Raw genomic sequence first — 69,665 nt, 5'->3', positions numbered from 1 at the left:
GGAGTTCCAGTCAGGAAGCGAGATGGACGAGGATAGCGAAGCAGAGTACATGGAGGAGGATGACGATGAAGATTATGGCTTTGCTGGTGCTGAGGAGGTTGCATCTGTGCCCAAGGTAAAGCATAAGAACGTTAGCGTTTGGGTCGTGGTAAGGATCTAGGTGTTCACTTTGACACCAATGCCCTGACATCTCGCATGCGTTTTATCATTTTACAAAGCACTTGTGCATGGCAGGTGCCTTACAAAGTTCTGCCGAAAGAGGAGCTTCAAAAGCAGCGAAAGAGGGCCCTGCACGAAGTGATGAGCGTGCTGGAAGTTCCCGAAGATGTAGCTATGCGTGTTTTACGAAAATATAAGTGGTGAGATTGGTTTGCTTCGTGTCTGTGTGCAGCATGGCGAAACCCTCTTACCTTCTTCCGCGCTGGTACGCGAACAGGGACGTCAGCCGCGTACAGGAAGAATGGTTTTCAAAGTATGAGCAGGTTCGGCAATCGCTGGGGCTGGTCGATGAGGAGCCGACGCCGTCGGGGCGCGAAGAGGTGCGGTCGCGTCTGTACGTAATCACCCCAGACTTGACTTTAAGGACGTGCGGAAGCTCCGGATTGGGGAAGACGCGTCGGGGAGCCCCGGGAATGCAGTATTGCAGCATGGCAGCTTGAGTTTGGTGCCTTCGTGGTCCTTGGTGTTGGTGCCTGGGGTAGATGTACCAGGAGAACTTCACCTGGAGCTTACGATTATCATTACAAGTCGAGAAAAGCATCAATGTGTATGAGCCATGGCGGATTTTCGCAGACGAACACAAACGTGATGACATACACCAATGGTATGCATCGTCCGTCAGGCACGGGCATGCGCGCGTGTTCTTGGTGTTTCTGGGCCACATGCACTGGCGTGAGCCACGAGGCGAGCAACGCCCACAGTTTGGTACCGTCGGCAATGCATACGGAGGACATCAGTACCCACTGATTTCTCTTGCATATCTTCATGGCACTCCACTGATTTCTCTTGCATATCTTCATGGCACGGTGTAACCCTCGCAGGAGCGTTGCCTAATTTGCTTTGATAGCTATCCCTTGCATGAAATGCGGTCAGCTGCATGCAAGCACTATTTTTGCAAGGAGTGCTGGCGGGGCTACATTTCGAACGCGCTTTCCTCGGGACCGGCCTGCCTGGACCTACGCTGCCCGTCCACGGAGTGCAAGGGGAAAGCTTGCGTAAGTAGGCGGGGCGGGGCTGAGAGATGGACCTGAATCTTCCGTTAAGAGGCAGTTGCTGCAGGGCTGCTTCACCACTGGTGTTACAAGTCATGTTTAGGTGGAGGAAGTACATGTTCCCTACTTGCATATGGCTGTGAAGAGCCTCCCATGCAAGGGCAGCTTGCACTGGTCTGGTCCGATTTTTGGCGCTTCCGTGGCTACCTGCTGTCTGCTACCTGCGCCGTATGCATCACTCAGGCGCGCGGCACCGCGTGTACCATGTGTATGCCGGTTGGGTCTCCAATGTGGAGTCCCTTGGTAGATCCGGGGCTGATACTGGTCTTGCAGATAACGTACCCACAGCCTTACGGTTCCATGGTTCACTGGCTTAGCGTGGCGTGTGGACGACATCTATCACTCACGCAATAACGCCACATCATATCCTTACACGTATACGCCGAAACGCGGTCTGTCAGGTGCCTTCATGCCTGATAATGGAGCTGGCGAGCCCGGACGATAAAGCCAAATACGCCTCTTACATGATCAGGTCGTATGTGGAGGATAACAACGCGATGTCTTGGTGCACAGGCAAGGTAGGATAGGCCACAGGGCGCTGCTACTGCAGTTGGGTGCCAATACTGTGCCCTTCGCGCTACGCGCACGTCATATTTACTGTATGGCTCCTTATCCTGGAACTGGAGGTCGTGTTTATTCGGAGCAAAAGAGGCTTTTGCTCCCTTGATTTATTGAACTGCCTTGTATGCGTTTGCCGTGCACATGTGTGTGTTGTCGATCAGAGGTTGCCTGTTGGCGTTGCCTGTAGAACTGCGAGAACGCTATCGAGTGCCTTGTCGACCGAGCTCCCGGCGAGCCACTGGATGTCCTGTGTACCTGCTCAGCAACCTTTTGCTTTAACTGCAAGGAGGAAGCGCACCGGCCGGTGAGTGTATTACCTGCGCAGGGCAGCTGGGTTGTGCCTTAGCTGCTTTCTTAGGATCCCTTCTTATAACCCTAGCATTACCAAATTTTTGTAAATGTCCTGGTCTAGTGTGATGGTAGACCCCATGATAGGTGTTGTCCATACCCATGCCCTAAACCGTTGCTCCCTGGTCTTAACCAATCCAAGGTGTCATGCGAGACCGTGACCAAGTGGCTGACCAAGAACAGTGCAGAAAGCGAAAACATGAATTGGATCCTCGCAAACACCAAGCCGTGCCCCAAATGCAGCCGGCCCATAGAAAAGAACCAGGTATGAGGATACAGGGTGCGTCGGGGGGGGGGGAAGGGAACGCATTAGATAACAGGGCTTTCTGTGACATATTCACGTGGAGCATGAATCGTGGCTTGTGCAGATCACTTTTCTCGTTATGTGCGTGTGGAATGCCGTGTATTTTCCCCGCATCATACAGCTCTCGCATTGTGCCTTGGATGACGCTACTGTTGCCCCTCCTCGCGTGCCCTCATTGGTCTCTCACCTTGTTCATTGGAATGCTGTTGCCTGATAGGGCTGCATGCATATGACGTGCAGCCAGTGCCGGTTCGAGTTCTGCTGGCTGTGCCAAGGCGACTGGAAGGAGCACGGCGAGCGGACGGGAGGCTTCTACGCGTGCAACCGGTAAGTCCAGCTAGCAAGGAGGGGCCTGCGTAGCTCCACAAACACAACAAACAAGCCGTATTGTCCGAGAACCCTTAGTATGCTGTCGCGGTGCCAGGAGGCCGCTTCAGGAGGCGCTTGCACAGTTTTTTGCTGAGTAGCCATCCTTCATGGAAATGCAGTGCGGAAAAGCTGGTTGCCTAGGCCCAAATACGTGTGCACAAGTACCTCTTTTCCTGAGCGCCGTGCAAAGCAGCGTGGCAATGTCTTACATCGCTTTATGACACTTATGTTCATAGTGTCCTATGCAAGCAGCCGGAAACAAGGTAGACTTGGGATATGAATAGCTCGAGCAGGAATCGTGGATTTGCAAATCCATGTAGCTTTAGGGCCGCGCACAAAGCTGTGGGGGTCCTCTTGGATCTAGGAAAACAAACAGTATCAAACGCTGTCAGATGCCAGGATTGCGGCTCTGTCCGTGGCATTATAGGACTGGATAAATAGGCTATGGTGTGGCTGCTCGATCCCGGTTTTCTGCTTCTTCCCTCGTACCAGGTTCGAGACTGCCAAGAAACGAGGCGACTATGACGATGAATCTAGACGCCGTGAGAACGCGAAGGCGTCCCTTGAGCGGTACATGCACTACTTTGAGCGGTTTGACGCGCACTCCAAAGCGCGGGAGAAGGTGCGAAATGACTTACCATGGCGAAAGGCTGCATGGTTTCAGGCAGCCAAATACCAGCTGTGTGGCTAAGAGCCTAGGCACAGAGCAAGTACAGTGTGACGGCTGGGAACTGCCTCTAAATGGCATGTGGGCTCCTGGGGGTTAGCTGATGCCTGACTTGGCTGAAAATCTTCACCTTGATTCCAGGCGCGCACCGACGCCAGCAAGGTCTCGAAGGAGTGGCTTGATCATTTGGCGGATATCACCAAGACGCCTACCTCGCAGCTGAAGTTCATCAACGAGGCCTGGAACCAGGTGAAACGGCGAATACTTATGGGTACCGTACCTTGGGCACCCTGCCTAGCCTGCATCCTGTGAATAATCATGAGGCCGTGGTGCGTCCTGTTCTTGTGAAGCCTCGCTTGCAGCGGTTTTAGCCTGTACTCCTTCCTTTTGACCGCAGATTGTGGAGTGCCGCCGGCAATTGAAGTGGACGTATGCCTACGGGTACTATGCATTTGAAAACGCGGACAAGGACGCCGAGAACGCGCGCCATAAAACGTTCTTCGAATTCCTGCAGGTGTGGGGTAATGAGGGAATGAACATTTCACGGGATGTGCTACTACAAACCAAGATGCCATACGGCGTGTATATGGGAAGATGTATGGCTGAGATCCGAGCAGCTCCTCAGCCCTGTATGTCAACTTGGGCTTTGAAAGCGGCTGTCGGAGCTCCGACAGTAGGCACCTTTTACCCTCAGTACACTCGCGCTCACGCCACTCAGTAACAGAGTGGTCGGGTTAGGTGTTATAACGTATCAGCCCGGTGAGGTCCCATCATGGGTAAGGATTGTGACTTACTGTCCGCGTTGTGCAGGGTGACGCCGAGCGCTCGCTGGAGCGGCTGCACGAGGCGGCGGAAAAGGACCTGGGCACGCATGTGCAGAAGGCACGCAACCAGCTGGACGGTGGCTTCGACGTCGAGTTGTTCCAGAATTTTCGCAAAAACCTAATCGGTGAGTCTTGAGGTTAGGCATACAACATGGCTACGTGTACGGCGCCATTGGGGAAACCTGTTGGTATTCTAGGTGTTTCAAAGCCACGTTTGAAAAACTTGACATTTGGGGTGCTTCGACGCCCTGTGGCTTGTGGGCGCCCAGTGGCCGTGCATGGTGATGGCTTTGCGCGTTGCGGATTACGGATGAACAAATTGCGTCGACGCCCGGTGGCTTCTGGATGATTACTGCGCACCATGCATCGCGCTGCCGTCGTTACTCTCTTTAACTGCAGATGTTTACGCGTGACCTAAGCTACCACCACACGGTGTGCAATTTGCGGCATGTGTTGCAGGGCTTACGGATGTAACCGCGGGCTTCTTCGATAAGCTAGTGAAACAGCTCGAGAAAGGCTTTGGCAGCATGGAAGCCGACTATGCGGGGCAGGTGGGACTGGGGATGTTATTTTGTTGATGCGGCATGTAGCTGACAATGCTTAAGGATCGGTCTATGTTCGAACGCGCATGGACGTTCGCAAAACCGCCTGTACCGTGCTATGCCAATTTTAGATGTTGCGTTCTTCAGAAGAATGAATGGCGATGGTACTGCTTTGTGCCCATTTCATACTTCCTTTCGTCATCATATCTTTGTCCAGATGGACGATTACGGGGGTCCAAGCACATCGGGCGACCTGGGCGACAACGGGAAAGCGGGGACATCGTCGGCCGCGGGCAAGGGTCGCCGCGCGAAGAAGGCACGCGCGGAGGACGAATGGGAGGCGGTAAGTCCGGCGACGCCTCCGCTGGGGCTGAATCGATGGTGTTTTATGACAAGCCGATTGGGTTAATGCTGCACCGTATTCGCTAATAATTCCGCTTCTCGGTAACTGTAACACCCCTTCCCAAGCAGTGAGACTTCTGAATTGCAGGTATGTGATCCCGAGTATTGGATCGTGAGCCCGCTTCGCCTGAACGCACGTTTTCAGCTGCAACTGAGAATGCAACCCCTCCCTGTTCATTGCCTTTGCTGCAGTTGCTTCAGGAGCAGGGCTTCTGGACGTGCACCAAGTGCACTGTGAACAACGACGACGTGACTGCCAAGATTTGCGCTACGTGCGGGGCGCCGCGGCCTGGGCCAGGCGGATTGCTGGCAGGGAACTCCCGTCGCTAGCCCTGCTTGGTTGGCTCGCCACATGCGTCCTCCATTGTGCTGCATCGAGGACAGCTCGCCTAGGACGGTCTCTGGCCATCTGTGCGCTGTGACTACGCGCGGATGAGTGCCTCATTCCGTGCTTGGCTGACACCGGACGGAACAGAGCACGTGCTATTCCCTGACATCGGACGGAACCGGGCATGCGCTGGTCCGATAGAGTGGAACGGAAACTGGGTGCATTCTGCAGGTTGCGTATTAACATAGCTAAGCGCACACGGATAACGATTCTTAGTTCTGCCTTACAAATACTGTATCATTTTCCGTTTCCTGCACATTCGCAGTTGCTGTTGTGTGAGAAACATGTCACGTTCCGTTGGGCGCTGTGCTCCGTTCACAGACCTTGGATTGCGGTGGTGCGCATGCGGGTATGCAATGGTGGAGACCTGTGTGGATTGTATTTTGGATGGCCGTGCAAACAGGTCATCACGTGGGGATGGTCTGGCCCCGAAAGTGTTCGTTCAATTCATGATGAAACTTCCAGGTTCAGGAGGTAGAATGTTTGCATTCATTGCATTTAAGTTCAGTCAAGACGGAGATCCCCGATCGAACGTGTGCTCAGTGAGCACAAACAGCAGGGAACAGGGAGGAAGATCATGTCGTGTGTTTAGAAAACGAAGCCCTTAGTGTTCTCGGGGATTATTGTGCACTGAGGGGGAGAAATAGGGGCCTGAAAATCAGGCTTAGGACGACAAACGAGTGAGCAGGGTTTGCTACTATCCAGCCCGTATCTGTCCGCCAGGGGTGGTTCTCGGCGCCCGGCGGTCATGGAAAGCCGTTTCATTGTTGGTGGGCCTTATACCGGCGACATGTGAACTACCATGTGCACCGCTCTTCGCACCCACCGGGGATTTCATAGGCATCAAACCCAACGCAGGCCGGGTCGTCTACACTCTTAACATGCGTGTTGAGCAACTGAACAGTCGGACAATGAGTAGACCGCATACAATCTTAATCTCACCTTTATCTGCATCCCAACACTTCAGGAGTCGAAAAGTACAAGGCTGGGGTCGTGGGATGTTACAGCTGCCTTTTGGAAAGGCAGATACTTTTACACGCATCTCCTGGCCGGTTTGTCATTCCATGGCTGAGTTTAAAACAACGGTAAGGTTGAAGCCTGCGTTATTTTCCTTGCATTATGTGCAGTGCGATATCACGGTCAAACGAAACTCATTAGGGCTGCTTCAGCGCTAACAGGACGGGATCTGGAGCAATGCACAGCCAAGTTTTAGCGTTCCACATCTTGAGAGGGAAAAATGAGTTGCAGGCAAACTCCGGTATTGGCTCGCACACAGAACGGTGAGATTTCAAACATAGGCTAAAGATTGTTACCTGGAACAATTATACAAATATAACTGTGTCTACAAGCACAAACGAAACGTGCTTTTTATAGGGCGGTGAGTGGGTGACCGGTGAGTTCATGACTGCCGTAGAATTACATTTTGAATGTCCGATGCAGCCGTTTCCCCATCTTGACCAGTTGGAAAGATAACTCTCATTGTAGCTAATGTTTTGCCTCTATGAGCATGCAAAGACGTGGAGCGTGCGAAATAGAGTATAGTCTGGGTCACAAAATCAATTCCTACTTGTCACATCAGGCTAAAGGGCCGAATGGTTCATAGATATAGCGATGAACATATTTAAGGAGCTTGAAAAAGGGAGTTTACCTAGCCTAAAGCGTGCCATTTCGCTGTATCCAAACTCAGTGAACGCCAAGAACCCGGTACGTAGCTGGAGGTGTACCATACGGACTTCGTTTACGCAAAAGCTTATTCCGTATCGACATGGACGCCGTCATTTCGCGGCGGACGCTTTCGGACTGTCCTGTTGACCAAGGCCTGCAAGCCTGCGGCAGCCCTATGCCGTATGCTGAGCGCACGTGCCTAACATATGTCACACTATTTCACGGTGTTCTAGGCGGGTGCTACACCATTGCACATTGCTGCTGGGCACGGACAAGTAGCATTCGTGAAGGAGCTCTTAGTGCACGGCGCACAGTATGACACCGCCGACAACCAGGGGAATATCCCCCTCCACGTGGCTGCCGAACAGGTCGGTTGTGAGGGTTCCCAATGACCGGCCATGCTCCTAAACAGGTGGGGTAGGCGGGCCACCGCATTAAACTGCCAGCCCTCCCTTGTCCGGGCTACTTGTAGGGCTACGAGGAAACTGTTGGCGAGTTGCTAGCAGGTCGAAAGACGACAGCAAAAGCAAAGAATAAGGTGCGCTGTCAAGGGTTTCTGTGGGCACACCGCATGGAAGATACATGTGGAAATCTCACTCCACGTTTCCTTCATTCATTCAGGAAGGGCAAACCCCCCTGCATTTGGCGGTGGCTGGAGGCCACAAGGCAGTTGTGCTGAGACTGCTCGAGGCAAACAATCGAACGGACGTTAAGGACAAGGTATGTGTGCGCTTGGGGGTAAACTAGGCCCTATTTACAATATTGGACAATACAGTATTGTTAATAGGGTCTAGTTTACCCTCGGAACCCCAACGTTTTGCAGGTCACGTGCTTGCACTACCTCGCCATGCACGATTGGCAACCAGAGCCCTTGGCGCGGTCCAAATCCCGCCAGTGTATCAGCTTTTATGGTAGTGTACATTATGGGCTCGTGCACTGGCGCAGGGATTTTACTTGCCAACCGACATATCGTTGCGCAGGCGGGCAACACGCCGCTGTCATTGGCTGAAGGCGAGGAGATGAGGCAAATTCTAACTGGTGGCAGGGCAAGTGGCACTGAAGCTAGCATAAGCCAGCGAGGCGGATTCACCGCTCGAGGAACTGACGGAGCGGCAGGTCAACCACGTGGAACGTCAGCTGGTGGGGCGGCCGCTCCACTTGCGCCTAATAGCAGCCGGATTTCGATTGCTTCGGCATCGTCGGTAGCTGGCAGCGATGGTGGTGCAGCGACTGGCACACCATCCACGCCGCGCTTAGGAGGCACTGCGCCGCAAACCGTCGCGCGCGCACCGCAAACCGTGGTCGCCGGGACATCAGGGCTGTCCGCAGGGGGCCGCACACCACCTCCAGCTAGCAACCCGTCCGGTAGCCTTACAAGCCGCTTGCCACGCAATGTCCCGAGCCCAGCCGTCAGCGGGGGGGGCGTTAGTACCGCCGCGGCCAATGTTTCAGCTACTGTTATCCAGCTGCAGCAGCAAAAATACGACACGGCTATTCAGTCCCTGAAGGATGGTCTACGAGCCGCGACGGTAAGATTCCGGGTCTGTGACGTGCTAACCTCGGCCTTTTTAGCAATTCTGTCCAATCCAACCGATACATAAGGAGACTGAAAGGCTGGTTTGAAGGACGTGCAAACTCCAACGGCCAGTGCAACATGTCTCGGGCTGTCGGTGCGCCCTCCTGGTGCCGAAGATTCTCTGTTTCTACGGAGGAGACGCCCGCCATAAGCATTTCCGCCATCTGCTCTCTGCACACAGGAGCGTTTGGGCGCACTGGACACTTGCACAGCAGCGCAGCTAGAATGCGCGGGCCAGGTCGAGAGGGTTCTTGAGACATGCGGGAATCATGGACGAGCAATCTCAGACTTGGAGACGCGCATAGCCTTCCAGGAGGAGCGAGGACGCGATGCGCGGGTCCGGCTTGAGCGGCTTGAGGAGGGCGAACGGGACCGGCAGGTCAGTGGCAGGATATGAGGTAGAGCCGCAGAGCCGTTCCGAAGTCAATAGGTTTGGATAACATGCCGCAGTGGTGCTTTCACTGGACAGGACGGCCATGCTTAAGTTTTAACGATTTATGAACGCCCGCCTTTCACTGTCTTCTCATATGAGGGATTGCAGGAATCCGTCAAGCGCCTGACGGACGACCACCGCAGCTTGAGCGGGCAAGTCCAAAGGCTTGCGGACAAGGTCGCTGCCAACAGCAGCGCTCAGGCGCAACGATTAGCGTCGTCGGGAGAACTTGGCAGGTACGGCTCAGGATTGGACCTAGACATGCACTTAGGACGGCTTTACAAAGGCCATCTGGTCTGGCCGCATGATCACGATGATGACCTATACCCACCTCACCTTTTAAACATAATGAGAGGACGGAGGAGGCAAACATTGTGGCATGAGGGTGGCGGCCAATGAAATTTGAGGGGGCTTGCCGCCATTTGCAACAGCCTACCCGAGTGGGGCCCTGTAGCATTAGCTGGGGAACGGGTCTGTCCTACACTGACCCACGATCCTTTGGCGCGCCCTGATATGTAGTGGCACCCTGCGTCTGTTGTGCCTTTGCAGTTCCCTTTCTGTGCAACCTCAAGTACAGGCGGAATTGGCCGTCCTGCGGGCTCAACTTGATCAGTTGTCGCCGGCGTTAGCTTTGGCCACGGCCGCAAGTGCGGAGGCCAGGACACTCGGGGCGCGCGTCGATATGATGCAGCAGCAGCTGCTACAGCAGCAACAGCAACAGCCGGTGCCGCAGCAACACCCCAGCGCCAATCCAGCTATGGAACCGCAGGTCTTGCAATTGCAAGCGCAGGTGAGCACTGCGGGCAGGTCAGGTGGCGAAATCGTTGTTGTTGAAGCATTAAGTGTCATCGACAAGCCGACTACAGGAACCCGTCGCATCTTGTCACCGGCTTGTCGGTGTAGACAGCTCCCGTGGCCTGGAGAGGTCGACAGTCAGTGTCTGCCACATTACACAACTTCACAACTTACATGTTATGACAAGTCCGCGTTAAAAAACTCTTGCGCTGCTCTGAGTACACTTGGTGTGGGAACGGGGCTTTAAGCTGTGTCCTAATGCACTTCCCTCTACAGGTCCAACTCTTGCAGCTGCCAGTAGCGTCATTAACGCAGCAATGTGCGGAACTCTCCAGTCGGATGGCTGGCCTGGCAGAGTGGCAGCAGCAGGCGCGTGCAGAGCTGACCAGGTTGGCAGAGGCTGCGGAACAGTCCGCCGGCGACAGGCTAACCGGTGCGTACATGCGCGTGCCATGATTTTCGGTTTGTTTTCTGAGCTTGCAACCCGTTGCCTTATATGCACGTCCTTTTCCTCCCGCTGCCTGGTCGTCCTTGACAGATGCCGTCATGGGTGTGCTGGATACAACGGCGCGTTCGTTGAACGAGTTGCGGCAGCAACAAGATGAGACAGCAAAGCAGGTCGCGTTGCTCCTCCAGCAACAACAACAACAACAACAGCAGCAGCAGCAGAATGCGTTACCTGCGTCACCTTCGCCATCAGCCGGGCCTCCTGCGGTACCAGCAACTCCGCAGAGTGCGTGAACTGGAACGAGGGGTGGCATGGGGAGACTTTTGGACGGCACTATGAATTGGGCACGGGCTTTTCGTCGCCTTGCGGTTCGCGAAGGGGGGTCCTGAAGTACTGTCCTTTTTTACGTCTTCTTAAGCGCACCTATTCCTTCCCCGTTATTTCTCCATTTGCCATCATTCGACTCACAGCCAGCGGCTCCATGCTCCCTGTCCATGTGATACCGTACATGAATTCATGCGTCGTTCCGTGCTTCCCATGGTCACCAACGTGTGCAGGCGGCAGCCAGCGTGCCAGCGGGTCCATGGATCCTGGGATGGGTCCCTTCGGCATGCAGCAGTCGCGCATGTTGAATGGCCATATATCGCTTGGCAGCTTGGGTCGTGACTCCGTCGCGCAGGCGGAAGTGCGCACCGAGCTGGAATCCCTGAAGGTGCGCTTAGAATTTTTGAAGTTCGGGGGACAGAAGCCAAGCTGTCGCTTTGTTTTCTCTGTGTGTGTTATCGCAACGCATGACGTTATGGTGTCAGGTAAATTGCTTTCGCCATAGTTTTCTGTTGCCTCAAGCTGCCAAGGCCAGAAGCACGCGTTTTGAAGTCAGTTTTGTGTTTGGAACGCTCCCGTAGTCGCTCGTGGCGGACATTCGCAAGGAGGTGGCGACGGAGGGCGGCAGCCTTCGCCGCGAGTGGCAACGGGCCTTCAGTGACATGCAATCGCGCTATGGCGAGCAGACGAACGAGCTGCGGGCCCGCGAGGCGAATATTGCCAAGCTGAGGTGTGTCTGCTTTTGCCATGTGTGTGGATCATAGGACATGAAGGTCGGGCTTTCGTGGTGAACCCCAGCGGTTGTGGCTGCACGTAACCATGTATACAGGGGCTTGTGTTTATGCGATGTAGGCAACGAATGAGTGACACGACCAGTTCCTTGTGCCTGATTAATATATATCCTGCTCGATAGTGTCAAGGTTGCCAGGGGCCATGCCACACTGCTTGCAAGGGTAGCGCGCTGTGGTGCTCCTCTTGGCTCACCCGCACGCCCGCAAGGAGCCCGCTACGTTGTCGGGCTGAGCAAGTCACTGAGCGCGTCACTGCGCTCCGCTGTTCCGGATGCCCGCAGGGAGGCCGCGTTAGTGGAGGAGGCGGAGCGGCGCGCAGCCAGCGGCTTTGAGGAGAAGTTCTCAGCGCGACTGGGTAAATTGGAGACCAATGTTGACTACCTGACGGTGAGGAGAATCACATCCTTGGGCGGTTTTGGGCTATAAAAAGAGTAATCCTAAGTAACCCTAAGACCCCTTTGCCTGGATAGGAGATTGGCTGTTAAAGAAGTTACAGATTGAGCTGAAAGGATTGGGTTAACAGGCAGCAACAGCTCTTGTCCAGGAACGTGCCGACGAATCAGCTAAAATGGCTGAAATATTAGCCCATGCAAAAACTTTTAGGGAAAAAAGGAGTCTTGTCGTTATTACTGCAATTACTCTTGCTGTTGCTAATACTGTTGTCGTAACTATGACAACCTACGCCTGATAACCTAAACCTGAACCTACCTCACACCTCAGCATCGACTAGAGGTTCTGGAGGAGCAGCTGTCCGGTGTGGTGTCCTCCCTGGCCGGAGCCACGAGCCCCATGGCGCCACTCTCGCCATCGCGCATGGCAACTGCGATGGCGGCCGTGCGCAGCCAGCCAACCACGTCGCGCAGCGGTCCTGGTCCTGTCACTGAGAACCACAGCGGCGTCCGCGCTGCACAGCAGTCCAAGGCGGGCTTGACACCCACTGTGGCCATGGTGACTTCGGCGATAAGCCCTTCGTCGCCACCAAAACATGCAAGGTTCCGGTCAACCGCCGGACCTACGCCAACGGCGCCGAGTGGGATTACCGCCGCCAAGTCAGAGGGCGGATGCCTGCGGCGCGGAGGGGTTTCACTTTTCAGCGCCACAGGGCCTAAGGACCCGGGTGCTTCCAGTGGCGGCGCCGGTGAAAGCGCCACCGACAGCGGGACCGCGAGCGCCCGCGAGGCAGGCGCTTGCTCTGCGCGGAGCACAGGCGGGCGTGAAGCTCAGTCCGAGCAGTGGTGGCGGGCAGTGAACGCGGCAACGCCTGAGAAGCCGGAACCGGCAGACGCAGAAGCTGAACAACCGCAGACTGTACGGGATGCCGACGGCATCTCCCCTCGCCCTGTGCAGCCATCCATCGATGTGACCAGCGCAGATGCTGTAACTACAGCGCCCATGGGACCGAGACAGGGTAGCGCTGCAGGTCCCCGGTCCGCCGCATGCAGTGCGCCTGGGGGAGCAGCTTCAGGCCAGCTCTCGGCACGTGGGGATCTAATGACCACCCTTACTGTCGGAGGCGCTGGAACTGCAGCGATGGGTCGTAGTCCTGGAAAGAGCCCCCAGCAGCAGCAGCATGTGTGCGGCCACATCCACTCCGGCCGCACGGCGTTGGACAAGGAAACGATGCCTGAACCCAAGCTTGCATCGGCCACGGCGGCAGCAGCCCTGTCCCAGCGTGACACCGCATCTACGCTGGGACCTTCACCGGCACAGGGAGGAGTCACGCCGCGTTCGCAACCTGCCCACCCGGGACCCGGTGGAGGGGCTCTGGATCCAGCAAATGTGGCGCTGGGGCCGCAGCTGCTGACGCCAGCGGCGCATGCCCTGCTGGCACCGTCCGTCGACATACAGCGCTTGGCAGCTGTGGCTACCGCGCAGCAGCTGACTCAGCAGCTGGCCCAGCACTGGCAACAGCAGGCCGTCCTGGTTCAGCAGCAGCCGGCGCTGGCGATGGCTCCACCCTGGGGCGGCGGCCAACAGCAGCCTCAGCAGGCGGGGCCCCATGCCGTAGGGCCCGGGGGCTGGGGTGGGGATGGCGCCGGCGGAACGACGGGGCCAGACCGCTCTAGCATGACATCGCCGAACAGGCAGCAATCAAGCTCGGACGCGCGCTCGAGGAAGGAGCCGCCCATGTGTTTGTTTTGCCCCATGCAGTGATCTGTCTTGTCCTAGCAGCCGCAGCCAGCCAGTGAGACATCACCGGGACCTCCATGTGCGTGCACGCATCCGGGCATACTGTACCTCTTGCATGCATTCGTTGCCCATTCTCACTGATACCTTGTAGCAACGACCCCTACCGTGTCGGCTCACACTCGCACCCATACCCAAACTTGTACCCCTTTTATTATTAGCTGACGGCGACCATAGGATGGATCCGGACGGACATCAGAATTATCACACCCTTCCGTGGAACCCGGAGTCCAGTATAGGCTACATAGTTTTGCGTTTTTTGAGGCTCTGCTCCTTAGCCATGCCTGGTACGTGTGCAGTTGATGACGACGACGTCATGGGGGGTCTAGCCTCCAGGCAAATAGGGTTGGTTACAGGAACTGCTCATTTATTGAGCCCGTAGTTGGCTCAAGCTCGCAGCTTGGAGAAAGCTGAGGCTTAGTTGGTCCTCGGGCAGGAGATTAACCATATTGAGATGTGCCTCTCCTCGTGCGACCTATGAGACATGGACGGTTGTCCCGTGCGAGTGATTCGGCACTGTGAACCAGCGGTGTGACAGCATTGCATGTCCACAACCTAGACGATGTATGACTAACGATTCACAATAGCGTCTTACGGCGGTTGCGCTGTTTGTAATGATCATTGCGTTCGGCCCCTCGGCCGCAGGGCTGCGGTTCGCGTGCATGTCGGGGACTTTAAGGAAGCGGCGTTAATGAGCTACACCCGCCAATCCTATTCGAGCACAGTCCTCCGCCTGTGCTCTCTAAAGCAAATATATGCACCTCCACCTTCGCCCTCTAGGTGTTGTATACTAAAGAGTGCCGTATTGCAAAACCGGAACCTGCCGAATGTCGCTGGATAAACAACTGAGGGGGATAGTAAGACACTACCGATTTTACGGGCCTCTTTATCATGACAAAGTGTCAAGCCAGGCCCACGTAAATTGCGACATGCCAAACCCACTGACGTAAGATATGGAAGCGCATTGACCCAGAGTTTATGAACATATGATAACTGCACAACGTGTATAGCACTTTTATCCGTCATCTCCTTGTTTGTAACGTTCGTGGAAAAACCTAGTGTTCGTTGTAAATACAGGTAGGCACAGGCAATATACCATCTACTAAAGACTACAGAGAAACCAAGGGTGCTTTTAACAGCTTTGACTGGAGCTGGACAGTTTTAGCGATATGGATGTTGTTGGGTGTGTCGCTGCACCCGAGGTGACGCTCCCAACGTTGCCCAAGGAGCTTCTGGTGACTATATTTGGCCTCCTAAGTTCACACGAAAGGTCAGTTCGGCCAGGCACCTTGCCATGTAGCGACTACTCCTCGCACATTGCCGTTAAGCGTTTCATCCTGCTCCTAACTGAGTAAGTTTCCTATCCCGCAGGCGTGTGACTGTGTCACTGGTATGCAAAGTATGGCGCGAAGCCGCGAGGCCGAGCGAAGCTACTGCGCACCTTTGGGAAAACGTTGAAATTCGCGACCTTCAGGGTCACGTTTCTGTCCCACAAGGAAGTCATGCGGTCTGCGGGCAGACATTTGAGTCGCGTAGGCTTACATTGCAGGCGGAAGTCATCAGCCGCTGGCTCTTGCAACGTCGCGATTTCCTCAGGACGATGACGTTGTTCCTTTATTCGCGCCCAGAATACCGCGCGCCGGCGATGCTAATGGCTCCTTGGAGCTATCCGCTCGGTCAATCTCTGCCCATCCTGGCCGCATCCACCAAGCTCAGGCAGCTCACCATCCATGGCCCTGGCGTCCACGCGGCTGCCAGCTCCGGAACCGGCACCGTCACCCAGTCCGCATCCACCACCTCCTCCTCCTCCTCCCTCTCTGCCAAGGCAGCCGGCTGCGTCCTCCGTGGTGCGTTCTCGCTTTCATCCCTCCAGAAGCTGCACGTGCACGACATCCCCCACACCGCATCGCTCCACTTCGCCACAGCGTGCATTCGTCCAGCACCAGCTCCGGTCCATCAACAGCTCCCGAGCCACCTGAACCTTCTCAATCTACGCGAGCTGGTCATCAACAGGTGCTTCTACCAGGGCAGTGACGACTCGCACGATATTCTGGTGCTGGATGGCGGCGCTGTGGAGGCCTGGGCTGCACTGGGGGCGGCCCTGCAGGCGCTGCCCCTTCTGGAGCGCCTCGACCTGGCGCACACGCACGCCATCACCTACTGTGACCCAGCTCGCGGCGTCGCAGCTGCACCGTGGCCGCCGCTGAGCAAGCTTCGGGAGCTGTCGCTTGCACACGACCTGTCAGTGCAGCCGCCGCCACCGCCGCCAATGATGGGCGGCAGCGGTGTCGGTGAAGCTGGTGGTGTGCGGGGCAGCGGCGCCGCGGCAGATGCTGATGTTCCAGCGGTGGTGGTGGCGCCCACCGGCGGCTTCACTGCAACCGTTTCTCAGGCCGGGTTTCCTACAGCTACGGCCGCAATCGGCTACAATAACTACGCCGATGACCTTGATGCTTCGGGTACCCATGTAGACGACTTTAGAAACGGGTTGGCGGCAGCTGCGGGGGTAAGAGGAGGAAGCTTGGAAGCGGCAGCCGATGACGAGGTGGAGGCAGCGGCTGAAGAGATGGAAGCGGCGGCTGTCGGCGCGCTGTACGGCCCCCCCATACTCACCGTCGACGCGACTCACGCGCTTGTGGAGCTACTTACCTGGCTGCCCAGCTGCAACTCGCTGTCATCCCTGGATCTACGGTTCTGCGGCTTGGAGGCGGTGCCACTGGTTGTGGCGCACCTCCCGTCGCTGGCGCGGCTGGATTTGTACGGCAACCCACTGGTGACGATGCAGCTGCCGGGCCCGCTGCGTATTTTGGCGTGGTTGCGGTTCAGCTTGGACCCTTGCTACGATTTACTGGCCGACATGATGGCGGCGGAGGTGGGCGAGGAGGCGGCAGCGGCGGAGATGTGGACGGTGGAGCTGCAGGCGCCGCAGCTGGAGGAGCTCGAGGTGAGGATGGCTGTTGATCTTTCAACAAGTGAATTGTGTTGTCTGAAATTTGACCACACCCGCACTGCTTTTGTAAAGTTTTGAGAGGTTTCCCAATGACGTCATTGGGTGACGTCACTGGCAGGATACGGCATCAGGCATATGCACCTCCGCTGTGCATAATCCTCACTGATGCTCTGACTGACAGACGGACAGACAGACAGGCAGACAGGCGGCCATACGATTTTCATATGTTTGCTGTTGCATGCTGTTACCCCTCTCGACCGCGCAGGTGGAGAGCACCAGTGCGCGCGCTCTGGGGCTTCTGTGGGCGGCCGCAGCTGGCCTCCCGTGCATGCGGCGGTTGGTGCTGACAGATAAGAGCGCAGAGGCTCTCAGGAGCTGAAGGGCAGCGGCTGCAGCTGCAGAACCTGATGCGGCCGTAGAGACGTGGCAGTTTTGCACATTGTCCTCCTAAGCGCCCTCCGCAGCGCTGCCCTCGTTCTTAGCACACCCTCAGCTCCGACCCCGCCCAGGCCAGCTGAGTGGCGCTGGTGAAGCGCCTTGAAGGGCATTAGCTGGGAGGAAGGGCTTTTGCAACTATCGGGAGGGGGAGAGGGCAAAATAGTGAGCAAAGAAGACTGGGGGGAAAGGGTGGTGGAGGGAAAGGATGGGCTCGTTTTCCACGTTAAGGGCGTGCGTGTTTGAGGGCGAGACCACACCGCATGATGCCTGGGGTTCGTCCTCAAACATGCCGATGGAAGCCGAGGAATGTTACTTTCATCCGGCAGCAGCCCCCGGAGGAAGAGGAGGAGCTCGGGGGCCGTTTACTCCTGGACGAATGCAACACACCCGACTTCCGTCCTTTCCAACATATTCCAATTTTTTTAACCCAAGGATTTGCGTAGCTCAGATTTTGGACGTCTCTTAGAAGGTGCGTCGGGTTTCGTTGCTGTTTTGGGGGGCCCCCACAGGGCCTAGTGGGCGCCCTAGGGCGGCTGGCTTGTGCTGGTTCGGCCGCCACACCCGCACTTTACGTTGTACTTTGCTCTTTGGTCTTGTGCGCATGCTAAGATACGCTGCTTCGCTGAACTAGTGCGGAGTTACTGCAGTGTGGTTTTATTCAGCTTAGAGAGGAGAGTTCTTGTCGCTGGTGATGTGTACATTTCAAGCGCCTTTCAAATCCTGTACAATACACGAATCCATGTTGTATACTTCTTTTATGTACCATAGTCCAGCATTTTTTTTTGCCTGGAATTTCTTTGCCTCGGAGGTCTCTGTTGCTGCCCCTGCCCAATCCACAAGGGAGGCAGAGGTCATTATCACGGCCGGGGTAAAGCTTTGTATCATAGAGGATGGGCGGCTTACCCTGCCTGTGCGGGTATGAATGTGCGGGTGCGGGTGCGTGTGTGTGCGTGTGCGGCGTGTGCGCGGCGTGTGCGGCGCGTGTGGGCGCGTGGGCGTGTGTGTGTGCGTATGCGGGGAAAGATGTCCCGCAGGTCACCGCAGCCGTTCGCCCCCTTCCCCTTGTGGTGGAGTTGAGTTTGGTTGAAGCAGCCCTCCGCCGCTAACTGGACGGGCCTTGGGGATCTTTCTGTGGCTGATTTGCCGGGTGTTGCGGTACCCCTATCACCCGTACCTGCTGTGGGTGGTCCTTTCGTTGGCTCGTGGGGAGCCTCTGAAAAGTTCCCGTCGGCGACCGGTGGCCGGCATGGCCTGCTGCGGCGTATAAATAACCCACACAACCCACAAAATAACCCACGCGCATACACGTGTACATGTGCATAGGCAAACACGCACATTGGCTGATAGACCACATAGCCGTGAAATGTGTGGGAAGCCAGAAGGAACCCTAGAGGGCGGAATGGGGGAAACGTTGGTAAATGCTCTGGATTTAAGTTTTTACATGGACGACACATTGTATTGTTGGTTGGTGTAAACACGTTGCTCTAACACCACTTTTGAGTGGCGGATGCGCTTTCGCACGTTGCTGTAACGCTCACTACCGACCGCAGTCTGAAGACCCGCGGAGTAGCAGCAGCAGCCAGCACCAACAGCACATTAAGGGCATGCAGCTTGGCATGACAGGGCAATTCTTCCGGGCAACGTGTCCCACAAGAGTCCCACAAGATTGCGTGGGTTGGTGGGACCATCCGCGGCTTTGCTCCGGGGCTTGTATGAGTATAGGGGGGCCTAGCCTTAAGACAACTCCAACGCCTCAAACCCATCCGAAAGCCACAAGCGTACGGCACGAAGTAAGAGCGCGAATAAGCGCTTAAACGCCACAATCTGCAATTTTGCACGCTTACAACGCAGTAATTTATTTAGAACGCGTCTGCGAAGGATATGCCTCAAACGACGACGACTTCGCCAAAACTCAAATAAATCAATGTTAGTTTGAAGCCCGCGGCGGTTTCTCTGTAGGCATCCGTTGCCTCTCGAGGCTACCATGCCGGCGCCCAGGACGTCCACAACTCAAAATATTATTGTTTCAGAAGTATCCAAAGCTAATCTACTCAATTCGCCGACCTCAGCATGGTTGCCTGCGTGGGGTGGAGGGTGCCTGCTTTGTCCCTTATCAGCTTTTTTTTGTTCCCAACCACCTGGGTGCCTCAAAATTCTTAAAACTTACTATCAAGACGACTCTTGCAAAACTTCGTACAGGAGCCAGCGCTCGATTAGTTGCCCACATTCCATCACAAGTGTTTCACATGAATGAAAAAACATATATACTAGTTTTAGTAAGTATTACTAAGGACGCTGCTCAGGCAGCTCCTTAGTTTGGTCGCCACTCAAGTCGACACACACACACATATATCACCTTCCACGTGCCCGTCGCCATTAATAACCCCAACTAGAACCTCTCAACCGCTATCAACCGCCACCACCGTCCACCACCAATCAGCCGGCAACACCATCATACACCATGGGGACAGCAGACGTACATGAATGCAGCTAGCTACATATGCACCATCAAGGCTAAAACATCAACAGCATCGTACACGCGCGCACATGCAGTACAAGTGTTGTACCGAAGGAGCGGGTCAGAAACGAAGAAGTCAGGCCTGGCTTTGCTTGCTTCGTGAGCTGAACAAGCGCTAATAAGCTGGGTGGGCTACTCGGTTCCCGAACCACTTGCGCCGCACCAACAACAGAAATAACGGTAACAACGGTAACGGCCACATTGGAGATTGGAACTAACCAGCAGCAGCGATTAGGCCACCTACTAGCAGGCGGCAGGCGGTCGCGCCGCCATCTGCTGAGCTGGTACACACAGCAGCCGGCCACGGGAGACGTGGGATGGGGACCTTGGCTTCCGCTGCTAGTGGTAGCGACAGTGGCGCAGCGCGCGCACGCGGCCACAGCTTTTGGAGGCTTTTGGAGGAGACTTCCGCCATGAGATATTTTTTTCGATGGCGAAAATGTGCTACGCGCGCTCCAAACAAGAGCATCCGATGAATCCGACTCCTAACAAAGTTCACTTATTACGGCGTGGGGGTAACTTTAACACCCAGCGCTTACACACGCAAAAGAGGTCCATAGCAGGCGCACTATCTCCCAAACATGAATTTGGCGAAAGCGATATTTATTCCCTATAACATATAAGGTAGCTGAGGCCCCTTAACCTGGCCCACTGCTGTGTTTGGGGCTCTAAGGGCGCCCGCAGCCGCAATGCCCCGGCTCCACCTCCTGAAATGCAGTCCTAAAGAGTTTCCCAACCGGACCTACCACCACCACTGCCACCACTGCCACCACGAGCATCAGCACCACCTGCACGACCTCCAGCACCACTACCACCATAGCCACTGACGTGGCGCAAGAGAGAGTAGCAGAGCTCGTCAGCTGGCCCGGAGACTCACCGCCCAAGCTATAACCTTAGCTAAGATGATGGCTGGTTGCTCGATCCTGGGCAATCAGAGATTCCCGGATTGGTCAACTCGCAAACAAATAACGAAATGTTTAGTAATCCAGCCAACCGATTCACCGACTAACCGTCAACCAACTGGTGAACGGCGACCGTTCACGTTTGCGTGTGGGCAGGATGAAACCTATGTATGAGCAGGATGAAACCTATACACACACACACACAGATATGTACGACACCTCCATCAGGACGCCAAGTGGCTGCCTGGCGCTGGAGCTGACTTGGACACACTTCGTCAGGTGCGCACGACTTGGTGCAGGGGGTAATGAGCAAACCACATTGTCATTCAGCTGTTAGTCGACAGGCCTCCATCATCCCCACCGCCACGCACCCGCAGCGTGTCCGAACATACACAGCGCAGGCCACACAGCAGGCAGATCAGCACCATTGAAGCCCCTGACGCAGCAGCACAGCACAGACAGCACGGCGCAACCCACCAGGGCGCGAGCTGTTATAGTATTGCAAAGAATGCAAGGGAGCACAGGTGGCATTGAGAGACGCCTTCCAAGGCGTATACATGGATGAATGAGGTAGCTAAGGTATCAATTTGATCAAGTTTCTTCTTTTAGACGCACCTAGTCCTTTAAAAGGGGAGTGGGGAGAAGTTCTCTTCACTCCGCACTTCCGTACTCGAGCCATGTACGCCACTTTGCGGCTCTGAAGCAGCGCTTATGTAGTCATTGCTATCATCATCACGATGTCATCGGAGTTCAGTCAATGAAGGAAATTTCTATGATGAAATGAACTGAAGATGGCGAATTAGACGCATGTAATGATATTGTTGAACACGCATGAAGGGCAATGTGTTACATGTGGACAGAAGAATCTTTTAGTGAAACGCTTTAGTAACGAACGAACAGGCCCATGGTTCGCCTTGGAGTTTGTGCCTTCTTGGAAATTACAATAGAAGGCGTGCAGAACACATTTAGTGCATTTTTATATAAGGTATTCTCATGGGCTTCTCTGACAGTTAAACAACACTACGTAGAGCCGCGCACCCGCCCCTGCGCTGTGTTTCGGCCCGGTCAGGGCCCCCGGTGCTCGTCCTTTTTCGGGGTGAGCCGTGAGCCGCCCCACAGCGTAACACCCCAACACTCCTGTAGAAACATGACATTAGCCAAAAGCATCTCCCTGTCACAGCTTCGCTAATGATTGTGGTTGTGAACAAAATCCCTCCTTGGACAGGGTCGTTTGCAGGTAACATAACTCCCTCGAGCCTCGTAACTTTACTCCAGCGTACTTGTACTGTGCGTTAACAAGACAAACTGTCTGGAAGTAATGCTTTGCTAGGAATCCTTCTACAACGCTTCATGCATGTAAACAGCGACTACGAAGAAAACTAAAAGGGAGCAATCCATATCAGTATCATACGTAAAGGGGTACTACATTTCTCACGTAGTGGCCCATTCAGTTTCAGGGGTGTATACTTGCTTTTGCAAGTGGTTTGCAAAATCATGTAAGCTATTTGATTTAGCCACGCAAATCCGAAAGAATGCCATACAAGCAGTGTCATCCTGTACCCGAAGCTTCAGAGCTCTTCCGGCCCAGGTCGCCGCCACCGTCAGCGCCGCATTGGAAGCCGCGGAGGCTGCTGCCGCAGCAGCGGCCACAGAGACATCCGCGTCGATGCCGCCGAGGCCCCCGGGCTCCCGTAACCGGCGTCTCCGCCATGAAGAGCCCGAACCAGGTTCTTCAGGACGAGGATCTGGACCGGACCAGGACCAGGGCCAGGGCCAGGTTACCGCCACCGCCAGCGAAACGGTATCCGTGGCACCCGCTCTGGATCGTACACCGCTTGACGGTGACGTCGGCGGCGCCGCTGCCGCCGCCTCCAGCAGCGGCAGCAGCAGCAACCGCAGCAGCGGCTCTGGCCCCTCCAGTCCCGAGAGTCTAGTTGCGGCGAGGGCTCGGGCGCTGCAGATCAAGGTGGCCTTGTACCGCAATATGCGCTCCGAAACCAGGACGCCCTCCGCCAATTCCGTTAAGCTCATCTTCTCGCCAGTTGAGCCCAAGGAGGGTACGGCACCTGCGGCGGAGCAGGCTCAGCATCCTGGGCCAACCCAAATCGCTAGCTAGCGTGATACGCCCTTTCCTGCCCCAAACACACTAAAACCCGTCGCATTCGATGCCTGTTCATGTATACAACCCCCTAACGATATGCCCACCTACCATGCATACATGTCCTCGATAGTCAAACCATTCCCGCAGCGTGACGCAATGGCTGCGTGAAAATTATTGTGTTCATCAGTATGTGAAGCTACGCAAGCCGCCGCGGTGGCGCCGACCGGACGATACGCTGGGCCCCTCTGCAACAACTCTCCCCGCTCAACCTCATCATTGCGGCCAAATCGTGCCGCTGCATTTATACTTAGGCACAGAACGCGCCACAGCTGTCGTGCCCGCCGCATGGAATTTCTTCACACGCCCTAACACATAAATCGGCCTTTCCCATAACACACTTCCACTGGGGCGCGCAGTTGGAGAGCACACAGCCCTCCATCCTCTACACAAACCAGGACAACCACACACACACATCCACACACAACCACACACAACCACACACAACCACACACAACCACACACACACACACATCCACACACAACCACATACACACACCAGCTACACGCATCTGGCCCACCACTAGCTAAATCACGTCCTCCATCGTCTTTTCCGTACATATTTTCCGTACATTAAAAGTGACATCTTCGTGCGTCATTTTAATTACTCTTCATCTCCACCATTTCGCTCACGCGCCAGCCCCTTTTGGAAGTTCATTATCGAAGCGGGAAACAGCAACGACCAGCTACCGACCACAACCGTCAGCCCTTGGCCGTTGCTCGACCGCCACCTTAGGCCTCCACTTCCCTATTGCAACACACCACGATGCGTGTGATTGACACCTGGCGCACAGCCCTCCAACTAACAGCCTGCGACTCAACCTCCAACTAACAACGTCGTTCCGAGACGCCGTGGGTTGCCGCACCACCTGGATGTCGCGCGATGTAACAACCATGCACGCCTAATGATTGTCGCATGATTGGGAAAGCTGCCGAGCGGTGTGCTTAAATGTCCCCTCCTTCCGCAACTTAAGCGGGGCCAAGATCAAAGGTGGTCGGACCAGCGCCAAGACAGACACCATCATCCACATGGTGATGGGGTTGAGGGCTCCAAATAACGGTCCGTTCACAGCGCTCCAGCAGCCTAGCCCCGATTTGCTTCCTACCACTTCCCCATCCAGCAGTAGCTCAGCGCGACATCTTCCAGCCGCACAACAGCATTTAAGAATTGAGGCGCGTCAGCGAATTTCTGTCTTATAAATTGTAAAAACTGCGCTCTTGTGTGCTCATCTGGCCTAGTTGGCAGGAGGGGGTTGGCGGGGACCGCTCAGCGGCAAATGCGCATTGCCCGTACGTACTGCATTACTCTTGACTGCACGTTTGGAATCCCTTGCCCAGCACAACCGATCTATTCTTCAGGACTCATGCAGTGAAGCCATCCGCACAGCCAAGCCAGCGACTCTTCTCACCAAGGAAATTTAACATTTTCCTTGCCTATCGTAAAGTCCACATGCTTACTTATATATCGCAATAACAAAAGGCTTGCTGCGTCCGCCAAAAAACCTCCTACACAGCAAGACCCATTTTATTTATTATATCATCTCCTTCCCCTCCTAATCCGTCGGGGGAAAGCCAAGGGCTGTGCATAATATGTAGTTCATGAGCCGCCTTCATCAACTCCGCAGGCTTCCAACCCGCCGCAGGAGCAGGGGAGTACATCCACAGCATTAGCACATGCACCGGCCCAGCACCACACGACAGGAACGTAGCCACCAGCATTACCACTGCTAGAAACCGGGATCCTTGCAGGTCGCATCGCCCAACCCAAGATCTTTCGCTCTCCTTCGTTGGTGGGGCATGGCTACACATGGCCGTGGGCGTGGACGCGAGCCGCACGCAGGAAGTTGCAGCGAGAGCGCCTTCTCGCCCCCACAGACTCTATCTCCAACCAACAGATAAACATACAAATACATTTCCTTAACACGCCACCCCTGATTACGCCATACCCTTACCGTACTGTTACCCCCCCTAACGGATAATCAAAACATGAACCAAATTGGGGCCCCCGCCCGCATCGACCGCAGCAGGCTAGCAGAAAAGCGGCCTTTCGCTTGTTTCCAGTGATAAAGCACATCATCATTCCACCCCCATGGGTCATCTATTTTCTCATGCAATTCCTTTCATTAACGTGCATCTCCTCAATGACGTGCATCTCGCGCACTTTTCGAGACTGGCCCTACCTCATCACGCCAAGTAACGTCAACGCGCGCCTATACCTCCACCTATCAGTTCAGTTCCCTCCTGGTGGTGGTGCTGGTGGCAGCAGCCCCTGCTGTTGTGCAGCTCCGGAACCTAAACAAGCTCGGTTCCCTTTCGCTCTCACATGCCAGCAGCAGGCACAGCGGCACAGCGGCCCCAGCCTCCCGAACGCAAGTTCGCATGCGACATATAAACCATGGGCATATGTACATACATACATACATACATACATACATACATACATACATACATACATACATACATACATACATACATACATACATACATACATACATACATACATACATACATACATACATACATACATACATACATACATACATACATACATACATACATACATACATACAGGCTTGTTCGCCCTGCGTTGCCGCAGGGTCTTCCCGTTTGAGTACTTTTCTAGTTAGACCCAGTGCTGTGGAAGGGCGCGCACTTGTGCGGTGTTATCCCCCCGACGGGGGCTATCTCCCCTGGACTAGCCCAGGGAGGGAGAGGCGGAGGAGGGTAGTAGTCTCAGGAGGCTGTTTGGCGTCTTGTGGTGTGAGCTCTTTGCGCTCTTTTTATTGCGTGAGGATTTTTGAGCTTGGTGACCTCCCCAGCCCGGGATGACGCGTCGGGCTCCCGGTCGCCCAGGTCCTGGTTGCGAGCTCTCTGAGATGCTCGGTTCGTTCGGTCGGCAGGAAGAGTCCCCCAGTTGCGACTTCGTTTATGTTAGGAGACCAACGGGCATAGATCCCGTCTAGTTGGAGCGCCAAACAAGCGCTGTTGCGTGCCGGCCGTCGTTTCCCGTGCGGCCTGACCCGGGGGCGGAGTGCATGAGACTAACCAGCCGTATGCACCCGCCCCCCGCGCTGTGCTTCGGCCCTGGGCCCCCGGCTTTTCAGCCCACAGTGTAATCAACGTCATACATACATACATACATACATACATACATACATACATACATACATACATACATACATACATACATACATACATACATACATACATACATACATACATACATACATACATACATACATACATACATACATACATACATACATACATACATACATATACACACGCGGGCACACCCGGCTGGATCCTCTGTAACGCTTTTCAATGTTCGCGATCATTCATTCAATCATACACGCGCACCTGTACACCACTCGTTGACACGTGTACAGGTGGCCCATTCAGTTTATTTAAACGCACAGATGAACAACCTGCCGTAATAGGAATGGCCCACCATGATCATGACATATAATGGCGTGTTTGGGTTTTGCGGTCCGCAGGACGGGTGAGCTTATAGCTCATCAGACAGATCCGCTGCAACGCTATTCATTCGTGTACGAATCCATGTACGGGTCCTGCAGCTGACCCTTTTGAGCTTCGGTGCTTCATGGATTTATAAGAGTGGCGTTCATGCGCATCGCTAAGTGGCGGCTGGCACCTCCTGGGTGGGGCAGGGGAGCCTAGATCCGGCAGCCGGTTTGCCGGTGGGAATTCCCACTCACCCCGCGACGTGCCTCATGGCTGCATGATTTGCCACACCCTGGTATCGCTATCTGCTGCTGCCTATCTGCTGTGCCCACGCACGTGCGTCGGCACGTACCTACCTGCCTGCTGCCCGGCTAGCTGTCCTTCCCTGCTAACTGTATGTTCCTCCGTCGTCCAGGCTGGACGACGAGTTATTACCCTGCCTGTCTGCCAGTCTTGTGTTTGGCTCTCTGCTTATTGTGGTTCTTAACTCTCAAAGCTAATAGCTGCGTTCAGACGAGTACACTGCGACCACACCAACACTAACACGAGCTGCACTATGTAAACTATAGAACTCCATTATGACCACGACCACTGCAACAACAACAACGCATCTCGGCTTTTGTGGTGTGTCGTCTCAGGCCCGTGTTCCTCCGTGTATCTCTTGCCTTGCAGGCTGTGTGGGTGTCCTTGACTAGGAGAGTCTGCTGAGGGGCCGTGCCTGACGTGGGTCGGTCTTCCCTTGCCTCGGTTTTTGAGTGTGTAGTGGAGCCCCCTGAGTAGAGCCCCTGCCCGGTGATGTTCTCTGTTTGTTCTTGTTTTGGCGGTCAAGCGGGACGAGAGCGCGCGAATAGGCTGGCCAGGCGAAGTGGGGGCAGATAGCCTGTTTAGGTTTCCCAGAGGTGGTGTGGCGCCTCTCGTGCGGCTCTCGCTTAGTTCGGTTCGCAGTCTTCTGCGCCGCTGTGATGCCTAGCCAGGGGCTGGGAGAGGGCCCCGGCTGGCGTGAGTGAGGGAATGAGGCGCGCGCGGAGGAACAGACGGACGTAGAGCCGCGCGCCCGTCCCTGCGCTGTGTTTCGGCCCCCGGTCAGGGCCCCCGGTGCTTGTCCCTTCTCGGGGCGAGCCGCCCACAGTGTAACGCTCCATCAACAATAACAGCAGCAAACTGACTGTCAAAGGAGTCACCTGGCGTGGCTCTTAGGAGGTCATCCTACGGTGCAGCGGCTTGTGGTCGCAGTAGGTACGTCAGCAAGCGACCCTTGCCCTTAGCCTGCGGTTGGAAACAGCACAGTTGGAGGTAGGGAATGGAGACAACTTGATGATTCGAAAAGGGAATTCAAACAAGGGAGATAAACACGGCACAAATAAGATGGGAGGCAGAGAGAAAGAAGGACAGAGGAAAGGGAGTCTTGCCCGCAGGAAAAAAAAGGATCCTGGTGAAAGCTATCTCAAATTTTCTTACTCCTATCCCGGGCGCTCATACTTCCCTTCCCCCCAGGCAGGTAGCATCCAAGCGCTATTACTGAAGAAACCCCCAGAACCCTAAACCCATCTTCCGTTCGCCGCATCAGCCTCCCGGGTTGTCCACACCTCACCTCGACACCCCCCGTGGGCTCCCAGCACTCATCCGGCGTGAGGTCGCGTGTGGCCTTGCTGACGTGTATTGCCCCCGGCACCCCCGTACTCTCCATGCGGGAGGCCGTGTTGATGGTGTCGCCAAACAGACAGAACCTCGGCATGCGGGTGCCCACCACTCCGCTCATGGCGGGGCCGCTGTGGATACCCACACGCAACCGCACAGGCTCACCGCTGGTGGGAAGACGTACGGCACTGGCGGCGCGAAGGAGAGCCTGGACAGGTAGGGGGTTGTTTGGGGATGACTGCAAGTTGGTTGGGTTGGTTAGGACGGTGTACGGGCAGGGGGGCAGGCAAGACGGAGCGGGTGGAGGAGCAGCAGAGGGAGTGAGGAGAACGGAGGGCCGGGTTCAGGGGGGACAAGCGAACGCGAGTTGACTTAGCGGAACGCCAAGCTGCTTTCTTGTCTTATCATACCTTTGCAAATTGTACGGTGCGATGTGCGTGTTGCGGATCCACATCCTCCGACCGCACCGTCACTGCACCCGTCTCCACGTCCACCTTCATAAGGCCCCCCGCCGCCACGTAGCAATCGCCAATGGTTTCCACCTTGTACACTCCGAACGCATCCAGCATGGCGTCCAGGCGCGTGTAGAGGTCGTTGAGGAAGGACATGACGGTGGCGGGCTTCACGGAGTTGCACATGGTGGTGAAACCCTAGGGGGCGGGAGACCAAGGGGGGGAGAGGGGGTGTCCGATGAGCGGGGCGGAAGAACCCGGCTTCGAGGTAGCAGCTGAGGACGACCAGAGCCAGCACACTGTGGCACAAACCCTCACAAGCAGGCAAACACGCACACGCTCATACACACACGCTTCTCCCCCTCCGTTACCCCTCCGTCCCCCCCAGCCACCTGGATATCGCAAAACAGTACGGTGAGGGCGCTGTGGGAGGTGGCCAGGTGCAGAAACGTGTCGCCCGTGATGGGCACCGCCGCCGGGCTTCTAACGGCCGTAGGGAGTGTGCGTGTGCTGGTGCGGCCAAAGCCGCTGTGATTGCCAGCGGCGGCCTGGGCATGGCCGCTGATTGCATTTGCGGGCGCCTCCACCGGCCCCGCCGGCGGCAGGCCCCCGCCGGCGGCGGGGAGGGGATTGTCGTCTCCAGGGAGGGCTGAGGTCGCGGCCATGACGGCGATGTGCTCCAGAACTGAATGGCGCAAAAAGAGGTTTGTTACATACCAAGAGTCAATCCGTTAGTTTGCTAGGAGTTGGTTAGGGGCTAGGCAGTCGCCTAGGAGGCCGGACGAAGGAACCGAGGCCAACCCTCACCCCCCACCCAGGTGCTCGTGGATCTGGAGGTCTGCTAGTCACGCAGCATCGGGACCCGCGGGAGATGCCCCACGATGGAGAGAGGCGCCCCATTCGGGTGTGTGCACCTTCACCTTTGAAAACATCCAGTTCCTGCTGACCCACCTACCCACCATGTTGCGGAAATATGGACTCCAGCAGCAGGTGCTCCGCCTCCATCACCCGGACGAGGTGTTTCTCCGCCCACACCCTGCTGGACACGTCGTGCTGTCCGTCGAGGAGGGGGCAGAGGAGGGGACAGAGGAGGGGGCAGAGGAGGGGGCAGAGGAGGGGGCAGAGGAGGGGGCAGAGGATTGTGGTTTGGCGGGAAGGTTTCGGGTGGGAGGGAAAGGAACGGGGGCCGCCGACAGGTAAGGGGGATAAGGAAAGACACAAAGAGAGAGAGAGAGAGAGAGAGAGAGAGACAGAGAGATCAACACACACATGCACATGCACATGCACATGCGGGAATACTTCGAGCTCCTTGCTGAACTGCATTACCGGAGGCGGGGCGACTTTCCCTTCCCGGTATCCATATTTGCCAGTGGTGCGCCCAGTTTGCCTGCCGTACACACTCTTTTTCTTAAATCTTCTGATGGAACTGCCCAACGCCCTGATCCGCCACAGAGGAGCAGCCCAAATGCAAAGCCAGGCGAGCGCCTCATACCCGTTATCTGTTGCCAGCCAACCAACCAACGAACCAACGAAGCGACGACCGCAATCCCTGGCAGGATGCTCCCCGACGCTCCCCAGTCACCCGCTGTACCCGGTCCTGCCCTTCCATTACCACCAAACCACAAACCACATTTTACTCGGTTGTTTGTCTTTGCCTCAGTTTAGGGCGGAATGAACCCTGCAGCCCTCCCTCCGCCCCTACACACATACATACATACATGCACGCACGCACGCACTCACGCGCACGCACACACACACAGTTTCCTTACCTGCACCACCAGAAGGAGGATCTCCCCCGTAGCCGGGTGAGGTACGCCGGACAACACAACCTCGAACCAGCGGCCGCCGTCCACATTCACAACACGGGGGTTGCCGCCGGAGCCGATAGCCGGCATCACCGCCGGCTCCGAAACCACACGACCCTTCCCCACCGCCGCCGCCGGGGTTGCTGTAGTGGGCAATGGCGCAGGAACGAGTTCGATGTCGTCTGGAGCCGCATGTGTGCCGCCGCCGGACAGGACGGAAGTGGGCGGGCACGACCGATTGGGAAGGACCTGCTTCCAGTCGCCACACATGCCGTTATAGTTTGAATTTGAATTTAGGATCCCATGGGGTGTAGGATCCTGTGTCGCGTCAGTGCAGCGGCGGCGACACGAGCTAGCGGAGGTGGCCGCCACTGCCATCGCGGCGGCGGTTACACTGACGCCGCCGCCACCGTCATTGCTGATTCCTGGAAGTACGGCAGACCCGAAGGGCCGGCTTTGGAGCCCGGGGGTGCTGCCGCCGCGGCCCCAGTACGGGGATGGAGGCGGCTCTGCGCCGGCGCAGCTGACGGAGCCGTGGCGAGATTGCTCCAGGGAGCCTATTCCCGCTGCCGCCGCCGCACTACCGTGCTCGCACGTCGTCATGCCGCCGTACATTGGTACTAACACCCCAGCCCGTACGGAGTGATCGGCAATGCAAAGGCTGGAGCCGCCGGGGCTGCCCAAGGTGCCGTACCGTGATGTATGCGGCTCGCCGTACGTCGCCGTACATGGCGATTGCTGCATCGCCGCTAGCGAACCAACGGCCCGTGCCATGGACCTCATGGTGAGCTGTACGATGCGTGGTACGGCAAGACCCGACGTCGGACTGGCGGGGCCGGGCGGGGCCTTGAGGCCGCTGTTGAGTCCCCCGTTCGACGCGGCAGCGGCAACGGTAGAGCCGCCGCCGTCATCATATTCTGACAGAGGCGCCATCTCGTACGGGCCGTACGCGACCCGTTCCCGAGGAGACTGGCAGCTGTCGGCGGCGCACCTGCTCGCCGGGCTGCGGAGGCGGTGCGTGCTGACGTCGCAGTCAGCCATGCTCGCAGCCACACCAGCTGTTGCTGCTCCTGCTGCCGCCGCCGCTGCATAAATATCCATGTTGCCGCGTCCATTGCTTGGGCTCAGGGCGGGTGCGTGGGATTGGCTGGGGCTCCGCGGCGCAGTCCCGTCCATGCGCTTGTGACTGGATGAGAGGCCTTTCAGATCATTCGCCGGGGAGGTGGTGCGCGAGCTAGGTGGAGCCTGCGGTGATCCCGCCTGACTAAGAATTCGTCGACCGCGAAGACTGAGCTGGCCATCAGGGCTGGTGCTCATGCCGAACACTGGATCACCGTCGCCGCCGCCGCCGCCGCCGCTTCCGTTTGACGGCGGCAGTACGCTGCCGCCGCCGCCGTGGATGACGTTGGCGGGGACGCTTCTGCACGCCGCAGGGCCGCTGCCACCGCAGCCGCCGACAGAGGCATTGGCAGAGGCGTACGCGCCGCTGAAGCCTAACAGGCCTTGGGACGCGGCGGCCTTTGCGAGCTCGCCCGCGGGATCCCTCGGGAAGGCTCCCGTTGAAGTTCCACTGGTCCCGGTAGCTCGGTACATGGGGAAATGCACGCTGCGAGATCCCTGCTGCACTCCAATGGAGTTGTGTGACGTACACGACTCAGAAGGCGTGTACGACTGTAGGCCGCCATGCAGACCGCACACATCTTCTGCCTGCAGACCCGGTGACGGCCGGCCGCGGCCGCCGCCGACATTGCCGTACGCTCCGCCGCACCGTACCGACCTGTTCTCCATGTAGGCAGTGCTGCGACGTGCTGCGCCGCCGTATGAGCGCTCGGCGGCGGCGGCGGCGCCGCCGCCGCCAGGAGCGCCTCCTGCGCACGATGCTCGGTTGCGACCGCGAGGACCGACCATCGTTCCCCAAGTGCTCGTTGAAAGAGCCTGCCACAATTGCTCTTGGTGACTATGCATAAGAAGCATCCCGTCACAGGTCTGTGACCACTGGCTGCCGCCGCACTCCGCCGTCGTGAAGACGACTGGTGGCGGGGCTGGCGACGATGTGGGCGGGCGCTGCTGCGGCTGCTGCAGGTGTGGTTGCGACGGCGACCGGGGCTGCGTCACGGGAAAGGGCACGGACTGCCGTTGGGGGTGATTTGCCCAGGAAAGCGGCGGTAGCGCTGGGCAGCCTTCAGAACCCGGCCGGCGCGATCGTGTGGCGTCGTCGCCGTCGGATGCTAACATTGCGGCGGCGGCCGCGGCAACGGGGCGAGTTGGTGCTGTGATTGCGCTGGCAGCGGGGGCGGGAAGCGCTCTGTTGACCACCTTTTCCGCTGCCGTCGCCGCCATCGCCGCTGCTGCTGCTGCTGCTGCTGGCGGCGATCCAGCGGCGCCGCCGCCGCTGTCTTGTCTGTGCCTGCACGCCAATGCGGTCGACAGCAGCGACGCGCCGGCTGCGGATTGCGGGGTGAGTGCCGGGGGCCCGTCACAACACACGCGATTGATGCTGTCACGTCTCTGTGCATGCTCCTCCTTTTCTGTACGAACCGTAGGCTTGGCGGCCGCCATCGCAACCGCTGCCGCCGCCGCAGCTGGTGTCAGCCGATGATGCTCGTGCAGACTGCCGCCGCAGCTGGCGCCGCCGCTCCTATAGGCCCCCGCTGAGCAGGTGACGCTACGGCCTGATGGCCCGGAGTTGTTCCGAGCTGCGACCTGAACCGGCGACAAGTCGCCGCCGCCGCCGTCACCGCCAACGCCAACGCCGCCGCTGCCGCCGCACCAGGAAGCGTGCCGAGCGGAGCGAAGCCAAGCCCATCGACCACTGCCGCCTGCTAGATGGAAGGCGCGGCGGAGCTGAAGCTGCAATTCCGATTGCTGTTGTTGGCTTAAATGGGAATGCGGGCTGTGCAGGCAGTAGGGGCTGGAGCTGCCGTGGTGCGTCCCATGGGTCGCTACTCCGGAACCTGGACAGCAGACCTCACGCGCACAGCTGCTGCGTGATCTGGGGAGATTCTCCATTACGCCATCGCCGCCGCTGCCGGCTGTGCCGCGGCACGGAGCCATCCTGGAGAGTCCGGACGGGGCCAACCGCGCGTCACCATGCCCGCTAGTATCCACCATCAATCCAGCCGCAGCTGCACCGCGACCAGAGGTGGCGCATGTCGTACGGCTGGCGTCTCCACCGCCGCCGCAGCAGACTTCCGCGGCCACCGCTGCCACTTCCTCCTGTCCGGCGTGGACGCTGTGGCGCTGCTGCAGTCGCTGCTGGTACGGCTTCGTAGGCCCCAGAGGAACCTGCGGCGGCGGGACCGGCGGCCGCCCCGAAAGCAAGTCGTCAACGCTGCCGCCACCACCGCCACCGCTGTCGCCGCCGCTAGCGGGCAGCTTGCAACAACGCAAAGCGGTGACCGCGCTACAATGCTTCGGAACCGGCGGCATCCGTACGGCGGACGCTGATGAGGACGAAGGCAGCGCAGTAATCACTGCTGCGGCGGCCGCTTGGCGTGTGGATGGCCCAGAGATACAGTCTTTACTCGGCATCAGTGTGCGGCAGCAGACGTCCAGCGACCTGGACCCACGGGTCGGTGCTGTGGCGCCGTCATTGCGTAGTACCCGGTCAGGCAGGGCAGCAACAGAAGCAGCAGCAGCCTGGCCGTTGGAAGCGCAGCGGCCAGGCTGTACGGTGGCAGCGCCACCCGCCGCCGCGGTCGTCAGCCCTACCCAGGAGTGAAACACGTCGCCGCCGTTGCCGTCGCCGCCTCCATGTTTGTCATGGTCGTTGCGTGCACCTGCGGCCCCGCGGGCCCCGATAACTCTGGCTGAGCCGCCGGTTTCGGCGCCGGCGCCGCTAGCACCGCCGGGCGCGGACTGCTCCAAGGAGGATTCTCGCCTACCCAGCACCTGCGGCCGCTGCCACAAGGGCAGGGCGGGCCCCCAGGAGGTTGACGGTAGGGTTTGGTGCTCCATGCCTTGGCAGCTGCTGTCCTCCAGGCGGCCACTCGGGCAGCCATTGGCGCCCTCGTTCTCGCTGACAGGCCCGCCGAAGTCGTTGGCGGTTGGCGGTTGTACAGCGCTGATGTTTGGCGCGTGGTTCGACCTTTGATGGCCCTCGCGTCCGTGCAGGCTACCTAGAAGGACGTCCAGAAGCAGCTCACTCCTCCGCTCTGCAGGGCAGAACGAGCTGCCGCCAGCGCCACCCGCTGAAGCTGCGGCAGCAGCGGCGGCGGCGGCGGCAGCGGCAACAGCTGCGCCGCCGGTGGTTTCCAAGCTGCCTAGGATGGCTTCAGTGCAGGGCGAGGAGCACAATGACGGCTGTGCAAGCGGTATAGACGGTGCCGTGATCTGGGCGACGGCGAGGCCCCGCATGCCATCTTCGTAGTCGGCATAGCCGTCGGCGCCATCGGCAGGGGGATAACATGCCCCATGGCTCGGATACAGGCTGGATGGCCCGTACTGGGAGTAAGTTAGGTTGTTGCATGGAGCGCCGCGGCCGCTGCCGCCGTCACCAGGGCCGCCGGCATCGGCGGCCGCATTGCAAGGGCTAAAGGTCAGCTGTGGCAGCTGGGGAACGTGCAGCAGCCCTGGTGGGTTTGGGAGGTGGGGTGCAAGGAGCTGGGGTTGGTCCGGAGGAGGGAAAGCCTAAAACGCGAAGTAAAGCAACTTTTAGGCGTGTTGGTTATTGGTTGTTGGTTGCCTGTGTTGCCCGTGAAGGAAAGGAAAGTCTGTATGGAGCAACAAGGGCCTGGCAATGGGCACAAGACGCACCACCAATTGCGCGGAAAACCCTTCGGTAATCCTGAAGCACAAGCGGTACAAGGGCAGAAGTGTTGAGGGAAAGCTGCGAGAGGATCACGCTACCGTAGTAAGGAACCTATTTAGCGGGGAGGGGTAGCCAGATCAGGAAATAACCGGGTACGGGTGCATTAGAAACCGATCTACCGATGATTCCTTAAAGCTCGTTGGAACGAGTAAGGGTTTACCCAGCCGGAGGCCGTGCACTTCAACGTGCAACTTCCTCACCTCTCCACGTGCGGCCCTCCTGCACCGCCGCCATGGCGTCCTGCAAGGCATCGAGGTCTGTCGCGAAGAGGAGCTGTAGGGAAGCGGATGGAAAGCCATCCGCTGTCGTAAAACCAAGAGTGGTCCGTCGCATGTGATCAAAAAGCTCAACGCTTGCAGGGTTGTTGGCGAGCAAGGTTCCTGCTTGTGAAAATAGAGCGACCTGGGGTGGAGCATCGCCGGTGGCCGTGGCAGGGAGCAGGAGTAGAATTTTTGCAGTAGTTAGAGAAGAAAATTAATTTCTTTTGAAATAACAAGTGATGCTTTCTAAATGTAACTCGACGGAGGTATGTGTTTGTTTTAGGAGGCTCGCGCAGCGTAACACGTGAACAGCTCAACCACGTTACCGGTGGGTTTAAGCGAAAGTCATTAGCTTTTAGGTTATGACGAGCTATTTATTGTATGTGTATCGATATCGATAAATATTGTGTTTGGGTCTCCCTTTGCAGAGAGTGAATGGTGTCTCAGACAGAGGCAGCCCACGTGTCTATACCTGGTTCTGTAGGCTTACAGTAAAAAAATATCATTAGGCTTACCGGATCCGATATGTGTTGCAGCATGAGCGAGAAGTAGGCGTGGACAGGAGCGTCCCTGTCGACAACGGCTGCTGCAGGCTTTTCTCCCTGCCGATCATCTTTATGTCTTCTATTGCCACGAGTGATAGTCTCTGTAATTTTAAAACAACAAAACAGTCGCTGCAAAGTAGCTGCCATACTTCGGGTGCAGTGCTGCTGCCGCTGCCTTATGCAGCCCTGTGCGGGAAGGTTCGTAGAAACAAGTTTGAGCAATCTTTTCTAACTATATTAACATCTTAGGCATTGCGGCATTTCCAATAACAAGGGGCTCTACCTGTCCAGTTTAATTCGTTCATACAAGCAAATGATAGCGGTCCTTACTACCTTGGGGGAATTCTGTAAACTGGCAAGAAACCAGACAAAGGGAGCAGCTTGTCGCACTGCAGCAGTACTAACGGTGTTGATGTAACCTGCGCAATGGTAGGGCGTATGAGCCGAAAGATGGTCGATATTATGAATAACGGTGCAATGGTCACAGTGACGTGTAAAGCCTTACAAAGGCGGGAGAGTATTTCGTCGCCTGTGCGTCGCATATCAAATTTGTTTTACCGTTATCAACCAGACAAAGCAAGACGGCTCAGTCGTTTGTACGTTTGATTGCTTTCAGCTGGTTCTTATCCTTTTTGGCGATAGCTCCCCCCACGGCTATGATTGTGTAACAAACCCTGGTTGTATCTTACGCTGCGAGCAGCCTTTCATCAGACAGCATATATAAACATTCAGCAGCAGGTTTACAATAACAAGTTTGTCCCGAGTCTCGGGGAGGACATGATTTCTTTCGACAACCCTAAACCTCTACAGTACGGTACTTTCAATTAGCTTCGTCCAACAGTTTCGTAGTCACACTTTTGTTTTTTTTAAAATACTTGAATTAAAGGCAGGCGACACGGGTCACTTCCATCCATATGACTTCGGCTGCTGTAGCCGTTATGGGAAAAGGGTATCCCGAGGTACACTATCCTGACGCCCTGAGCACCTAGCGAGCCTTGGTTCCCTGGTGTCGCGGTTGCCCAAATTTGGGATCATGTGTCAAGATAATCAAAAAACATGCATTTCTTGCGAACACCGAGGGCATCAAGGGCATGGAAAGATAAAGCAGTCGAAGCTTCCCAGCTATATTACCGATCTCTACCCATGCATAACTTGAAAACATACTGCGACGGCCTTGACATGCTATGCCGCAAAGGCAATACATTTTACTCAACCTGACGTTGAACGGCAGACCGCTTAACAATATGAAGTAACTGAATCAATAAGCTTTGGTGCCAGCGGATCAAGGTACCATCGTCTTCGAGTTCAATTCCACAGGTTTGCCAAACTGGGGCAGGCGGGAGCCCCAAACAAGGCCCTCCACGGTGATCTGCTTGGCCACCCTCAGGATTAGCAAACGATCCTGCTGCGATGCATGGAGCACCAAGGAGCCGCTGTCACCGTAAGCGGCGTCGCCTTCCAAACGCCCACCACAAGTTCGGTGTCCTGTGGAAACGCCCACCATCATTGCTTCTCTGTCGGCTAATCCGCTCTCACTTAAAATCCTTCTTTTTGCAGCTGCTTCTTCTGCTTTCAACACTCCATCCATTACCAGCAGGCCCCCAACGGCTCCGTGCGCCATTGCTGCATTGCCGTCAAAATTTCTAGACACATGCAATGTGTGGAGCAGGAAAAACAGGACCTCCCGAATAAGAAGCTGCCAGAGCGCCCCGTTCCAAGCCAAACCTTCCAAAGATCTGGCCCCTGGGCCGTACGTGGGGCCTTGGTGGCATGTGTGTGTGTGTGTGTGTGTGTGTGTGTGTGTGTGTGTGTGTGTGTGTGTGTGTGTGTGTGTGTGTGTGTGTGTGAGTGTGTGTGTGTGTGTTACATGGTTGGGGGTGCGTGACCCCATACCTGTAAGACTACCCATACGAGCCGAAGGCCCAAGGGCAATACTACAACGCCTAAAAGCTACGGAGGAAAGGAAAACACCGCACATCAGCCCAGGCTAGCGTCCAAAGGGGGTAATTGAGTTTCGGTGAGCCCACATACGTTCCAACATCCTCGCCAGACGTGCGGGTTCCCATTGCATGGCCTCCAACATGCTCTGTTGATGATCGAATCCCTCTTCAGCACGAATATCATTATAGGCTGGGCATTCCAATAACACGTGTTTTCATCCTCGATTCGGCTATTAGGACCACAACAGCGGCAAAACCGCTGCCCCCTGGGACATGGTACTTGCCTCTTCGTGCTCTGTTTGCCTCCAGAGCCCAGCGACATAAACAAAACTGCATTAGCTTACGATGTGCTAAACGAGGAATGAAATCCTTAGCATATGTTGGCCACATGACGGCTGCGGCTCCCGAAAAGGGCAGCCCCATCCAGTGCTTATACTTCGCCATTTGCACTCCCGGTTGCTTCCCATCTGATGGGTACTCCTCTGGCAAGTCAGACGCGTATGGTGGCATGTGGCCGAATGCAGTGTTTGGATGCGGACAGCACCGGCTATCCGGTCGAATCTACATAGACGCCACTGCTTCAACCAGTGTACGAACCCTACTTATCGGGCATCCCATTGTACGAAAACAAAACCTGGCCTGAGGTTCCCATCCCTGCAATCATCCTCAATAATCTGTTGCAGCACCGTGCCTGGCATGCATATTTACATATCCAAGGATCAATACTCCAAAACGCGCGGGGCTAATGACACGCTCACCACTCCGACAAGACCCGTCATGCCTGAGGCTCGCCGACATCCCCTAGTCCTAGTCCTGGGGCCAATAATCATGACACGCCCACCAAGCTATCCCGCACTCTCACGCCTTGACTCTCAAGAGGCTCTTCGTCATCCAGGAACCCGCCTTGCGCCCCAACTCCTTTCGCACCATCGTAAAGTCGTACAGCCCGGACAGACCCGTGGGCCCAATAACGCTCACACGCAAAACGAACGTGCCTGGCTCCGGCTCTTGCACCTGCATGACCTCGTAGGATTGGTGGTTGACCAGGTCGCCCAATAGGTTGCCAAACATGCCCAGGTAGTGGTCGAAATGGTAGAGATCCTTGGAGAAGCCAAAGTACCGGGACCGCTCCATGCCGCCCGCGTCCGCCGCGAACTCATAGGCGGTCTGGATGCCATGGTTCAGCCTGAGTGATGAGGAGAGGCGGATAAGCACAGCAAGGGCAGGCGGGAGCGAGCGAAAGGGACCCATTGCATTACTACAATCGCTACCCATCATCGTCGTGACCACGACCAGGTCAAACCACAGGCAGTCAGTCAACCTCACCATTGCCCCTCTTCCGTACCGGGACCACGGCCAACCTCACCGCCGCAATCATTACAGTGGGGCAGTCTGGCTTTAAAAAATTTACCGCCCGAATGAGGTTTAATGAGGTTCGCAGGTCCATAGCTAAGCATGCAGACCTTTAAACGCTGGACTGCGTAACATGCTGCTCGGAAGGGTGGGTGCGTTATTTGCGCCCATCTCTTATAAAGTTGCGGCATGCACAGTTCACGTGCACGTGTGTGTGTGTGTGCACGTATTACGTGTATGTGCAATCCAGGACTTTGTGTGAGGATCCAGGTCTTCGCGTCACATGTATCAATGGCTCCAACAGGCCATGTGGGAGTGTAGCATTTGGTGCATGTCGCGTGTGCCAGCGTGTGCACGAGTGCGAAAGTCCCCATGCGTAGTAATCTCCTTGCATCGGGGTCCGTCTTTTAACCGCACCCTCAGGAAAGAGACATCAGCCAAAGCCGCTTGCGCCCCATGCGTATCGCCGTCCTGTTGTTATGCCTATAATTTCGGCTCGGCGACGTTTTTACCAATAAAGCCATGCGTTGTGAGGTGCCGACCAGGGAACCGACCAGGGGTCATCGTTGGCCCGCAATGCCTTCAGCTGCACCTGGAAAGGAGAATCCGGGCATGGCACCAGTAAGCCAGAGCATTAGCGAAGGTCCTAGTGTAATGGCAATGCTATGTTCCCAACGGCTCACCTCGACTGATTCACGCGGCGAGAACGCGGGTGAAGGCATAACCTGCGCCGTGCGGGAGGAGGGGACCTGAATGTTTAGCTGTGCGAAGGAGCGTGCCATTACCCCTGGGACGGGATATGAAACAGAATGCCCCAGGAGCAGCACTATCAAGCGTGTTTGAGACGCATGGGGTTGCGAAACATGGGTTTGTGCTTAATGACTGGAGCAGGATAACCCTGGTCTCGTGTACGTAAACCGACAATCAGGAGCAGCGTGAGACAGACACGCAATGTATGAAATGACAATACTATCTATGTTGTATACTTACTATTGGATCTGGAGTGTTCTGTGGGTTCCAGACCGGCGCTGCAGCTGGTGCATGCTTGCTGCGCCTGCGTTGGTTGGAGATGCACCGCCAAGTAGATCTCTGCAGTATCATGGAGGACATAATCACGCCAATAACCTAAGTATGTGTGTATTTGTAGCTCGTATTTCGCAAAGCTGCCGAGGCTTGGAACCATTAACAGAGGCAACCGCGCCGTACTCTAAAAAGAAATGCTTTGTGGTTTAGGGAGAGCATCCAAAAGTTATTGAAGTCTCATCCAAACCAACGCTGAAATTATCATCATATCAAACCGTGGGCTAGGAGCGCGCCTCCAAGCATTTGCACATGATCGACTTTCTCCCGACTTGTTTGGGCAGATGAAAACTAAGCAGGGGCTCTGATTTCCTTCAACTCAGTGATTAAAGCTCTGTTACATCCATGGCAACACCGGCTGCAGGAGGCACCCTGCCCACTCCGGAGGAACAATCTCCTCCAGCTCCTTCGCACAATGTAGCAGTATTTTTCCATGGTTTCTTCAAGGTCCGTACCAATGCGTTGCGCTAGGCTTATAACGAGCGACCAAACCGTGCAGCTCGTATACAGGTGGTGTCAATCGTCTGGTATTGGATCTGTACTATTGTCAGTGACTCTTTTGTGGTCAACTTCGTTGTATGCATCGTCCTGTTGGCTCTTGATTTCTGGACGGTGAGTACCGGCTGTACCCTTTGACCACGGCCTGTCGTGCCGTGCATGAAGTGGTGCTCGTTTCTGTGCGTAGACAAAAAACATTACCGGACGCCTCCTTGTGGGGTTACGATGGTGGAATGAGGCAAACGACACAGGATCGGCTTGGCGGTTCGAAACGCTGCCTGAGGTAAGTGACGCATTCGTTGGGTATGACTGGGCAAGTGCTGGACAAGGCGTGGGACTGACAAGTCGCGGGAATGCAACTGTGTGCTTGTAATTTGAACGGGTTGCGGTGGGGTGGGATACGGAGAGCAATGAAGTGCAACACTTCTCTCTTCAACCTTCTCCCACTCTTTTTCCCCAGGGGGAGTTAACCAACACGAGCCCTCTTTCGCCCGCAGTCCTATTGTTAAGGCTCCCCTACCCCATCCGCCGTAGAGCATACGTACCGTGTTGGCGCAGGTTACTCGTGGAATTCTTTTCGCCCGGGCTATAAGCGTACGTACCGCATGCAATTCCTTCAACCTCCCTCTCGCGCCCCACATCACCCTTGCGATAATCCCGCAGGGCGTTCGGACGATCCTACCACGCGAGAAGCGGTTTTTCTGGTTAGCGATACTGCTAGCGGCGGGGCACTGGATCCTTGCCTGCGTTTTTTGCCTCTTTGGGGCATCCTCTTATATCATTGTGGCCATTATGGGGCTCGTGTTCAACGGTAGCAACCTGTGGGGCTACTTCAAGTGCAGCCGCGAAGCGCAGGCGGATCTCCAAGGCTACATCAACAGCACGTCCAACTCCATCGTGCAGGGAGCCATCAAGCAGAAGCTTAGCCAGGCGGCTAGCCGTGTGTGATGACGAAGTGCGATGAGCGCGTCCTTATGCTGGCTGGCAAAGAGTTGCGCGCATGCAGACAGCTTACATACGTTGACGAGAAGAAGTAGTGAGATGGAAGCAAAAGACGGAGGGGGGAAAGGGAGATTGGATCAAGGAAGAAGTACCCAGGCGCTTCCCAGCCTTATGTGTCCATGCTGACACGGGAATATGCCTAGGGCGTCTTCATAGTAGGTTCAAGTTAGTACTGGAACGCTTGACCGTTGAGGAGGTTGGAAAGAGGCAAACGTTGCGACTACTACAGCGCTCGTACAGTGTACTACACATGGTACTGACTGGGTGTTATTTGCAATACTCTTGTAGCCCGCAGCTACCCATCTCACCCTCATCCACGTCATATACGCAAAAATTGTTTCTATAATCCTTTACCCTTTTTGCCACGCGTTTACAATCCTTTTTACATTCCTTCTTCGGAAATCCATATCTAATCCGCAACCAACAACTCGGCATACTTCCGCACAAACCCTAATCCTATACTTGCCCAGGAAAAGACCACCTCGCGGCGACCACAAAATCCACACCCGCCTAAAACCGGCTGCAGCAATCCCCAAAAAACATATTTGGAGATAAACCGGCAAGAACTTTTCTAGCAGGAGAAATAAGAGGAGGGCTTGTTGGTCACCCCTAGCCGCTCTGGGGTTCCTTTCCCACCGGCGACCCACTTGCCGAGCTGGCGCTGCACGACGACGGCTGGCCGCCACCGTGCACACGAATAGCCGCAGTTTGCGTCAGGTGCGGTTCGCTGCGATCAGCCTTGCCCTGCAGCACGGCACAGGGCGGGAGGTATGTACTGCACATCCCTCTGTATAGAGCTGGCTACCGAGGTTGCACTCCATATTCATCGATATACAGCTGCGTCATCCATGATCAGCGTTCATATACAGAAGGATCTCAGCCAGTTGTTTATCCAAGAGGCTAAAGGGCCATCCCATGCGTTTAAGCCCCGGTTCCTAAAGTTCCCCTTTAGGGGACAAACTAGTCCACCTACACGGTTCACTTAGCCCTATTAAATGGCCCCTGAACCAGGTGAATCTGCCTGGAACATACCTCCCGACAAAACGCCCGAAGCTACAGCCGTGAAAGCAAGACCTCACCTCCACATGTCGCAGCTGAGTCGGGCTGGTGGACTTGATTTCATTTAAAAGATCATCGTGCTTGTTGGACTTGATCTGCGGAGGAGGGTTGTGCGGGGCAAACGGGGCGCGGGACAAACATGTCATGAAATGGTGCATTTTGCAATACAGACAGAAATGCATTGAACCAACAACATGAAGTGTGCCTGTCAGAATGGGGTGAATGCGCCTCGACCACATGGCGGACCCAGGCCCAGGTATGGTGTATGGGTCAGGGTGTTGAGGAAACCTACCCGCGCTGCGAACGTCTCATTCTGCACCCTGCACGGGGATCCTTTGCTGTCCCGCACCCTCCCGTGTCGCTCAAATCTTCCCCGGCAACAACCTTTGCTAACGAACGGCTACGCCATCCAGCCGCTGCCCAAGGGTTGCAGGGGGCTGTAAGGGTACGGGACTCCCCTGAGCGCCTATGGGTGTGTACGCGTGTGCGTGTGTGTGTGTGTGTGTGTGCTTGTTACGGTACGTTGGGGTAATCCTACATGTATCGCGGTAAATCGCAATATGTTGGGGCTGCATGCAGCACTACCACAAACACAGACACCATTGGAGTGGCATTGCACATAAATGTAAAACCTCACACTTACGACAGGAGTTTATTCGCATCGCACCCCTCTCTTTTGGTGGCAGCTTTAACCATTCACGTGCCCACTCAACAAGCACGCTCTTTTTAGTGGACGCAATTTCCCGCCGTAATACTACTTCTACTACTATACTGCTGCGACTACCACTATTACTACTGCTACACTACCACCGCCAATACCTGCAAATCCGGCTCCACTCGGGGACCAGAACGGTCAGCCGCGTTCTCCACGTGCTTTAGTGTGTGCGGCGACTCGATTTCGTGCAGGAAGGCGTCCTTATCCCACTGTATGCGAGTGACCCACGGGTCGTTTGTCCATATTCATTACAGGCAAGCGAACGGCGCAACAGGGACAGCGATGCGGCACAAAGTCAAAAACCCATAAAGAAGAAGCGATGAAATGATGATGCAATAACAAAAACTTCAGAGTCTCCGGGACCTCTTCTCTAGGGCGTTCTTTTTTGCTGACGGGAAAGCCTTTTTCCTGCCGATCTCACGTTGACCCACTCCCAACACACCCGCGCCATCACTCAACACACGTTCCAATACCGCCATGGAATGCGGTTCCATTCTCCATTTCGGCTTGCATGCACGCTTGTGACTACTCAACTGCCCTCTTGACGTGCCCGGAACCAGAACTCGATTGACGGCCCCGACCCAGGCAGCCATGCACAATAGGGGTTCAAATAGCACCTTTAACGGCTGAGGAGCTCGGGAATACAGCTGTGCATCAAACGGTGGCGAAAGCACCTTAGGTCGCATGTGGACCGATTTGCACACATGTACCGGGAATCCTGGATTCAGGTGGATTTCATGCCCATGAACAGTTCGGAAAATATGAACCAACGCGCCCACGGCAGTTAGGGCACGGGATGAGAGGTTTGGTACGCGCAGCTTGGCCGTTTCGCAGTTTGACAGGTGAGCACATCAGACAGTCTTGCCTCCTCTTACCTTGCCAACCTGAGCGCCCTGCACCGCTGGGGCGCTGCGATCGGCGGGAGATTCCACATGTTGGAGCGCCACGCCGCCCGCTTTGAGCTCGCTAATCAACGCGTGGTGGCCGCCGACCGCCTTCACCTCCGCCAGAAAAGATGGGCGATCGTTCGGGTGAACCTGAATCCCTGCCGGTCAGAAATGTACAGCCGCCAGGGGTACAAGACGACCTGAGCTGTGAAGGTTCGTGCCATCGGATGCTTGCAAAGGCGTTATTCTTTAGAAAGACCCCATCTGCGTGACTAGTGCTTTACGCCAGTGAACAAAACTGAGATTCGGAGCAAGTCCGTTGTGTGTCTCACCCTCGACTCGGGGACTGCTGCGGTCTTGGGACTCTTTGACATGCTTCAAGGCGACACCTGCGCGTAGTAACCGGAGAAGCATTGCCTTGGAGATAATCAATATAATAGTTAATATACGTACAATCACGATGTACCTCGAAGCATCTTGCCTAACAAGGAACAGCATCTTGTCTGCAGGGACTATCACCGAAATGCACGGGTCTCGGACCGTCGTGGCACCTTTCAGCGCCCCACCTGTCTCAATCTCCTTCAAGAAGCTGTCTTTGTCCCAGTTATGCACGTGAGTGCCTGCATGAACACAATTCGTGGAATGTTGCGTTCAAGGTTGCTTTTCAGTTAACCCGGAACTCCAAGAGCACCTGTCCACCTGGCTCAATGGCCGGCTGCGAGCGATCAGCCACATCCTCGACGTGTTTTAGCTTTTTATCTGCGCCTTCATGTCGGAGCTCATACAAGACATTGTCGAGCGACATTGCCCAGCAGTCACTGCCAGAGCGCCCTAGTTAATTAGTCTGATATTGTTATGACCGATAATAACTTAATTAGTTAACAGCCGGTGGTGCCTTTTAGCTTGTGAGCTGGATGCGCGTGAGATTGGCTGGGATCATCACATCGCGACGACAACTGTCTTATCGTACAGCGCCCATGCCAACGTAAACAACCACGTCGGACATCATCCAGGACAGCCTTTAGGCCACCTGAAATCTTCCTGCCAAAGGAATTCATGGTAGCAACTGTCCGGTACGGTATGCGCCAGAGAGTGTTTGCCCATCGAACGCTGTTCCTTTCCGTTCTTGTACACGGAACAAACTTCCTAAACCCCGGTACTTACCGCCCTTCATTGCCAACCCTCCTCAGTCCTCATAATTATTAGGACACGAAATTTGTTCCTTCACATATCGTGGAGAAAGCACGCAACAGCACGTGCATGCGGGCAGGCGTTGTCAGGTCGTAAACTTGAGGTTCACGACGCGGCAGTCCCAGGTTGTGGGGGGCCCCACCCGCGGAACGCTAACTCTACAGACCATCTGCCACCAAGAGGCCACCATCCCTTCCGCCCCGGCTGAGGCCCCGGGAGATTTGTTCCACGTGACCTGCCGACGGGCCGTGCAATTCGTCTAGTAATGAATTCAAATGCTGTTGCCATCCTCATCTCCATGGTTGACCGTTTGCGCTTAGTTTCTGACGCATGGCTTTTGACGCATCTCCTCCCACTCCTTTCTCTGCGTCTGAAGGGTGTTCCGACCGATCCTCTACAGCCAGTTGCGGCAAAAAGGGAGTATTCACTCCCATTACACCGATCTGCTGCAGTAATAAAAGATTTATAAATGCACTGCGCTGGTTAACATGTAATGGTGCGATTGCCGCACTGTCGATGTACGATATTCCACGCCTTGTCGTACGCCACTTCCTCCGGCTTCAGTAGTTACTCCAAAGGACATCGAGTCCCAGAACACGCGAGCTCACCTACTCACCCTGTGTGTGTGTGTGTGTGTGTGGATGTGGATGTGTGTTACACCTCGGTTGCGTTATACCCCGAGAGGTGTAACGAGTGCCCATACACGAGCCAGCAGAGGCCCAAGAGCCTAAGAGCTACAAGCTAGGTAAGGGGCACATCTGTGTCAATTTTGCTCTAAAACCTTGCACAGCTGCATGCACAGTCCTAGAAGTCGTGGGAACAGTCGTCCGTAACCGTGCTCAACCCATCTGGGCACGGTGCGTTGGCAAAGCCGGCGAAGCTGTCCAGCGAAAATTGACGCACGCGCCAAGAGGGCGAACGGCGAGCGGAGGAGGGAGGCGGTCGGACGAAAGGCAAAGCAAGGATACGCCAAGGTCTGGAATTCCCGAAAAGATACAGGGAAACGCTTCACCATGGTAAACCTCGCTCGGTGCAATGGAATTGAGCAGGACAGCAGGCACCAGAGCAGAAAGTAGCAGGGTTAATATCAAGTTAGAGAGCGCTTACACGTTATTGAAGCTATTATGCCTTGGTCTGACTTTTTCGGACCGCCACAGTATTGTTCGACCGTCTTGGAAGAGCCGTATCACCTAAACCTTTTCAGTTACAAACCCGATACGGAGCAGCCGGTATACCGGTATACGGTAGCAACCGGTAAATCTGAGGTCATCCCGACATTCACAGGTGCCTTCGCCTTGGTACTCGGAGTACCGTACTCCGCGATCCTAGCTGCCGTACGGAGCGGACTATTGTTGCCGTTCATATAACCGTAACGGAGAAGATTATTACTGAAGCTCAAACCTAACATGCTTGGTTCTATACCAATCGGCTTTGGAAGGAGCTTTAATTCTAATAAATTTTGCCCTTGGTACGTGCGAGCCAAAAGTTCTGGCTTGTTTTGCAAAAGGACTGTCACAGAAATAGCAAGGTAGAACGTTACAGGGAAATACAAGCAGGTGGCGTGCATAGAAACCTTCATACGCTTCTCATCGCGAGAGAAGACAAGAAACTGCCAAAACGCCATCAACCATAATTCATCATGGGATGGGTCGACAATACAAAGCGATGCACATGTGAAACGTGGCAGAATTGTTTGTAATGATCAGGATCGTACAAATGCGTTATCATCGCATGAATTTCAGCCGTGGCATGGCCAACCTTTATTGGACGGTCAGAAGCGGCACAGCTTGCGCGCCACTCGCACTTAATGGCACAACCATGTGTTAATACTTCATAGTATTGGTCGCAAGATGGAGTAGCGAAGGAGATAGCTATGTCTCGAATTCCATACGTACGACGTCGCGCGTAACGGTCACATCACAGTCCGGCACCCTTGGATAAGTCCGCATAACGCACGAAGGGTGATGAGGGGCTCATATGTCTTGTGCAACGAACTCGCACCTGTCAATTGCCATATGCAAACCATGCTGATGAAAATATTTAGACAATATAGTGACCGCTCGACTACAACACTTTCTTGCATTAGGTAAGCAGCGACAGCATCAATAACTGCAATAAGTTCATCATTTATTGAGACTGGACCAGGCTAGCTGCGAAAGGCTGCTGCGGCAGTAGCTAGAGCTATGGACAGCAAAAACAAAGGCCTCCGAAGGGACCTAGCAAAATTCTTCGGGTCTGTGCGCAACTCGGATTGCACCATCATCTTCTGTCGCGATGAAAACGCTCCAAAGCGGCCGCGCCGTGAACTAAGCTATGAATCCACGGCTGCTGGGCCGTCCGAGGAACTCGCTGAAGAGATTTTCGGCAACCCAATTCCTGCTCACTGCATGGTCCTGCGCCTTGCGTCAGAACGATTCGCGGCGAAGGTATGCTAGCGCGTTAGGACTCCAGGTGCTCCTGGGCCATGTAAACCTGAGGAAGACTTTACTTAGGGTTGGCGACCGCTACGAACTGAAAACAAAAGTGTACGCAAACGCAATTGTCCAACACTATCACAGCAAACATTACATCCTTAATACGTCGCGGGTAACGCATGCTGATTGTTGCTTTTGCCTCCATCGATGAGGTGTATGATGGCAACGCACGGTGGCTCTAGGTTAAATGACACTAAATGATATCGTCCACTGCGCATCTGCGCACCTTTACACCTTTTTATTCGCGTTACCCTCCAGCCATCTAATCAACATTCAAACCCATGCGTGCAGCTGGAGCAGTGGCGTGAGGGCACCACTGTTCCTTCCGTCAGCTCCGATTCCCCTGCACAAGATTCAGTGCCGTCACCACCAGCAGACGCCCGGCCGCAGCTACGAATCCCACTGGCCAGTCCGGACGAGGTCCCCAGCGCCCGTGCCGCCATCCGATTCGCATACACGGGGGAAGTGGCAGCGGACAGCATTCGGAAAGTCCTGGAAGTGCGGCGGCAGGCTAACAACTTGCAGATGAGCGGTTGCGTCACTGCCTGCGATGAGATGCTGCTGCGCAAGCTGAGTGCCTCCGCTGGCCTATCCCAGTACGCAGCCCCTACCGTAGCCGATGATGTCAAGATTGCCCAGCTGAACGCAGCTGTGGACCTGCTGCACTGCCAGGTGTTGTGGCCGGACCTGGGCCAGACGCCATCATTCGCCCAAGTCGTCAACACCGCAAAGTCGCTCCTCGTATCCCACTTCTGCGATGCAGTACTCACTCTCAACACAGCATCTCTCAGGAAGCAGATGCTGGCGCTGCCTGCTGTTGCCGTGGAGGCGCTCCTCTCCTCAGACGACTTCGGCACCGACTGCGAGTCCACCATTCTGCTGCTGCTGGCCACATGGATGAGGTGTAATTACGATAAGACCGACGACGAATCCCGCCGGCGGCTTTGTCGTACCGTACGGCTAGCATACCTCAGCCGGCCGTACCACAGCCTGATCCTGCCAGCACTCGCGGCAGACTATGAGCGCCTGGCGCCCTCCCTGGCGGCATGGTTTCCTATCACGGTCCTAGAAGCCGCTTTCGTCACGAACTTTGCCAGCGTTCCATTTGTCGAGAGGAGATACATGCTCTCAGAAGCAGCACAAGGGAGGAGCTCGTGGGTGCTGGAATCGCTGAGGGCTGTGCCCCGCCGCCAGTACCTTCCAGCTGGATTATTGGGGCTCACCTGTACCTGGCATATCCAAATGCAGCGGCTGCAGGACGCGATGGGCCCGCTGCAGGTGGCAGGGCGCGCGCAGAGCATACCCGCCACTTTTGATTGGGTCAAGCAGGACATGTTGACCTGGCAGGGCCTTGAGTGGCGCGTGGGCATCGTGCGAAAGTGTGGGGCGCCGACCTCGGGGCTGTATCTGTTCTGCAATCTGCCGTCCGCATTCGAAGTGCCGGGGTCTCAACTCTGCGAGATTAATAACTTGCTGCCTACATACGTTCCAGTGTCGGCACGGATCAGGATGCAGGGCGTTGTGCCCGAGCTCCCAATCGACAAGGTGCGGATAGGCTGGCCAACGGGTTGTATGACATTATACGGTGTGGAGGTGCTGTTGCAGCCGTTATGCCAGCAGCAGCAGCAGCAGCAGCAAGAGCAGCAGCAGCAACAGCCGCAGCAACAGCCGCAACAGCAACAGCAACAGCCGCAACAGCAACAGCCGCAACAGCAACAGCCGCAACAGCAACAGCCGCAACAGCAACAGCCGCAGCAGGAGCAGCAGCCGAAGCAACATCCCCCCGGCGCCTTTGCGGCAGCCTCAGCACCAGTAACGGCCGACCCGTTGGTGGCTGCACAGCAGGAAGACCATGCGCACAGCCGCACAATCAAAGGAACTCTGACACTGACGAGACGTGCCTTCTTTTAAGTGGACTTGACACAGACGTGCATGGGGCAGCCCTGGCGGGTGCTCCTGCAGCTTCTTCGTATGGACAGCGTGAGCGGGTGTGGTGTTACGGCAACCTACAAGTTGTATTGCGGCGGTTCGGCGGCAGCCGCCGCCCTGTTAGGTTGGGACCGCCATCGTTAGGTTGGGACCGCTGTAGTTTGTACGGCGTAATCAACTTTATATATATATATATACAGTCCGTGGGCCCCCGCGCCTTCCACAGACCCCCCCGCATTCGTGCGGCACTTGTAACTTGTTACTTGTTAGGTTGGGATGCGCCGTTATCAGGGTTGTATGAGTTCCGACAATCTTATTGTGGTATTGCGCGTACCTGGAGGACACAGTAGTCATGTATCTTCCACAACTTTAATGACGCCGAGAAGCTGGTTTGTTTGGGTGCCATGTTATGCGTTACAGGTGTGTGCATGCAGGCTAGCTTGTGTCGTGTAGGTTGTCATGTTTTTTGTGCTTGCTGTTGCTTCAGGATACAGTGTTTGCAAGGTCTGCATGTGTATTAGAGATACGGTACGGGACACCTCATGTATAGTTGCAAAAAGAAACGAAGTCTTGGCGACTTTGCCTAAGTAGTTCTTCTGTAGACATGGCCCGAATGCTGTAACGCACGTGGTAACGTGACTTTCGCGATCCGAGTAGCCTAATTAGGAAAATGTTATATGCTGTAGCTTTACCTGTGGGCAAGTAGTTTGTCAGCTTCCGCAACGCCGAAAAGAAGGGGAAGGCATTCCGCAGTCAACGCAGGACTGTGCAAGGCTATTTGAGTCGGTATGTAATTGGTTTCGGAGCATTTTGCTTGTTTGTTTTTCAAAGCACACAGACAGGAAGTTGTTCTCTGCTCAACGCAGTCATACAGTAGCTCGTACCGAGTAGCGATGCCCGCGTAATCCAGTACAAGAGCGGTGGGTGCTTCTTGTTATTCAGACGTAGAGTTGGCCACTTTGCAGCTGGGTGTGGAGTGCGTGGCTCGCAATAGCCGGTTTGGACCAGTTTAGAAATTACTGCAAAATGTTAAAAAATAGTTATGCAGTGCAGGTTTTCTGGAGCTGGAGATTTGCTGTAACGTCTTATTACTCAGCTATGTAAGGATGAGAGACAAGTTAAGTTTTCAATCCTCGAGAAACCATGCATGAGTCTTTGAGAGCGGAATGGCACCCAGGGTTAGGGATTCTGTAGCGGGCATACAGGCACGCGTTGAGCATGTAAAGATTCGCCGAGCGCGGGCTTGGGGGCTCTGACACGTGTCGCACGAGCTTTGCGGTGTAGGTTCCTAAAAGGGGCCAGGAGAGGAAAGCACATATTCATTCATATCACTCATGCCTGGTGCGCAGTGGCGCAGTGGCTGAGCCCGTTTCCAAAGGGTGTTAATTTGCATCAGGTCCGACCTGCCTTGGATTGCTACATGTCTTACCCTTCGGCTGCGTCTTCTGCGGTTTCACTTGCTGACACGCAACTCGTAGGGTGGACACGGGTGGTGCGTTGATATGGCCACATTGCTTGGGTGGCCTTTGGGAAGGTTGTTGATCTATTGTTAGCAAACCACGATGGTGCGACATATTGCCAACTTGCCTAGCTAAGCGAAGCGAGCCTTGCCATGTAGGACTCATCATGAGCTCCCAATTGTCTCCGTTAGCGTATTGCATTTGCACACGATGAGCGTTTGCGTTGAATTATGCGATCATATTGGCCGCTTGGATGGATACGCAGCTACAGAAAGTTGCATGCATGTTCCTCCAATTTCATGTATATTGTATTATTGCGGAGGTAGGAGCGCCTAGAGTTTACAATAGGTCTTTCCGGTTCTGTCTCCCTGGTGAGTGACATAGGTCCACTCGGACTTGCGTCCATATTGGACCTGACAACGGCCAACAACCGCCTTTGGAACCATATCGGATTTCCTACTCCATGTTTTGGGGTCTCCGTGGCATCACTGTTCACAAGCAAATTAAATTCCATACATGTCATGTATTTGCAAGACATGTTGCGCAGCTGTAACAGCCACGTCGCTCTTGCCATATGCTCACTGTTCAACTCAACTACGGACTCGGACTGTGAGATTATATTTTGTCAAGAGAAGATTAGTTGCTCAGGCACTCATAATTTCAATGAATCCTCTGGGCCGGACAGCACCGGAACGCAAGCTTGCACGCGAGAGGTGCTCGCCGAACCCATGCCAGCGCATCAGTTTGTGCTGAGATATGCTTCTGAAAGGTTTGCAGCCCAGGTGCGAGCTTGCCTCGGCCTGCTGCAGGTTACAGTTCCGCGCCAGCTGAGCATTTGATGTCCGGTTTCCTTGTTGCATGCAGCTTGCACGCTGGGGTTCCCAGGATCTGGCTACTGGCGTCCTGCTACGCATATCAGACCATGGGGAGGTTGCGTATGCCCCTGAAACTGTCTTGCAAATCCCATGCACACAAGTGGTGGAGGAAAAGATAGGAACGCCGCCGCGTTCTTCACCACAAGAAAACAAACCACGACACATTGCAGCAAGTACGGCAGATACTTCACCGTTCTTGCGGCCGCCGCAGCCAGAGCAGCAGTCCTCGTTGGCGGCAGAACGGGAGCTTGATGCATTTACAGACGCCGAACCGGCAGCACCAGCCAAACAACCGCCCACTCCACCAAGAGACCCGCGCCCTCCGCGCGCAACGCAGCTGCCATCCCCGCTGGCAACCCATCACGCACGTGGCCCAGTGCAGCCCATACAGCAGTCGTCGCCGCCGCCGCTGCCGGTGGCATGCTCTAGGGACTGGCCACAGCTACTCATTCCGCTGGGCGGCCCCGACGAGGTCCCCAGCGCCCGAGTCGCCATCCAGTTCGCATACACGGGGCAAGTGGCAGCGGACAGCATTCGGGAAGTCCTGGAGATACGGCGTCAGGGAGGCTACTTGCAGATTTATGGTTGTGTAGAAGCATGCGACAGGGTGGTCCGAACGCAACTGATGGCGGGCGCGACAGGCGATTCCGGAGAATTGTACGGATTAAGTGGTGCCGGCGTTGGTGGTGACGGTCGTGGTGGAGTTGACGCCAACGGCCAGGCAAGTCAGAACTTCAGCAATGGCAGCAGCAGCTCTTCCAGGGTCCAACAGGAGTCAGCCGCGCTGGAGCTGTTCGCGTGCGAAGCGCTGTGGCCGGACCTTGATGCAGAGCCGGCCTTCGCCGCCCTCGTGGAAGCGGCCAAACCCCTTTTCATCGCCCACTTCGGCGATACATTAAAAGCGCTTAATTCACCACCTCTGAAGCAGCAGCTGTTAGAGCTGCCTCCTGCAGCACTGGGGGTCCTTCTATCGTCAGACAGCTTTGGGACTGATAGCGAATCGTCCGTTCTGCTGCTACTGGGTATGTGGATGAGGGTCAACTGTGAAAAGATTGACGCACAAATCCGGGAACGGCTGTGCCGTACTGTACGACTTGCGCACCTCAGCCGACCGTACCTCACCCTGGTCCTGCCAGCACTCGCGGCGGACTACGAAAAGGACCCGGACGCACCCGCCGGCTGGTTCCCGATCGACCCCATGGTTGCAGCCTTTGTCGTTGGCTTCATACACGCGCCCTTGCCGGAGAGGCGAAAACTTATGGAAGCAAACGCACCCGGCCCGGCATTTTCCTCTTCCCACTGGCTCCGGCCTGAACCCAGGCCTTTGTGCATCCCGGACGAGGGCCTGGTCTTCCACTGGCATATTCCCCAACAGGAGCTGTTGGCGCAGCTGCAGCAGTTGCAGGCGCAGCCTGGCACGGCGCGGCGTTGCTACGCCACCTTTGAGTGCGGGGAGCTGAGCGTCGCCGCGTGGGGACTCTACTGGCGGGTCTCCCTGGCGATTACTGGCGGCACGCCGGCGGCCGGGCTGTTCGTGTGGTGTGGCTTGCCTCTGGCGATGTGCGCCCCCGGGTCTCGACTTGCGCTGAAGGACGGTCCGCGCGTGCTAACGCAGTTCGTTGCACGGCTGGTGGTGCACCGGCGGCATCCCGGGCTGAGTAACGTGGAGGTGGGCTTTGGGCCGGAGGACCTTCTAGAGGTGGGGCTGGGCCTTGGCTGGCCACAGATCCTGTTTCTGCGGCATCAGGAGGGTTTGGCGGCTGGTGCGGGAAGTGGCGGTAGTGGCAGAGGCAGTGGTGGCGGTGGCGGGATGAAGAACGGTAGGCGCGGCGGCGGCGGCGGTGGGGGTTGTGGGGGCAGCAGCGGTGCTGGGACTGGGCCAGCTGGGACTGGGTGTGGGAGCATCGGCGGTGATCTTCTAGCGAAGTGGGCGGACTATCTGCACGGCGGCCAGATCAGCGGGACGCTGACGCTGCTGCGGCAAGATTAAGGTTGTCCGCAGGGAGGGGGAAGCGTACCATAGCGTGTTCAAGGTTGTTGCTTGGAAGGCGCCAACCGAGTGGTGAGGTGTGGAATGTCACGAGAGGAGGGTTGACGACTTTAGCTGCCCAGCGGGCAAGAAGCAGCGGACCAGCGGCATATGGCAGGCGTGGCTTGCGGGATGCGCTGATGATTTATATTGTGCATGTGCGAACGGGCATGATCTCTTGTTGTTGAGCTGAAGAAGCCTCTGTTTTGTGGCAGGAGGTTGTCTGCAGGCGGGATTGACCTAAGGAAACCCGCGAAGGGTGTCCACGAGCTACTTGAGGTGGTCCTCGAGAAGTTTATGTATACATGTCGTAACCTCTTGACTGAAGAGAAGTGAGTGAGTGTTCACGTTATTCTTCGTACACTTCATGGGATTTCGCTTCGCATCACTCTTACGGTTGGACAGTTCAGCAAACGTCTCTGGACCTTGCCGCTGCGTGCCGCTGCATGCATTCGGCAGATATGGTGGACAAGCTTTCAAAGCCTCCATGGGTGTTAATGGTATGCAGGTATGTAGCTCGTTGAAGGGCAGTGCCAGGGTTGTGGCTGATGACCGGCTAGCTTGGGGTTCCTGGCGCAGGGTCTTTGGTAGCCTACTGTCCTTTCGTGACCCTGGCAAGCTCCTGGCAACTTCCGGTTCCTGGCTTGCTTTGCACATTTTAGAATGTTAGGGAAATGCTCTTAGGAATTCTCACCACATAACTTGTTGCTGCTACAATGCGCGCAGACAACTGCAAGGTTGGGCAATCGTGATGAGCGCACTTTGATTAAATTCTCGTGTTTTGACCGAGAATCAACCTCATAAAAACAAACCTAAGCCTGAGGAATCTTTGCCTTCCTTTTGTTGATTGACTTGGTTCGTGCGCTATGCGGACCCGAACCTTATGACAAGTAACGTTGGTTTAGTACGGGCGTGGTCCAAGCGGTCCTCCTTATCCCTCAGGTAGACTTAACTAGGTGAAACCAGGGGCATGACAGTATAACGAACTGAGAGAAATTTGCAAATCCTTGAAGGGAAATTAAGGGATCAATTGGAGGAGAGCTCAGCCTAGCTCAGCTGTTATGCATAACTGCCGTGCAACGCACAGCAACGTCGGTCACATCCATCTTCCCAATCCTAAGTAAATTTCAAGTTAGAAGCTCAGAATGATCAGTCGATGATACAGAAGACACAGCCTTCATCGTATTTGTCCAATGACGGCTAGCATCAATCAACATGTGGCAAGGACAATAGCATCGCTCTTTTCCTCTGGACGGGATGCTGACATGCTTATCGTGTTCTATCAAGAGACAGGTATCTTAACCTGTGAGCAAAAGCGGCTTGGAAAGAATGCCAGCCGTCGGCTTGTCCTCGGCGACCCTCTGCCAGCTCACTCCTGGATACTGCGCTATGCATCAGATCGGTTCGCAGTTGAAGTAAGGAATTTAAATATCTGTAATATTTCCGGGCCAACTCGCTGTTAACATAATCCTTTCATAAATTTCTGTAGTTCGAGCGCTGGGGCAAGCACAGGCCGGAACTGCTGCACACGCCAACCACACCTGATCATGTACCTTCAATTGAGGATAATGTTTCGACCGCCTCGTCGTCGGTTGCCCTTCCCCCGGACGACACCCTGGTGCAGACGGATGTTAAGCAGACGCCTCCTCTGCTTCGACTGCAGTCGGCACAGCACATGGGGGCTAGATCAAAAACGGAATCCCCGGCTTCCTGTGGACAGCAGCAGGGGGCCCTTTCGGCTCACAGCGGTCTGCCCACCTTCTTCATCCCCTTGGGCAGCCAGGCGGAAGTTCCCAGCGCTCGCGACGCCGTCCGCTTCGCCTATACCGGTGAGGTGACCGCGGGCAGTATTTGTGATGTGCTTGGAGTGCGGCGACAGGGTGCGTACCTACAGGTCAACGGCTGTACTGCCGCCTGCGACGAGGCGCTCGTTCGTATCCTAAAGGGCGTCGGAACCCCCAAAAGCAGCAGCACCACAACTAGCAGCGACAGCAGTAGCAATAGCACCGGCGGTGACGTCAGTAGTTGTCACCGCAGCAGCCACGGCACCAACAGCAGGCAGGCAGGCACCAGCGGCTTCAGGGACACGGGCGAGTTGCCCGAGGCTGTGGATCTATACCTAAATGATGCGCTATGGCCAGACGTTGAGGCGGAGCCCAGCTTTGCAACCGTCCTTAACACCGCGAAGCCGATGTTGGTATCCCACTTCAGTGACGCATTGAAAACTCTAAACACAATACCTTTGAAGCAGCAGCTGCTGGCGCTGCCTGCTGTCGCCGTGGAGGCGCTGCTCTCGTCAGACGATTTCGGCACCGACTGCGAGTCCACCATTCTGCTACTGCTGGCCACATGGATGGAGGCAAATTATGATAAAACCGACGCCGAATCCCGCCGGCGGCTTTGCCGTACCGTCCGATTGGCTTTCCTTAGTCCACCGTATCTCAGCCTTGTCTTGCCGGCGCTCGCGGCGGATCACGAGAAGAGCCAAGACGGGCCCGCCGGCTGGTTCCCAGTCGACGTGATGCAGGCAGCCTTCATCGCCAAACTGACAGACCTTCCAGAATGGGAACGCAAGGAGCTCGTTTTCTTGTCCGACCTTCCTGCGCACATTTTTGTGGCCCTGTCGCTCTCGCGCCGACGCATGTGCGTCCCAACCACCGGCCTCGTGTTCCCCTGGCACGTCCCGGAACAAGAGCTGCTGCTGTTGCGAAGCGACGCTGGAGCACTGTCACCCAGCTGCGCGCGGGCTACCACGGCTTGCACCTTTGCGGGTAACGTGAGCAGCTTTATGGGTTACGGCTTCTCATGGCGACTCTGTATTCCGTTAGTGGGGGAGGATATGAACGCGGCGCTCAGCTTGCATTGCGAGCTACCCGCAGCACTCGCTATCCCTGGATCTCGGCTCAGCAGGCCGTGCGGTTTGTGGACCCACGTGCCCGTGACTGCGGTGGTGCGGGTGCAGGGCAGGACCCTTGACGCTGGGGCCCAGCAGAGCAGCTTTCAGGTCGTGAAGAAGGGCTGCCGCGGCGATATGATCTGGGTCGGCATGCGATGGGACTTGGCGCTGCCGCCTTCGGCGCAACGGCAGCAGCCGCAGCAGCAGCGGCCACAGCTGCGGCAGCAGCAGCGGCAGCAACAGCAGGTGCTGCAGCAGCAGCAAGTGGCCGGCATCGGTGGGGCCGAGAGCCGTAGTCCCCTGGCAGCCTGGGCGCGGTACCTGCTCGATTGCAAGGTTAGCGGAACGCTTACGCTGCACGGGACTCCCTAAGGCGCGCAATTTGCAGTTAATTGGGCTGGTGAGAGGTGAGAACAAACCAGGAAATGGCGGGTGGTCACTTGTTATTGATTATGCATTGTTGCTTTTGCAGGCTTTGTATCATGGGTACTTGGTGTGGGAGGTCTGGTTTGGTGGCGCAGGCAGGAGTGTCCAAACTAATGTATTACGGGCCGAGGTAGGAGGCGATGCTTGCGTGTTTGTGGCGTTGCTATCCCGTGGTTCCATGTATCATAGCAGGTGCATTGCAGTTGTTTCCGTTACACAACCACTGACGAAAGCGGGGACTGTAGCAGCAGAAGGACGGCCACGGAGGATAGTGGCTGCTGTAGCTCAATCAACTGTGTTGGGCCATACGGCAGGGCGACGTTAAGAGATGTTGGTTTAAACGTCTTAGCGCACGCACGCAAGTGCAGGGCTTGTCTGGGCATTTTGTGTGAGCATTTCTTCTTTGCATGATTCCACGTGACCCGCTAGCAAAGGCTCGTAATCATTTTGGGTGTCTGACTGTTCGCAATACAGAGCGATAAGTGCAATGTTGTCGCGTAGCCTAAGTTTTATTTTTGGGCTTTCACGCTGCCTCACTGGCCTCTACGGTGGTCTTACTAGTGACTTATGCATGCAAATCCTGTTGCATGTTGAACTTGCATGTTCCTTTCGTTGATCTAGCGGTTGTATGGGCGCTAGGCAGTTGAGTATGTTGAGTACGTTTTTAGCGTTTGAGTACCACGGCGTCAGATAATAGTAAGTAGGAAGCAGGGCGCGGGAAGGCGACCGTGCGGTGTGTCGATTGAACAGGATTGAACAGGATTGAATTGTGTGGCTACCTGCTCAGAGAAAGCAACTTGATCCTGCCGAGAGCGTGAATCCTAGGCTGGCTTATTTATGAAGTACTTGATGGCTTTGCTAAACAGCCATGCGTCGTGTGAAGGAGGAATAAGTGCATGGATATGGCCTGCGAGGTGTGCAGCGGTTGGCGCGTAAAGTCAGACACATGTGCTATCCGCCGCAGACAAGGGTATTAGGAAGCCCTACTGCAAGCTGGGTTACAAATTTAGAGAGACGCGAGTCAAAGCGATTATGGAGTACTGGCCGAACTAGAATTTCGCGAGTAGTGTTAGGAACTGTCCGGTCTATCTACTATCGATGATGGCCCGAAGACATTGAGTCCCATCGCGGGTAACAGCTGTTGTCTCAACAACGTCCTGGCCCGTGATAGTGGGTAATAACTATTACAATAGGTTACTTGTGCTAATAGAATGTTGCTTTTCATGGCGCCCACTTGGTCTACATTGATTGCCGTACAGTCTACTATGCGTCATCAGCCCATGTCCACATGTACAACTCCACCAGCAGCGATCTCCAAAGCGATACTGTGGCATAACACCCCACCTGAGACGCTATATTTCAGCAGCATGGCAAGCCTGTCCACCCAGCCCTAGCCACTACAGAGCAACGATACGGATGGACGATATCAGGCCTAAGCGGAGGCTTGCCGTACATCAATACGAACGTTAACAGCGCAAAGCGTCACATGGATGCACCCCGGAAGCCGAAGGAGGATCATGCCAACCCGCGTGACACCATGTAGTTCTTGACGACGCTCATGACTTTGGCCACAAACGCTTCTAAATGGAAAATGGCCTTGGCGCCTTCTTGTAATCGCTGCTCGAATATCGCCGCTTGCTGGACTGTCTCAACCTGCCGCAAAAAACGATCAGTACGAGAAACGTGGATTGGCATGATGGTCCACACAAGCAGATATTACCTCGACATGAACATTAGGTGCAATTCTCAAACCTCAGCGGACCTGCTTGTCCGAACCGCTGCCTATCGTGTGTGCCCCATTACAGCCCCATGATGCTCAACTGCAATGTCATGCACCGACACGCCATGCCTAAGGGACAACAACCGGGGAACAATGCCCTCCCACCTTGACCTCATCATCCACATTCTTCAACAGCTCCAACATCAGTTGCCGGATAATGAGCTCCGGCGGAACGCAGCTAGCCAGTAGCTCGTACAGCTTGCCACGAACCTGTGTTTTTGGGAGGCCATAATCACAGTTTAAAATTGTCGCCATTAGGCCTTCCCCAAACCGTAGGCCCCGTCCCCTTAGCACCACCGTGCAATCTTTAGCTATCCAACACCCTTTTCCATCGCGCTGCAGCTGCGTGCTGCCAATTCATGTCCTGTCTGTTACTCCCGCATAGTCGCAGCCCTCTAGAGGCCCAATTCACCAGGAAGAGTTGCTTTGGCGACTGCTCTTCCAGGATGTTCTTGGCGACCTCTGCAATGTACAGCTCCCAGTCTGCCCGGTTGGGCTCCTGGTCGTCACCAAATGGGTAGCGTTCCACCTTGCAGACCTCCAAAGCCAGCAAAGCGCTGCACCACCATTATCAACACCATTAACAACAGCAGCGATGACAGCGACAGCGTCAGCAGCAGCAGCAGTGTCAGCTTTGTCAACATTAAATGTCGTTAGCAACGGGAACATCGAAAGGAAACATTTTAAGCCTCCAAAACGCAAAAAGCAAGCACCAATCCCTGGCAATATGGAACCCGAAGTGAGTGAGCTGAGAAAGAAAATCTGAGGACATAGGGCGGTAAAGACTCCATTGAAACTTGCGTAGCTAACGAAGCACCCTGCCACCTCACCGACGCATACTCCGCGACGCGTAGTCCACCAGTCGCGCTGCGAACACGGGCGGCAGCGTGAGGTTCTCCTTTTTGGCGACCCCCGCCAGCACTTCCATCATTTGGTCGTCCGTGGGCGCTGCCACCCGTACACACAAGCACCGGGACCGCACCGGCTCCATCACCTGCCATGATCATGACATGGACGAACCGTTTTTGTTCTTGGAAAGAAACAAAAACTGAGAAGGTTTGCATATGCACAAAATGTATAAACACGGCACGTTTCCACGCAAATCGAGCAATGTGCCCCACATGCGGGGACTAACTCCTGAACGCGGCTGTTGACATAAACCACACAACAAGCGTGGGGGCCGTTTATGCTAGCTGAGGTCTTGGACAGGCTCAGGAGGCGGAGTGATGCGAGTAACCTTTGAGGCATGCCTAAAGGACGGAGCGGTCCAGCTTCAGATATAGTTCACGCGGCAAATTGTGGGAGCTGCCAGACCAACGCATCGCCTCCTGTTCGCTGAATTGTCGCGGCTACCCCTACACTACCACGTTATCGAACAGGTTGTGAGGTTTTGGTGTCCGTTGACAGCGTGGGTCTGCGGCACACCAAGTTTTGCGACAGGAGGTCCTAGAATCCATCTCCAACCCCGAAGGGGCCGGATGGGGGGCACTACTCCTTCGTTTTCTACGTTTTCTGGGGCACGACGTATGGAAAGAGGCCCCGCAAGGGCTACACGAGGTAGACGAACGAGTGGAATGGATGATGAACAGGCCATTGCCAGGAGGTGTTGTATTGGAGTTCAAGGACCGATTGGTGAGTGGTTGGAAGCACACGCGTCTAGATGTCCAACCAGACGTGTATCCGTCGGACGGCAAGCAACCAGGAATTCACATGGCGAAGTATTGGATGGGTCTAGCGGCCGAACAAGCGGGCAGGAAGGAGGTGCTCCCGCACATCACAATGTTTATCCCGCGTTCAGCGAATCGCAAGCTTATGCAGTTTAGGCTTTGCTGTTGGGCATTGGCGGTTAACAGAGCGCGCAAGGGACGGCGTTATATACCTAGGGAGGAGCGAGTATGCCCTTGCTGCGGCACTGATAGCCATAATGAAGGTGAAAAGCACATTTTGTCGGACTGTCCGGTGTACGACAAAATCAGATCTGATATGGATATCCTACGCTTTGAGCATATGAAGGACGCTATGAAGTGGGAACCTGAACGCCTGGCAAGGATACTGGAACGTATCTGGTCCCACCGCAACGCTATCGTTCCCTTTGGTCGCTAGTATCCTTTATCACTTGCTTTGTCTGAAGTGCGAGGTACGATGGTGCTTATAGGCAATCTGGCAGCCCTTGAGCCCTCGGCTCGTATTGGGCGGTTTGCAGGTACGGGGAACGCAACCCACGACCATGTAACATGCAACACACACACACACAACCCAGCGCATCCCGTGGCCCCCCCCAACCACTGGCCCGGTCCCACACCGACCCGCGCCCGCACCTCTTTACCTTTGAGATGTTGTTGCAGACCATGACGATGCGGCAGGCAGACGAGTACTTCTCCATGGTACGACGGAGGCCTTGTTGGGCTTCCCTGCTCAGCCGGTCCACCTCATTGAGCACCAGGACCTAGCAGCAATGGTGGTTGGATGTGAAAGTGAAATCCAGACTAAAGGTGGAAGTTTCAGGCCAGGACGATTGGGACAGGAACTCTGGGTACTTACTACCCGGCTGAGGCTGGGATGGACGGGATGGCAAAAGAGCAGGATAGAAGTGAGAGGAACATCAATTGCGTACGAGGGAGGCGGAGATGATCCTCAACATGATATGACGGGGCATGGCCGCGTGAAACAGTTAAGCGTCGTGTGATTTACATCCGCGTCCCGCTCTTCCTCCGCCCAGCTCTCTCCTCCTCCAGATCTACTCCACAGCGGACCGGCCCCCGCTCACCTTAAAGCCCTTGTTCCCATCCACCCCCAGCGGCCTGTTCCTTGCCATGTCTTTGATAATCTCCTGCACCACGTAGCGGTCGTTGTTGCCCACATCCGAGGGATTGAGCTCCAAATGGTAGCTGGAGGAAATGGTCGTAAGCTCCACCTCAAGCTTGCGGCTGGGCAACTGCATCAACGCAGGAAATGCCCTGAGTGTGAAGGCGCTAAGGTGTGGTGTGGTGTGGTGTGCGAAGGTTTGCGGGTACTGGGTAACCAGGCAAGACATGCAAACCATTGCACCAGCCAGGTCGTACCGTGCCTTTGGTCCATAGCGCTTTCCAAGAACTGGTCCAAGGATGCCCAGACTTCCTAAAACCCTGGCAAAGTTTTGACACAGCTCAACCATAGCTCTCTGGCAGGATCTCGAGCCTCCGCCTCAGGCCTCGCCGCCGGGACCCTTCGCGCGGCCTGGACCGCATCCGCCTTACCACGGGCCGGTGGGGGTTGCTGCATGCCCCAGAATCCCACGTGGTGTGAAAAATCACTGTCCATCACACAACCCCGAAACCACAACCCCGAAAAAGCTTCACGGTGCACGGTGTTGACGAAGACATGTGCCCAGGCCACATGCTACGTGTTCTCCCTCCGTCCTGTCATAAACGGGATGCGGGAAGACGTAGCATTCCACAAGCCCAATCTCCCTCGTCTCCTTCACGCACAGCATTTCCAGCCTAACTCAGCATTTCCAGCGCCCTCCACGCACATAGTCTACATGTACATGTCCCCACCGTCATACACGCACATATGAGACATGACCCACCTCAATCTGCCATGGTTTGGTCTCCACTCGGATCTGCGGACGAGCGGGCCGCCGGTATGCAAAAGCACATCAGTCAGGTGGCTTGCAGGGTGGGTCCGTCAGGACGTTGTTTCGGTAGGCGGGCAAAGGGGCTGTCCGCTATGTACCGTGTGTGCACAAAGTGGGCAGGGATCAGAGTACCACCGACCAGGGGCTCCATTTCTCGTTTGATGCTGCACTCCCCTGGGCTCCTAACTTACTGGTTTTGCTCGATAAGATGGCAGCTGCGTGTTTTGCCCTTTACTTACATTTCGCCCAAGCGTACTCAAGCCGTGCACAAGGCATCCTTTTTAACATATCCGACGCCTCCGGCATCTTGTTTGGCATCCATTCAACGCACGGATAAGCCATGTTGCTCCGAAAGAAACATGGGGTCCAGGTGCATGTGACCCAGATCGCTGGGCCCTTGTCATGCAAATGTGACACGCACAGGCTGGCTGGTCGCTATGCGTGTGACGTTGAAGGTGTCCCTTTGTAGCACAAACTGCTACAAGTAGCCGTCCTTTTTACCGTACATGGTTACAACTTGCTCTTGTCGACCGGCTGGCAATTTGGGTTTGAAGCATAAAGCCCGCTGTGGGATTGCAAATAAGAAACACTCATCCAAGCCTCTTAGCTTAGATACAGGCAGCAGCCTCCGGGTCGACGCCGGACAGAGGTTGGGGCCGCAGTAGCTCCCCGGAGCTGCAAGAAGGCACAGCGGGTGCTGCACGCACCTTTTCCACGCCAGGGCCGTAGATGGCGCGCAGGAGTGCCATAACCAGCGTCTTCTTGCCCGCGCCAGGAGGTCCATAGAAAAGTGTGTGTGGGAAGTCTCCCGCTGCTACCTGCCGTTGTTTATGGGGGATGTCGGGGGTGTTAGCTAAGGCCATGTGGCCAGCATAAGGCTGCCAGGGGCCTGTAAGGTTTCAGCAACAATCTCAAGTACGGGACGCGTGCCCAGTGTGCGAACCCTATGGTCCCTGGCACACAATCCCTCGCCTACCAATTTCTTAAGATTGTCCGCGATCTGCTTGTGTATGACGAATTTGTCAAACGTTTGTGGTCGATACTGTAGAAAAGTAAATTACGAAGCGGTGAACTTTTCCTTCCCCACTTTTGGCGCGCACAACCGTTATAAATCATTACCTTGTCCACCCAAAGCATTTTTTTAGCTCCCAAAAACACCTGCTTTGCTGCTAGGAGGTTATCCTGCCGTTTGTGCCTAAGAGTCCTGCTCGTGAAATTTTCAAGCGTTTGAAATCAACACTCAAATTGTGACCTCCAATTATGTTAAAGACAAAAACAGGCACATGCAACGTGGGAAAAGCTGTTTAGTTACTAGGTTTTGTTGAAGGAGGCAAACCTGGTTGGGCAGGGTAACGGTCGTCGTACCGTCAGCGGTGAACGAGACCCGGCGGGTCCACCTCCTGTGCGGAAAGCTTCCAGATATAGATCGTTTCAACCACCTTGCGTATGGGACATGGCGTGTACCTAACGAAATTCGCAGCGCAATTCTGTCTGTTTTGTGTTGCTCGCATAATTGGAATTACCGTCGAACTTCTTTGACTTGAGCCGTTTACGCTTATGACAATATGAAGGTAGATCGCTTGCGTTAAGCAGTCCCAACCCGGCGACGCAAGGCAAATTGTACCTCCCTCACGTTTGTCGGAGTGACCGACGGAGGTTGACGTCTTGCAACTATGGGTGTTCCAGCTTTCTACCGGTGGCTGAGCCAAAAGTAAGCTTTTGTGGCGGCCGGTTCGTTCTGTGCGGCTGACGGCAGGAGCACGGGCAAGCGCGTTGCCGCCTTTCCTGTATTATAACCGAGGGTTTACGATTCATTTGCTTAGGCAAGCTCCGATTGGAACGTAAACGAGGGGTGATGCCATCTCATTGAAATGCCTTGACTGTTGAGCAACGGCTTGTAATGGCCCTTGTCACGGCGTCTGACCGCCTCAGGTATCCGAAGATTGTAAAGGATTGCATCGAGGAGTTCCCGGAACTGGTGGGAGATGTGGAGGTGCCCGTGGACACGTCCAAGCCAAACCCCAACGGCATGGAATTCGACAACCTTTACCTGGTAAGTTGCGGGGCCTTTACATCGACAAGCACTCACATACTTCGACAGACGCACTTCTCCCTCACAGTTACTGCTCACACGCACCAGTTCACAGTACCCATCGTCTCCTGGGCAAGTGCGTTCAACTTCCATGAGCTTGGCTCACGCAAACCAGCACCCTGAAGTGAACACCTTTGCCAGACGTCTCGATTGCATGGCTGCCTGGATATCTGCACTTTAATGATATTGTCTTTTCCATCACTACTCCAACCCCCGCCCGTGGCCTCCCGGCTCTGCAGGATATGAACGGCATCATCCACCCCTGCTTCCACCCGGAGGACCGGGTAAGCTGGGCTGTGGTTCGGGGATCGCTTCGGGTTGCTCCTCATGGAAGGTGTGTTGGAAAGTGACCGACACTCATGTACCAAGTGAATGGTGACAGCAGTAATAGGTCCGGCGCTTTGCTGATCCTAACAAGGTGCTCCTTGTTGGGGTAGAAGGTTCGCTGGGATAGGATCTTCCCTTTGGAAGCGCTTGCTTGCGGAGGACATGGCCACCTACAATCCGACTGCCGCCCGCTTATGGAAGGAGGCATTAAAGGGCTCGCTGATGCGAGCTGGAGTGGCCCCAAGAAGAAACTTCACCTTTCATTCGTTCCGGTCCCTAATCTACTGTGTACATGGGCACACGCGATGCCCCAGCTCTATCGATGCGTCCGTCCCCATGAGGCCCCATTTCCTCATCGCGGCTCAGTTCATAAAAGACCTCACTACGTGCCTTCCCGCCCCGGGTCACCCCCCTGCAACATCACAGCCCGCTCCAACCACCGAGGCCGAGGTCTTCCTCAATATCTTTGACTACATCGACCGCCTCTTCTCCATTGTGCGGCCCCGCTGTGTGCTTTTCATGGCCATCGGTAAGTCCTTGCGTTAGTGTGCAGAGGCCCGGGGCAACCGACTTGCCCATTTGCTGTATGGATAACCAAAAGGGAGCCCAGACATTTGTGGGAGACTGTGTTGCCCGCGAGCCATCCCTAAGTTACACGGTCGGGGGCTCTTGCATATGAGGGCCGCCTTGACCCACCTGACCCTGGGGTGGGCCATGCATGTGTGCATGTTGGTGCTCAGGTGTGTTTTGGTCCTGGACGCCAGCTCAACTGGGATATTGGACGCGTGCACATAGGATCGCGAGCATTGCGCCTCAGAGCACTCTTGAATAAAAGATGGCCTTCTTCGCGCATCCGACGTTCACGTCCCACATGCACGGCCACTCGCAGATGGCGTGGCGCCCCGCGCTAAGATGAACCAGCAGCGCAGTCGCCGTTTCCGGGCTGCTCAGGACACGGAGGAGAAGGAGCGTGAGGAGGAGCGGCTGCGGGCGGAGTTTGAGGCGCAGGGCATCAAGGTGTGATTATGGGGGGCTGACGGTTGGTGATCTGGTGAACTGGAGTGGTTAGGGTCGGTAGCCCTCCGTAAGCTCTGGCTGGGTCCGGCTGGTGGGTTGTAAAGGTTGGGGCTGGCTGGGGCCTAGATAGATAGGGCATGATGGTATCAAGGCAATTCTCTTACTGCTTTTTATATTTTTAGGAGACATCGATATTTTTTGCGTAAGCTCTCCCTAACCATTACTGCTCCGGTTAGTTGTTTGTACGTCAAGGGTGGGGGTGTTGGGCATAGTAGTAGTAGTAGTAGTAGGGAGCATGTTTGGCGTCGGGGAGTGTGCCAAGATGGAACCCCAAATCTGCAGTCCGGCGGGTAGGCCCCATGGGTGAAGGTATGCGGTTCTGGGTGATTTTCGACTACGCTGGACGTGGTGGTTGGCGGTGTACGCAATGCATGTATGTATGTGACGTGGGGATGAGGTCAGGATTAGGGGGAGGGAGAGGGGATGAGGCTTACGTGGGCGAATTCTCGATGTCAACGCCACCTCAAGGCCTCTTCGCTTCTGCCATATCCAGCACACAGCTCACGGACAGCGCGCGCTGCGGCCAATCCTTTTCCTCATCTCGTTATCTGCCTCCGCCGCCGCCGCGGCTGCTGCTGCTATTGCTCGGCCGCTTTGTTGCTTGGCTGCAGGTGCCCAAAAAGGAGAAGTCGGAGACGTGGGACAGCAATACTATCACCCCAGGCACGCCCTTCATGCATCGCCTCAGCATCGCGCTGCAGTACTACATCCACGTCCGCCTCAACGGTGACCCTGGCTGGCGGGGCCTGGAGGTGAGGCAGCACGCAGCACCTAAACGCAGGATTGATTGCTTTTGTTGGGTGCAAGGGCGATGAGGTGTGCTTGAATTAGAGCGGAGATATGCTGCGGTAACACGCTCTCCAGTGCGGACGGCGCCACCTCAACATGCTGCCAAGGGCCCTGGCAGGGGGCAGGGAGAAGAATGAGGTTAGGACCGCAGAAGGGTACGCTAATCAGCGGTGGTGGCGTCGGCTGTGATGACTGCAGCATACAGTGAGCTTGCAGAGGCAGAGGGCTGTGTGTGGGAGCGGAGGAGCCGTGACAGAAGCCCATAGAACCTTCTCTGGGCGGTTCTTATGGCGGACGAGGACGAATGAGGGGATCCATGGAAACGACAAGGGAGGACCCCGGGACGAAGGGACGAGGGTTGCACCTTGGTGGACTAGAAAGGGCCAGCGGGACTGCCACATACAGCAAGTAGCCTGTGAGGAGGTTTTTACCACCATCCCCCTCACAAGATACACCTTCCCTGGGCAGCCGCATCGACCGTGTCAGCCGGGTCTGTCCTATCCCAAAGAAACCCGCCTGCCCTGCTCTGCACAACACACACGCGCACGCCATCACCACCACTACCTCCCCACGCTCCCCGCGCACCGTTCTGCTGAGACAACGAGTCTTCTTTTCCTTAACCCTATGGTTGTTGGTGCATTAGAAATTACAAATAATATTACAGTTTAGAATTCTAATGAGAAAGTTAGAAGACCCCTTGAGAACAGATTAGAACGTTCTAATGTCGTACACCCATTAGAATGGCTATTCAGGCCGCCTCCGCAGCCTGCAACGGCACATTTTTCTAGGGAAAATGGCTGATGCTGATGCTGGGCCATCAAAACCACCAGTTTCGAAGACTCCTAAAGCAACATACACTTATGGCAACAAGGAGCTAGACGCTCCAGCCTACGCGGAAGCCCTGAAGAGTGCAAAAGCAAGAGGCAGTGCTTCCTGGTGGTCGTTTTTCACCGTGATCTTGACAGAAAGTGTCGTGAAGCTGAAGTGCACCATTTGCGGCGAGGTGCTGGGTGCCAAAAATCCGTCTGCAACAGCTCCCAACCATCTTAAGAAGCACAACAAGGCAGCAGACAAGGCGCAGGAGGGCAGTGAGGCGGAGGGCGCCACACCTGCAGTGCCGTCCGGCGCGAAAAGGTCTCGCTCATATGACGGCACGCCCACTCCGTCCATGCGGCTTTTCATGCCATCTGCCAACCAGATATACGTCTTCCTGAAGAATCTGGCCTTGTTCTTCTACACCACCAACATCGCCCTTCACCTTATCGAGAACCCCTACCCTGCGAAATTAGTGACCCAGAGGTCACTTCGACCGGGGGTTTGGCTGAGAAGTCCTGCTTACGGGTGTCGTAGCCCCGTAAAAACCGTTAAAAACACCTGGGTTAGCATCTGCCGTAACCATGGTGAAACTCCGAAGTGAAAAGTCCCCCTCCCTGAGAAGTTACCCCAGGTCTTCTAATATTATTTCTAACGTTCTAACTAGAAATAATATTATAATTAGTAGAGAACGCCTGAAATTCTAATAATTTCAACAACCCTACTTAACCCTCACCTCGTGACCTCCTAGGTGGTTCTGTCGGACAGTAACGTGCCTGGCGAGGGCGAGCACAAGGCCATGGCGTTTGTCCGCGAGCAGCGCGGCCTGCCCGGCTGGAACGCCAACACGCGACACTGCGTGTACGGCCTGGATGCGGATCTGATCATGCTGGCGTTGGCTACCCACGAGCCGCATTTCGTCATCCTGCGTGAAGTGGTCTTCAATGTGGCGCAACCGGTGAGACACCCAGAGGGTGGGGCGGGGTAAGGACGGGATGAATACAAGCGGACCCGCACAGTCCATTGGGAGTGGGGCAAGGAATAAGGCAATCAGGCCCATATAGGCGTGTATTGGACAGCTGTGAATTAAAGGAGACAGTGGTCTGCGTAGGGGGATGAGGGAAGCCTCATGTTACAGAACTGTCAAGAGGAAGCAAAGCAGCGGCGCAAGTGTATAGCCGCCGCCGGGTGGAAACTTGCAGTGTCATACGGAGCTGCGTAATGTTCAGTTGGTCGTGCGCCTGTCTTTCCTTCAATCCACACCTACAGTCCGCATTTCTGTGTCCTTCCTGAAAGCGTCTGGGAGACTTAGCTGTACAACTGACCCACCCACTCCTTTTGCACGTGTTTCCAACCCCGCCCCTGATGCTTTGGACGTCGCCAGCTGTCTCTCTCTTGACTTTTACTTCTTTTATAATGTCGCCTCGTCCCCATACGACTCCCACCCCGGGCACCGCCGTCTTACAGGACCAGAAGGAGCAGATGCGCGCCCAGATGTTCTCACGTAACGACCCCAGCGCG

The 69,665-nt window shown here is 55.6% G+C and overlaps 8 protein-coding genes across 8 annotated transcripts; 4 read left to right on the top strand and 4 right to left on the bottom strand.

The window, feature by feature from the left end:
- Positions 1–195: 195 nt before the first annotated feature.
- On the top strand, positions 196–4,922 carry VOLCADRAFT_59371 (uncharacterized protein; the record flags this gene model as incomplete). Its single annotated transcript, XM_002949505.1, has 12 exons — positions 196–359; positions 437–539; positions 1,044–1,214; positions 1,673–1,789; positions 2,020–2,136; positions 2,323–2,445; positions 2,702–2,811; positions 3,346–3,475; positions 3,662–3,769; positions 3,918–4,034; positions 4,331–4,469; positions 4,804–4,922. 12 exons carry the CDS (start codon positions 196–198, stop codon positions 4,920–4,922), a joined length of 1,518 nt encoding a protein of 505 aa, XP_002949551.1.
- A 10,142-nt stretch (positions 4,923–15,064) lies between these two features.
- Positions 15,065–17,224, top strand: VOLCADRAFT_89919 (uncharacterized protein; the record flags this gene model as incomplete). The annotated part of the gene is made up of 4 exons (XM_002949504.1): positions 15,065–15,165; positions 15,492–15,742; positions 15,821–16,839; positions 17,111–17,224. The coding sequence occupies 4 exons, from the start codon at positions 15,065–15,067 to the stop codon at positions 17,222–17,224; spliced, it is 1,485 nt and encodes a 494-aa protein (XP_002949550.1).
- A 2,110-nt stretch (positions 17,225–19,334) lies between these two features.
- On the bottom strand, positions 19,335–22,919 carry VOLCADRAFT_89918 (uncharacterized protein; the record flags this gene model as incomplete). Its single annotated transcript, XM_002949405.1, has 6 exons — positions 19,335–19,361; positions 20,548–20,624; positions 21,075–21,139; positions 21,181–21,191; positions 22,264–22,769; positions 22,913–22,919. 6 exons carry the CDS (start codon positions 22,917–22,919, stop codon positions 19,335–19,337), a joined length of 693 nt encoding a protein of 230 aa, XP_002949451.1.
- A 4,613-nt stretch (positions 22,920–27,532) lies between these two features.
- cyc54 (guanylyl and adenylyl cyclase family member) lies at positions 27,533–40,230 on the bottom strand (the record flags this gene model as incomplete). Its single annotated transcript, XM_002949404.1, has 13 exons — positions 27,533–27,592; positions 27,918–28,172; positions 28,432–28,614; positions 28,809–29,101; positions 29,376–29,469; positions 30,186–34,792; positions 35,232–35,433; positions 35,807–36,022; positions 37,128–37,238; positions 38,704–38,962; positions 39,684–39,721; positions 39,813–39,854; positions 40,120–40,230. 13 exons carry the CDS (start codon positions 40,228–40,230, stop codon positions 27,533–27,535), a joined length of 6,471 nt encoding a protein of 2,156 aa, XP_002949450.1.
- A 324-nt stretch (positions 40,231–40,554) lies between these two features.
- VOLCADRAFT_59329 (uncharacterized protein) lies at positions 40,555–41,655 on the top strand (the record flags this gene model as incomplete). The annotated part of the gene is made up of 4 exons (XM_002949503.1): positions 40,555–40,656; positions 40,720–40,821; positions 40,895–40,990; positions 41,371–41,655. 4 exons carry the CDS (start codon positions 40,555–40,557, stop codon positions 41,653–41,655), a joined length of 585 nt encoding a protein of 194 aa, XP_002949549.1.
- A 793-nt stretch (positions 41,656–42,448) lies between these two features.
- VOLCADRAFT_104335 (uncharacterized protein) lies at positions 42,449–45,175 on the bottom strand (the record flags this gene model as incomplete). The annotated part of the gene is made up of 7 exons (XM_002949403.1): positions 42,449–42,762; positions 42,795–42,863; positions 43,588–43,692; positions 44,359–44,528; positions 44,703–44,759; positions 44,937–44,990; positions 45,070–45,175. The coding sequence occupies 7 exons, from the start codon at positions 45,173–45,175 to the stop codon at positions 42,688–42,690; spliced, it is 636 nt and encodes a 211-aa protein (XP_002949449.1). The 3' UTR covers positions 42,449–42,687.
- Positions 45,176–47,744: 2,569 nt separating this feature from the next.
- Positions 47,745–57,780, top strand: VOLCADRAFT_89914 (uncharacterized protein; the record flags this gene model as incomplete). Its single annotated transcript, XM_002949502.1, has 6 exons — positions 47,745–47,987; positions 48,327–49,580; positions 52,637–53,998; positions 55,953–56,157; positions 56,470–57,278; positions 57,697–57,780. Coding segments are annotated over 6 exons (3,957 nt in total), but the record flags the coding sequence as incomplete, so codon positions are not given.
- Positions 57,781–59,165: 1,385 nt separating this feature from the next.
- rfc3 (DNA replication factor C complex subunit 3) lies at positions 59,166–64,183 on the bottom strand (the record flags this gene model as incomplete). The annotated part of the gene is made up of 10 exons (XM_002949402.1): positions 59,166–59,303; positions 59,536–59,640; positions 59,843–59,987; positions 60,261–60,424; positions 61,757–61,876; positions 62,198–62,365; positions 62,999–63,031; positions 63,754–63,864; positions 64,023–64,088; positions 64,166–64,183. 10 exons carry the CDS (start codon positions 64,181–64,183, stop codon positions 59,166–59,168), a joined length of 1,068 nt encoding a protein of 355 aa, XP_002949448.1.
- Between the last annotated feature and the right edge of the window lie 5,482 nt (positions 64,184–69,665).

The sequence above is a fragment of the Volvox carteri genome (assembly GCF_000143455.1).
Source record: "Volvox carteri f. nagariensis unplaced genomic scaffold VOLCAscaffold_14, whole genome shotgun sequence".
In the NCBI taxonomy this organism is placed as follows: Eukaryota; Viridiplantae; Chlorophyta; class Chlorophyceae; order Chlamydomonadales; family Volvocaceae; genus Volvox; species Volvox carteri.
The sequence above is the reverse complement of the archived record's forward strand: the minus strand, read 5'-3'. Positions and strand labels throughout refer to the sequence as shown.